General features: G+C 50.6%; 10 protein-coding genes, 1 long non-coding RNA gene and 1 pseudogene across 12 annotated transcripts; 7 read left to right on the top strand and 5 right to left on the bottom strand.

Annotated features, from left to right (window-relative positions):
• The first annotated feature begins 5,518 nt into the window (after positions 1-5,518).
• On the top strand, positions 5,519-6,411 carry LOC142083412 (histone H4). The gene has a single exon (XM_075152784.1). It carries the CDS (start codon positions 5,577-5,579, stop codon positions 5,886-5,888), a length of 312 nt encoding a protein of 103 aa, XP_075008885.1. The 5' UTR covers positions 5,519-5,576; the 3' UTR covers positions 5,889-6,411.
• A 124-nt stretch (positions 6,412-6,535) lies between these two features.
• LOC142083401 (histone H2A type 2-C) lies at positions 6,536-7,495 on the bottom strand. The gene has a single exon (XM_075152759.1). The coding sequence runs from the start codon at positions 7,421-7,423 to the stop codon at positions 7,034-7,036; it is 390 nt and encodes a 129-aa protein (XP_075008860.1). The 5' UTR covers positions 7,424-7,495; the 3' UTR covers positions 6,536-7,033.
• Positions 7,496-8,775: 1,280 nt separating this feature from the next.
• On the top strand, positions 8,776-9,359 carry LOC142083391 (histone H3). Its single transcript, XM_075152730.1, has one exon. It carries the CDS (start codon positions 8,832-8,834, stop codon positions 9,240-9,242), a length of 411 nt encoding a protein of 136 aa, XP_075008831.1. The 5' UTR covers positions 8,776-8,831; the 3' UTR covers positions 9,243-9,359.
• Positions 9,360-10,082: 723 nt separating this feature from the next.
• LOC142083406 (histone H2A type 2-C) lies at positions 10,083-10,707 on the top strand. The gene has a single exon (XM_075152771.1). The coding sequence runs from the start codon at positions 10,150-10,152 to the stop codon at positions 10,537-10,539; it is 390 nt and encodes a 129-aa protein (XP_075008872.1). The 5' UTR covers positions 10,083-10,149; the 3' UTR covers positions 10,540-10,707.
• Positions 10,708-10,751: 44 nt separating this feature from the next.
• Positions 10,752-12,055, bottom strand: LOC142083420 (histone H4). The gene has a single exon (XM_075152795.1). It carries the CDS (start codon positions 11,988-11,990, stop codon positions 11,679-11,681), a length of 312 nt encoding a protein of 103 aa, XP_075008896.1. The 5' UTR covers positions 11,991-12,055; the 3' UTR covers positions 10,752-11,678.
• A 7,735-nt stretch (positions 12,056-19,790) lies between these two features.
• Positions 19,791-21,279, top strand: LOC142083374 (histone H1.01-like). The gene has a single exon (XM_075152708.1). The coding sequence runs from the start codon at positions 20,615-20,617 to the stop codon at positions 21,272-21,274; it is 660 nt and encodes a 219-aa protein (XP_075008809.1). The 5' UTR covers positions 19,791-20,614; the 3' UTR covers positions 21,275-21,279.
• An 887-nt stretch (positions 21,280-22,166) lies between these two features.
• On the bottom strand, positions 22,167-22,661 carry LOC142083397 (histone H2A-IV). Its single transcript, XM_075152745.1, has one exon. It carries the CDS (start codon positions 22,659-22,661, stop codon positions 22,272-22,274), a length of 390 nt encoding a protein of 129 aa, XP_075008846.1. The 3' UTR covers positions 22,167-22,271.
• Positions 22,662-22,874: 213 nt separating this feature from the next.
• On the top strand, positions 22,875-25,712 carry LOC142083382 (histone H2B 1/2/3/4/6-like). Its single transcript, XM_075152719.1, has 2 exons — positions 22,875-24,869; positions 25,386-25,712. The coding sequence occupies exon 1, from the start codon at positions 22,875-22,877 to the stop codon at positions 23,394-23,396; it is 522 nt and encodes a 173-aa protein (XP_075008820.1). The 3' UTR covers positions 23,397-24,869; positions 25,386-25,712.
• Positions 25,713-32,625: 6,913 nt separating this feature from the next.
• Positions 32,626-33,565, bottom strand: LOC142083424 (histone H2A-IV). The gene has a single exon (XM_075152810.1). It carries the CDS (start codon positions 33,364-33,366, stop codon positions 32,977-32,979), a length of 390 nt encoding a protein of 129 aa, XP_075008911.1. The 5' UTR covers positions 33,367-33,565; the 3' UTR covers positions 32,626-32,976.
• A 73-nt stretch (positions 33,566-33,638) lies between these two features.
• LOC142083435 (histone H2B 1/2/3/4/6) lies at positions 33,639-34,144 on the top strand. Its single transcript, XM_075152836.1, has one exon. It carries the CDS (start codon positions 33,724-33,726, stop codon positions 34,102-34,104), a length of 381 nt encoding a protein of 126 aa, XP_075008937.1. The 5' UTR covers positions 33,639-33,723; the 3' UTR covers positions 34,105-34,144.
• A 983-nt stretch (positions 34,145-35,127) lies between these two features.
• Positions 35,128-35,539, bottom strand: LOC142083429 (histone H2B 1/2/3/4/6-like; annotated as a pseudogene).
• Positions 35,540-40,481: 4,942 nt separating this feature from the next.
• On the top strand, positions 40,482-48,153 carry LOC142083442 (uncharacterized). Of its 2 annotated transcripts, none has more exons than XR_012674059.1 (4): positions 40,482-41,468; positions 42,147-42,224; positions 44,021-44,306; positions 44,570-48,153. It is a non-coding gene; the product is annotated as an uncharacterized LOC142083442 (long non-coding RNA). The 2 variants fall into 2 exon arrangements; XR_012674060.1 differs by having other exon boundaries at positions 40,482-41,292.
• The last annotated feature ends 6,937 nt before the right edge of the window (positions 48,154-55,090 follow it).

The raw sequence follows: 55,090 nt of genomic DNA on the forward strand, positions 1-55,090 counted from the left end.
AATTCGCTGACTTGAATGTCCATGTGACATTGGAGAAATGACATATTCTTTTCTGATTACGCGTGTTTAACTGAAAATGTTAAAGGGCTACAATCAAAGTAAGGTCTAGAGTTGTTCTAGTAATTTAACATAGCGTTTTTTTTCTCTGCTTGGAGATGAAATGTGGGAAGAAATACAGCTTTGTGAAGTCTCCCACCGAATGCATCTCAGCCTGTAAAACGAAGGTAAACACGCGTTTTGGGTGATCTGGCTGAGATAACGAGCATGACAGAACTCCAAAGCGTGAGACTGCAGAACTGTGCATTGATTAAACACAGAAATTGGAAACTAATTTAACGCCCATTTTATCTGATGGTTATTTCCTATAATGGGGGAGGATTAAGGTCCTCAGTGACATGACTGAACACTGTATCAGAACTGCTGACACTCTGAGGAAAAGTTTTTTTTAAACCTAATAGTAATGACCGCATGGTAACAAAGAACGGAGATTTCAAATCCTCCCAGAGGCAGTAGAGCTAACATTTTGTAGTCCATTGATATCTGTGTAGAAGTGGTTTGTCTGTTTCAAGCTATTCACATTTAATGGCAACTTTCTGTCAATTCTCTGGACTCGTACAACACAGAATATTGTCATCCTTATCAATCTTTGAAAGATTCCTAGTAGTCTTTTTATTTCTCCCAAGTTCTTTAAGGCAGAAACGGACTCCGAGATTCCTGGAAATAGAAACAGAACATTCATTTTTTGCTTTCATTTTCATGATTGTTTCTTGACTTACTTGGAAACTGGAAAGCGTTTTGAGATTTGATTCTCAATCAAATCCCGTCATTGCTCCATGTTGATACCAATAACAAAGGAACAGTGAAGAGACATATGATTCTTTGGTTGAAACGATGTAGATGGGTTAGGAATGCTTTATGAATAGATAGGCCAGACATTCAGTAATAAAAAGGCTTTGAAACTGTGTTCTGTGTAAAATAGATAAGGAAGCTAACCTTGTATCTTGAGTAGAATAGATGAGAGGTTTGTGCCAGCCTAAGCTAGTTTGTGCTAATAAGAATTGTGCTAATTAAGCCAAGGGTTAAAACTGAGCATGCGTAAAGACTGAGTTCAACTAAAGGACACTGTGAGGAAGACTATCGACCCTGGAAAACCACCAATGAACACAAGGGCACATGCGTCAAAGACTTTTGCATATGTTAATGAATTATGGAAAATAACATGAATATTTAGATTATTTCTTGGAAATGTAATGAATATGTATACTCTAATTGTATATAACTTCTATGGTTGTGTGATTTGGTGCGCACACTAGGTGGAGCGATCCTCTGTGCGCCCGGCGCCGCATTAAAGAATGCCTGCTTTCTGAAACTCCAAAATCTAATCTTAGAGAGTTCTTATTTCATCAGCTTACGGTAACAATGTAAGACATGTTTCTGTACATTGGAGTTTATCTCCATCTACTATGCGAGAGATTTGTGACCAAGAAAAGACAGATTGGTAGTATCAGCTGTGGGTTCTCATAGGAAAAAAACATGATGATCTCCCCTACAATGTAGGTCAAATCAAAGACGGGCATAAACCAGAAGACAGGAAAGGCGGAGCTGAGTGTTGAAGCAACTCGCAGATTATTTGCCTCCCTCTGGCTCTTTTATTCAGTTACATTTTGCTTTTGGATGTTCAAGCATAATATCCTAGAACTATCCAAGTATTTGGATTGTAATCTAGTAAGTGGATTTTAATTTCTCAGCCACTGTAGACTAAAATTTAATTTTTCAGCCACTGTAGAATATAACCCAAAACAGAGAGTATGTGCTCAACACAGGAACTTGGTGCAGTTACATAAGTACAGCAGGAAGGCTTCCCCAGGCTTTGATATTCCATTATTTCTTCAGGCAGAAGTTGTGTTTGGTTATCACCACGCCATCCACCTTTCCTTCATTTTTGGAATCAGCAAGTGTCAATAAAAATACTGAAATATTTTACCAAAATGTTGTTACTTTTCTTCCAGGAAATAAACATTTTTATGAGTTAACACAGGCCTATGGAGAGATGCTACCCAGAATTTCTTTAAGAGGTTACCAGGGAAAAAAAAATGAACAATGGACAGAAGAATGTGGTGGGTTCAGGTTCTGCATCAAAAACCCACACCTGCTTTGGATCGATTCAACTTTATACAGACTACTTACTGAAACTGGACATCTACCTGTGCTCCTATTCCAAGGAAGAATGGGGTGGGTAGTACCAAATGATTGTTGCCCTGTGTTTTAATGCCCTCTTTCAAAGCTGACACCAAGCACAGGTGTCCTAATCTTCTGATGTAGTGGATATAGTTTGTTAAGATTTGAGTCTTAGACAGTTTGTCAGAGACATCTTCATTTCAGTTCAGTAAATCATGAATCCCTGTTTCCATCTGCTTAAAAGAGTCGTAGGGTCCCACTCTTCTTCTCTGCACCTACTGACATTTATTTTCCTGAATTAGTAGGAAATTAAAAATGTCCTAGAATAAATGTTGATGCAGTATTTTCATTACCACCACGCACAAATGAACAGCAGCCAATTTCTTCACTGTGAATTGTGGCTTCGACAATGGTGAGGCTCTTGGCTCGGTTGTAGGGCAAACTTATTTACTCTTCTTACAAATTTCTGAATATAGGCTGTAGCTCATGGTGAGATATGCACTATAAAATGTTCAGAAGAGTTGTATTCCACATTTGAAAAACATCTTAAAATCATACTTTTTTTCATACAACAGAACATGCCTCATTGTCAGGAAATGGAACCATTTTTTAAATCACAGAAATGCCATTCAAATACAGTTAGAGATACTTCTCTATCTTCCAGTCTTTGTCCACTAGCACTCTGGAGAGGATGGAACCTCTGCTGCTCAGCATGAAGAAGCTCCAATGGACTGGAACTTTCCATTTTTCTTTTTCTCTCATGTGGAGCAAGAGCAGTTTCTGACACAGCATTAGACCTTACGGCTGCTGCTGGAACTGGCTCAGTGGCACAAGGATGAGAATGATAAGGAACAATTTCCACTTAGTTGACAGTATAGATCTAATGATAAGTATGGGATAGAAAGAATCGTTTTCCAGGTTGCAGATTCCCAAAGCTGACTGCAGAATGAGGTGACCTACAGTGTTTTTCTAAAAATTGTATTAGAGCTCCTTCCAGAATTGCAGGATTAGGATGTGAATGGGGCCTTCTTGCCCACAAGCAACTGTCAGTTATTGCCCCTTGGAAACTACAGATATAGCACAAGCAGGAAAAGTTTTGGTATGGTAATGAGGGAAGTCAAGGATGTTTGTGAAACTCCTAATGCACTTGGAATTTTTTCTCTTTTCCTCCACGTGGTAAAAGCAATATGTAGAGTTCCCCAACTCCATTGATACCAGTTAGCCTAATTTCTATTACTGTGTAACAGCTCAAGCTCTGAGGGCTACTTTAGACCAATCTCTAGGTATTTCTACACTGAAAGGAATGTCCCTCTGCCTGCTTCAAAGCCTATTAAATCAATGCTGTTGTTTTAACATTAATAAAAATAAAATTAAAGGAAAGAAAAATTTGTAACATAAAAACATAACAGGACTTTTTTTTCTTTTACTTTCTATTATGCTAACATAAAACGTCGATTGCCTCTTCTGCTAAAAGAGAGAGACTTACATTCCTCCTTTAATTCTTGAAAGTGGTCTTGTCCTTTAATACCACGGTGATGAATCTTTCAACTGAACGTTTACATAACACAAGAGAACAATTTACCTATAACCTAATGGCTGCAAATTGACAGTGGAACGAGACAGAGCTGTCAAGAGAGCTTCCACCTTGGTTTTGGCACTTGGAATTTGTGAGTAAACCCCCAAAATTCAGGGGACAGTGTGTCCCAGCAGCCTAAACCCTGTCGCTTTGTTATTTTGTGAAGATTTTAACCATTGCACATATAAAGATATTATCAGGTGAATTCTTCAGCATGTACTGAAGCAGAGAGGGTGGGAGAAGATAATCAGACGAGTCATAACTGAGTGGAAATGTAATTCAGAAAAGTGTGAAATACAACGTGCGCAAAACGTTGCTTTCTAAGGCTCCACATATTTGAAAGCGTTTAGGGGCATATACAGGAACAAAGGCCAGGGCAGCCCTTTCAAAGAGATTTCTACTGTCTGCTGCATTTGGGAGTAATTTTGAAATTCAGTTGACAGCTGACATGTTCACACTTCACATCTTCAATGCTGGTCCTCACTGATTAAATATAAAGAGGTCAACTTTGTGTTTCTAACATATAAATCAGAATTTCATCCGCATATGAAAATATTTTTGTGCTGATTTTCTGGAAAACAAACAAAAACACCAAAAAACAAACCCACAAACTGTGGTCTCTAGGCTGATGATTTCTGAAGGTAAGAAGTGAAGAAGAAAATTATAAGAACAATTTAAATGGAGAGAAGAACACAGAACAGAATTAAGAAAAAACTGTAAGAAGTGCTTTCAGAATTTTCACATATATTTAATACCATATTTGCTATAGTTGGCGTATCACTTTATAAATAATTAACATTATCTGATTTCCTTTCATATGGAATGCTATTTAAAAGAGTTCCAGGGCATATGTAGGCTCCAAACCCATATCTAAAAAAGGCAAATGGGAGTAAGGAAAATAATCTCGACGTACTGTTTCTGACGATCATATTCACTGTAAAGTCTATCTGCTTCAGGTAGTTTATAACGTACTGTCATGTTCACCCCCTGTATACAGTACCCAGCATCAAAAGAACTAGAGATTAAGAGTTCAAGAACTAGTGCTATGCACAAAGAAAACAAAACCAAACCAAACCATGAAATCTGCACCCATTCTTGGAAATAATTAGTACTGGCAAGCAATAATGTAATTTATCCACATTGATATGCAAAAGATAAATATGTTGTGGTGCACATACAGCAATACAGTAATATTCAAAATATTCATGATAACACTGTGAAAGAGAGCAACAACAACTGAAAGTCCAATAGATGCTCCTAAGACTTATGTCATCTTGTGAAAAAAGTAACGAGAAAATGTTTGAAGAAAATTAAATGATGCCCAGCAGATGGCAGGAGAGAGTAAGACCGGCGAAGTCACGAAATGTATCTCTCAACCCTTTTCAGCACCGCTATCCCGGGCGAGCGCTCCGCCAACGCGCTCGAAAGGGTCGCGGGGTCCGCAAGACCGCCGGCTCCCTGCGCAGAGGCGCGCTCGGCCCCTCGTAAAAGGAAAGTCTGTGCGCCGCCGGCCCGCCCGGAGGGTAAGATGCCGGGAAACGGCGCTGCAGGGGCACCGGGACCGGGGGAGGGCGAGCGAGGCGGAGGCAGAGAGGGAGGCGGGGACTGGCGCGGCGAAGCCGGCCGGGGCCCCGGGGAGGTGCCCGAGAGAAGCGAAGGGCGAAGGCCCCGCCCTCGCCGCGCGCGCGAAGGGGGCGGAGGCCCAGGCCCCGCCCCCGCCAGCCGTGCCCGCCCCTGCTCCCAATCAGGTCGGCTCCCACCGCATAAAGGCCGCGGCGAGGGGGACTGCGAGGTACAGTTTCGAGCAGGCAAAGGCGGAACCATGTCTGGCAGAGGCAAGGGCGGGAAGGGGCTCGGCAAGGGGGGCGCCAAGCGCCACCGCAAGGTGCTGCGCGACAACATCCAGGGCATCACCAAGCCGGCCATCCGCCGCCTGGCTCGGCGCGGCGGCGTGAAGCGCATCTCGGGGCTGATCTACGAGGAGACGCGCGGCGTGCTGAAGGTCTTTTTGGAGAACGTGATCCGCGACGCCGTCACCTACACCGAGCACGCCAAGAGGAAGACGGTGACGGCCATGGACGTGGTCTACGCCCTCAAGCGCCAGGGGCGCACCCTCTACGGCTTCGGCGGCTAAAGCTCTCCGCTCCCGCACCATCTCGAGAACCCAAAGGCTCTTTTAAGAGCCACCCACTTTCTCCTTTGAAAGAGCTGTGTCGGGTTGTTGCACTTTTGTTATTTCTTGCCATGTTTTCGCTCCCTTCCCTTCTACGCTCCTGCTCGCTCTATTCTTCTCCCACGCCCGTTTTTCTTGCCGAGCTGCAGCCGGACTGGCTAGCCTTGCCGTTCGGCTCTGGGTTCCCCTCTGGCACCCGGCGGCTGCTGCTGCGTCATTCCCGGTCCTAGCTCTTCTGCCGCCTCTTTCCTTCCCGGCAGCCGCTTTGGGAAGAGGTCGCTGGGGTGCTCCGCCCCGCAAGGCGAGCGCTGGGCCAGGTTGTGAGTCCTCCCGCGGTATTTACCGATGCTAGGGAGACCTGGAAACCGCCGGGGCCTGAAGGGCGAGCCTAGTGCCTCTCATCTGCGGCTTTGTCCGGAAAAAACACGGGCCAAGGGAACGGTCCCCCTGCCCCCACAAAATAAAAAGAAGGAAAACAGCAAAACCCGGCTCCGCCTCGCTAAGTTCTCTGCTACAGGGCGGCGGATCCTTCGTCCCCTCCTGCCCGCTCATGCCCGAACGGGGAAACTGCAGGGACTGCACCGGGTGCGCCTCAGCCGGCGGGGCGTGCAAGGCGCCTCCTCGCTCTTGCGCGGGGCGGAGGGGGGTGGGGGGGGGTCGCCCTCTGAAGCCGGGCCCCGGCTCCGGCGGCGAGCGGGTTAAGCGCCCTCGCTCTTTCGAAAAGCCCGCGCGGGCAACGATTGGCTCCGGGCGATTCCGCGCTCGGCAGAGCCCGCGCTCCGCTCCGCGGGCACTCGCCCCGGCATAGCACCACCCCCCGCCGGGCACCGCCCGCCCGCTGGCCGGGCCGGCGGTGCGGGGCCCACGAGGAAAACGCAACTGCCCGGCGGCGCCTGGGTTCTCCGGCAGAGCAACTGGGGCGGGGCGGCTACAGACGCGAGACCCCCCCTCCGGCAACGAGCTAGCCCTCCCGTGAGAACGGCGCGCACGCCGTTCACCTGCCGCCCGCTCGGTAGCGCCTCAAGCTCCTTCTCGAAACCGTGGGTGGCTCTGAAAAGAGCCTTTGGGTTTCGCTTCCGTGCCGGGGACGCCTCTCCGGGCCCGCTTTACTTGCTCTTGGCCTTGTGGCTCTCCGTCTTCTTGGGCAGCAGCACGGCCTGGATGTTGGGCAGCACCCCGCCCTGCGCGATGGTCACCTTGCCCAGCAGCTTGTTGAGCTCCTCGTCGTTGCGGATGGCCAGCTGCAGGTGGCGGGGGATGATGCGCGTCTTCTTGTTGTCGCGGGCCGCGTTGCCCGCCAGCTCCAGGATCTCGGCCGTCAGGTACTCCAGCACGGCCGCCAGGTACACCGGGGCGCCGGCGCCCACCCGCTCCGCGTAGTTGCCCTTGCGCAGCAGCCGGTGCACGCGGCCCACGGGGAACTGCAGCCCGGCCCGCGACGAGCGCGACTTGGCCTTGGCCCGCGCCTTCCCGCCCTGCTTCCCGCGGCCGGACATCCTCCACTGATCGCTCGCTCGGTGCCAAGCTCCCGCCGCCACGCGAAAACAGCAGGTGAGTTACCCGCGCCCTGAGGCCCGCCCTTATATCCCTTCCCTTTGCGCGGCCGCCGGCTCCTGATAGGCCGAGGCGCCTACCGGGGAACGCGCACCCAATGGCGGAGAGAATCTCGTCCTGACCAATAGCCAGGGGCGCAGCCCTGAAAGGCCTCCGTCCGCACTCCCGAGGCGGCCAATGACGAGGCGGGAGGGGCGGGCTTCAGAGGGCGGCTCCGCCCACACGGAACGTTCGCTCCCGCCGCCGCAGCCCGGAGCCGCGGGGGCCGCGCCGCCCCGTGTTTGCCTGTATTTTCTCTTTTTTTTGTTTTAAAGCAGCCGGGTCTGCAAAGCGCGGCTGGGGAGGGCGGAGTTGAGGAGGTAGAGAGGAAGAGAGAGACGGTGTGGCTGTGTCAGAGAGCGGGAGTAAAGGGGTGGTGCCCGGGAGGGCGGAAAGGCGGTACACCTCCCCCCAGTGTTTCACGCTGGGCCCTTTCCCCGCGGGAAGATTGCGCCCCTTTCCAACCCGGTCACCCCAAAGCTTTCCGACCCTCCAAAACTGTACACGCTTCCTTGCATCGGAAGACCACCACAGCTCGCTCCCTTCTGTCCCCCCCGGCCCCCGAATGCGCAGAGGGGAACCACTAGTTGAACACGGCCTCTGCACTCACTGCCTGATTACATCTAAAACTTAGAGCCTCTGATTCCTATACTTATTCTCTGGTCCTCATTTCCTTGGCATAGTTGGTGTTGTTGTAGTATTAATAGGGACTAAAAGGGGTGGATCTTTTTCATTCTTTGATTAAACTTATGTTTTCTAATATCCCATTTTTCATTATTCTTTCCAAACTTTTTTTTTAACTGCCATCTTTTTCCCCCCTCTGACCTCTTTTTATATTCTGTATATTTCTGGAATATTTCAACGTATTTAACAAAAAAATTGTTATATCTACCAGAGAAATTTTATCCTTGTTAAATCTGCACAGAAATATCCATAAAAAAAAAAAAAAAGAAATTTCACAGTGGAAGGCAAAAAGAAACTTTTTAAAAAGGAAGTCTTAATCATTAACTCACAGACTGTCTAAAAAATTTTAAAATCAGTAACATATGAATCGTTTCCGGAAATTGAAAAAATATACACTGGTAAAAGAACGGCTTTTTTAGGCGGCACACAGCATACAGCAAGTGCCAAGACACAAAGGGTAGGCGGTACCTGCCAGTGGCGGGATTTTTCAACTTTGAACACACCAATGAGACTCAGCACGTGCCCGTCCGCCTATCAGAGAACGCTCCGGTGCTATATATACTGCGCGAGTACAGGCAGAGCATCAGTGCTTTTGGCCTCACTGGCGTGCTTGTTTCCCTAAGAGCGATGGCGCGCACGAAGCAGACGGCGCGCAAGTCGACGGGCGGGAAGGCGCCCCGCAAGCAGCTGGCCACCAAGGCGGCCCGCAAGAGCGCGCCGGCCACGGGCGGCGTGAAGAAGCCGCACCGCTACCGGCCCGGCACGGTGGCGCTGCGCGAGATCCGGCGCTACCAGAAGTCGACGGAGCTGCTGATCCGCAAGCTGCCCTTCCAGCGCCTGGTGCGCGAGATCGCGCAGGACTTCAAGACCGACCTGCGCTTCCAGAGCTCGGCCGTGATGGCGCTGCAGGAGGCGAGCGAGGCCTACCTGGTGGGGCTCTTCGAGGACACCAACCTCTGCGCCATCCACGCCAAGCGCGTCACCATCATGCCCAAGGACATCCAGCTGGCCCGCCGCATCCGCGGTGAACGTGCATAAACCGATTCAGAACATTACCATGTATTTTCAGAAAATATTTTAGCCAACACAAAGGCTCTTTTAAGAGCCACTCCGTGCACAATAAAAAGAGCTGTGACACTCCGATAAAAACGGTTTTTTACTAAGTATATTACTTTACAAAACTTTCCTAAAATTGAATTTATTGAAACATTCACATTGATAAATGATACAAAAGCTGTAACTGAAGTTTTAGATGTAATCAGGCAGTAAGTGCAGAGGCTGTTTGACTACATTATCCCTCTGCGCATTCGGGGGCCGGGGGGGACAGAAGGGAGCGAGCTGTGGTGGTCTTCCGATGCAAGGAAGCGTGTACAGTTTTGGAGGGTCGGAAAGGGGCGCAATCTTCCCGCGGGGAAAGGGCCCAGCGTGAAACACCGGCGGGAGGTGTACCGCCTTTCCGCCCTCCCGGGCACCACCCCTTTACTCCCGCTCTCTGACACAGCCACACCGTCTCTCTCTTCCTCTCTACCTCCTCAACTCCGCCCTCCCCAGCCGCGCTTTGCAGACCCGGCTGCTTTAAAACAAAAAAAAGAGAAAATACAGGCAAACACGGGGCGGCGCGGCCCCCGCGGCTCCGGGCTGCGGCGGCGGGAGCGAACGTTCCGTGTGGGCGGAGCCGCCCTCTGAAGCCCGCCCCTCCCGCCTCGTCATTGGCCGCCTCGGGAGTGCGGACGGAGGCCTTTCAGGGCTGCGCCCCTGGCTATTGGTCAGGACGAGATTCTCTCCGCCATTGGGTGCGCGTTCCCCGGTAGGCGCCTCGGCCTATCAGGAGCCGGCGGCCGCGCAAAGGGAAGGGATATAAGGGCGGGCCTCAGGGCGCGGGTAACTCACCTGCTGTTTTCGCGTGGCGGCGGGAGCTTGGCACCGAGCGAGCGATCAGTGGAGGATGTCCGGCCGCGGGAAGCAGGGCGGGAAGGCGCGGGCCAAGGCCAAGTCGCGCTCGTCGCGGGCCGGGCTGCAGTTCCCCGTGGGCCGCGTGCACCGGCTGCTGCGCAAGGGCAACTACGCGGAGCGGGTGGGCGCCGGCGCCCCGGTGTACCTGGCGGCCGTGCTGGAGTACCTGACGGCCGAGATCCTGGAGCTGGCGGGCAACGCGGCCCGCGACAACAAGAAGACGCGCATCATCCCCCGCCACCTGCAGCTGGCCATCCGCAACGACGAGGAGCTCAACAAGCTGCTGGGCAAGGTGACCATCGCGCAGGGCGGGGTGCTGCCCAACATCCAGGCCGTGCTGCTGCCCAAGAAGACGGAGAGCCACAAGGCCAAGAGCAAGTAAAGCGGGCCCGGAGAGGCGTCCCCGGCACGGAAGCGAAACCCAAAGGCTCTTTTCAGAGCCACCCACGGTTTCGAGAAGGAGCTTGAGGCGCTACCGAGCGGGCGGCAGGTGAACGGCGTGCGCGCCGTTCTCACGGGAGGGCTAGCTCGTTGCCGGAGGGGGGTCTCGCGTCTGTAGCCGCCCCGCCCCAGTTGCTCTGCCGGAGAACCCAGGCGCCGCCGGGCAGTTGCGTTTTCCTCGTGGGCCCCGCACCGCCGGCCCGGCCAGCGGGCGGGCGGTGCCCGGCGGGGGGTGGTGCTATGCCGGGGCGAGTGCCCGCGGAGCGGAGCGCGGGCTCTGCCGAGCGCGGAATCGCCCGGAGCCAATCGTTGCCCGCGCGGGCTTTTCGAAAGAGCGAGGGCGCTTAACCCGCTCGCCGCCGGAGCCGGGGCCCGGCTTCAGAGGGCGACCCCCCCCCCCCCCCCCCCGCGCAAGAGCGAGGAGGCGCCTTGCACGCCCCGCCGGCTGAGGCGCACCCGGTGCAGTCCCTGCAGTTTCCCCGTTCGGGCATGAGCGGGCAGGAGGGGACGAAGGATCCGCCGCCCTGTAGCAGAGAACTTAGCGAGGCGGAGCCGGGTTTTGCTGTTTTCCTTCTTTTTATTTCGTGGGGGCAGGGGGACCGTTCCCTTGGCCCGTGTTTTTTCCGGACAAAGCCGCAGATGAGAGGCACTAGGCTCGCCCTTCAGGCCCCGGCGGTTTCCAGGTCTCCCTAGCATCGGTAAATACCGCGGGAGGACTCACAACCTGGCCCAGCGCTCGCCTTGCGGGGCGGAGCACCCCAGCGACCTCTTCCCAAAGCGGCTGCCGGGAAGGAAAGAGGCGGCAGAAGAGCTAGGACCGGGAATGACGCAGCAGCAGCCGCCGGGTGCCAGAGGGGAACCCAGAGCCGAACGGCAAGGCTAGCCAGTCCGGCTGCAGCTCGGCAAGAAAAACGGGCGTGGGAGAAGAATAGAGCGAGCAGGAGCGTAGAAGGGAAGGGAGCGAAAACATGGCAAGAAATAACAAGAGTGCAACAACCCGACACAGCTCTTTCAAAGGAGAAAGTGGGTGGCTCTTAAAAGAGCCTTTGGGTTCTCGAGATGGTGCGGGAGCGGAGAGCTTTAGCCGCCGAATCCGTAGAGGGTGCGCCCCTGGCGCTTGAGGGCGTAGACCACGTCCATGGCCGTCACCGTCTTCCTCTTGGCGTGCTCGGTGTAGGTGACGGCGTCGCGGATCACGTTCTCCAAAAAGACCTTCAGCACGCCGCGCGTCTCCTCGTAGATCAGCCCCGAGATGCGCTTCACGCCGCCGCGCCGAGCCAGGCGGCGGATGGCCGGCTTGGTGATGCCCTGGATGTTGTCGCGCAGCACCTTGCGGTGGCGCTTGGCGCCCCCCTTGCCGAGCCCCTTCCCGCCCTTGCCTCTGCCAGACATGGTTCCGCCTTTGCCTGCTCGAAACTGTACCTCGCAGTCCCCCTCGCCGCGGCCTTTATGCGGTGGGAGCCGACCTGATTGGGAGCAGGGGCGGGCACGGCTGGCGGGGGCGGGGCCTGGGCCTCCGCCCCCTTCGCGCGCGCGGCGAGGGCGGGGCCTTCGCCCTTCGCTTCTCTCGGGCACCTCCCCGGGGCCCCGGCCGGCTTCGCCGCGCCAGTCCCCGCCTCCCTCTCTGCCTCCGCCTCGCTCGCCCTCCCCCGGTCCCGGTGCCCCTGCAGCGCCGTTTCCCGGCATCTTACCCTCCGGGCGGGCCGGCGGCGCACAGACTTTCCTTTTACGAGGGGCCGAGCGCGCCTCTGCGCAGGGAGCCGGCGGTCTTGCGGACCCCACGGACCGTCGTTAAGGTCATGCTGACGATGTCTCAATATTTCTGAGGTCACATCGCAAGGTCTCAATGGTAGTATTGAGAAACGGCAGCTAAATGTAAGAACTGACAGGTCACCTCTGCGCCCTTATGCTAGTATTTGGCTGTGAAGCATTAGGAAAATCATGTCTATGCCTTCACTTCAGACCAGAAAGGAGCGTGCATGTTTTTCTAGAAGCTGGCTATGCCTGACTCTCAGACTATAGCATCACTGGTGTGTCTGAAAAGGGCTTTTTCGGCATAGAACTGGAGAAGGCCTTTTATTTTCTATCCTGTGTCTGGAATGTTGCTTCATATTAAGTCCCAGACATCCTGGTCACATTCAAAAAGTGTTATATTTCCTTTTAGATCAGTGTTACTAACTGGATGAAAATTAGTCATGCATGCCAAGCGCACAATGAAAATGGCTACGTCAGATATGTGCCTGTGTACCTCCATGTTTTCAAAGGCCTGACATCATTCTGAGTGGATAGATACTCTGTTTCATGTAATATCTTTTCCTTTCACCAGTGTACATTGCCAGTGAAAAAATTTCTCTTTGTTATTTCGGTATGACTTCATGACTCTGAAAATCAGTCATCATAACTGTTAGATCCATACCTCATTTCTGCTGGCTATCCTTGCAGTCCTCCTTTTCATATCTCAGGGCCCACCGGGACTATGAGATTAGCATAATTCTAATATGGTGAGTTTGCCTGTGCTCATTGTGGCCGAATACGCACATCATTATCCACACAGAGACAGAGGAGATCCTTTCAAGACGAAGGGCTCAGCGAGAGCTTTGTGTACTCTGACAACCCTTTGTCTTGCTGACATTGGCATTTGGTTCTGCCTCAGTCACAGTGACTCCAGGAGGGAAGGTCTGTGTAAGTGATGGGATCTAAAAATATAATGGTGAGGTAATTCTTTCCCAGTATCTTTCAGCTCTGGTATTTTATATAGGAATGACCCTGCCTGGCCCTGAAGACTGATTTCTTTTTCTCTGTTCTTTCAAATGACTTGTTGTTCCCTCTGCTTCAAATATATTCTCTTCACCTCTCTTCCACTACAGGAAAGGGGGTTCAGTTCACTGTCTATGCTGGTTGCCAGTTTGTCCCACCTCATCTACACCGTCGAAAGCATGTTTTCCAGCACCATTTTGTAACATTCTCTCTCTCTCTCTCTCTCTCTCTCTCTCTCTCTCTCTCTCTCTCTGAGGACACTTAACTGTATATAAATGAAATTATCCTCTATGAAAGGGATACCACCATGTACCCCCATGTCCATCTGCCACCCCACTGTACCTGTTCCTCAGCCTTTTCTAATTTGTCATGCTAAAGCCATGTCCTAAGGCATGAAAAATGAGAGTTGCTATATCCAGAGAAAGCAATCAATAAATACACAGGATAAAAATTCATTCAAAGCTCTCCAATTCAAAGACATCTCCCCTGACTCGGTGAGTCCCTGGCCTACAAATCACTAGGACCTAATGCATCATTTTGATGAGATATCAGTTACTGTTCTTACACTCTTATTTTACTGGCCTCTGTCACAGACGGGATATTGGCCCAAATGGAAGTTTCCTGTGAATTCACTCAGTTCTTCCAGGGTTATGATCATAGGTCTCTGCCCAGAATGCAATTCAAAGGGCAGCACAATCTCATATTGGCCATTCATTTCTCCTGACTCTGGATCCCTGCTGATATTCCTAACTGCAGAAACAAATTCTGCTATTACACTCTATATTCATCCTCTGTCCCATCCCAGAGTTATGGCTTGTGTGTCCCTGATACCAGCCCAATAGAGCATGAGCTAGTGACTCCTTCAACACTGAAGAGACCATGACCAGGTGACAAAAAAAATGCAAAAGCCAGAGTTAAGACAATTTACCATGTTAGGAGAATAATGACATGTTGTAAAATGAAAAAAAGAAAAACCTAAAACTGCAGCGTTTTCAAGTATCAGAACCTTTTCTTTTCATTAGTGTCAAATGCAAACAGACATTCCTGTCCTCATCCAGTGATATCACTGACAGCAGTAATCCTTGAAAGCCTTTCCCCTTGAAAGTCTTTCCATGTACTCAACATGCCAAGGCCTGTTTTCGTCTAAAGAGTTAATAAAACAAACAGAGATTACACCTTTGCCTCCATTTAAGTTTTGGTTCAACTGTTGAGCCTAAGCCCTTTTTTTCTCTTTTCTCTTTTTTTTTCCTTTTTTCTTTCTCTCCCTCCCCTCAATGTTTATATAAATGAACATGCATTAGATCTGGACAGTTAATATCAGAATTACTCAAACGTTTAACTTATTGATTAGCAGGCCCTTTTCTGAACAGCTTTGGGTAATTTGGACTATTAAGTTTCCATTCTTGTAGGTGCCTCCTATTGCAGTTTGGGTAAACCCAAAAACCCAGCTGATCTGTCTTTACTTACCACCTCTATACAGCTGGACACAGGCTGGTCCCTGCTCCTAGCTGCTCAGTGCTGGCCTTGTGTGCTAGTCTTGTTAACCACACAATTAAATGTAAGATGTACAAACTACTAACCTCAAACAGCACACAAAAGTTAAACTTGTTATTCTACTCCTCATTTCATGCAGGAATCAACCAAAACTTGATTGTATTTTCAGTGTCCAAACCAGAAAAAAACTATGTCAGGAAGACCAAGATTTAGACTTAATACACTTAACACAGAATCCAATCCCTTTTTCTGGGACTGGTTCATACAAGGCAGGCTGCAGGCAAAATAGGTGAAATATATTCTTCTTGAATGTGCCCACACTGTACACAGATACTCTCATGAGCCGCGAAGCCAGATTCCTGACTTCCTAACTGTCTGATAGCAGGAGTGCTGAGTAACTGGTCTCATTTGTATATTGTGGGGAAATCCAGGCACCAGCCGGCCCTTCCAGTGCCCCTGGCAGTCTGGATGACATCCTAACCAGGGACAGTGCCGCTCTGGTACCAGGCCATGGACTGCAGAGCTGCAAAACATGGACTGTAAAAAATATAAGCTACAGCACAGCACCCTTAAACACTGAACAACTCTTCAAAACCTTTTTGCTCCCTTCTATGAGAAGACAGCCAGCCTATATTGCTGGCATCCAAGTGCTACCTCGCGATACTCCAGCTCTAGAAAGATGGCACAAACAGCCTTATCTGGAGCCAGTACCTGTTTCACCCCCACACCTCTGAGGAAAACCAGCAAGGCAGCATCACTTAATGAGAGCACCTTCACATGGTGTGTGACACAGTGCTTTGGCTCTCATTGATGGCAGAAGTCCAGCCTACGCAGTGTCTGGGTGCCACCATCACTGCTTGTGTGGCAAAAAAATGGGTTGCCTGCCAACCCAAATATACCTGGAAGCCTGTCACATCAGCGCCTGGGGTGCCACCAGGCAGGGAGATGGTGGATTGCAGACGAGCTTGTGCATGCACTACGTGCCTAAGGACACTTGGTCCCTCCATAGGTATCAAACATGGCTCTGGCTGGAGGGGGCATGTGGATCGGTCACATTGCTCCCTCCCTCTTACCAGCATTCACGGGGAGCACTGGCACACAAACGGGAAAGAGTGGAGGGCAGAAAGCACACAGAAGTGCTGGGGAGGAAGAGTGGGTTGCTCAGTATTGCTCTGTGTGGGCTGCTCAGTTCTCTGAGCAGCGAGGCTTTGGTGCTGATGGAGAGGCTGCTCTGAAAGGACAGTGTGGTGGCACCCTTCCTTGGTGGAATTCACTATTAAATGCAGGTGAAAGAAAGGCACTGTCGACTCAGGAGGAGACAATTTCTTTGGGGAGCCATGGCTGATGGAGCTTCTGTTAATGTTGCTTACCTTTCACGGACGGTTTGCCTCACGGCCTGAGGTCCTCAATTGCTGGTTGATGACTACATTCAAAGCATGCCAGAAGACAGTTTATCAAGTGCCTTCGAAGTACTTAGAAGACCAAAGTACTTTAAGACATAAATAATTCTGTTCTTTGATACCTGACTGACAGTGAGATCTTTCCTTTGCCTGTATGTGAGAAAAGTAAAAATGTGTTAACCTGGTGAACTCCCATGCAGCAGAGAACAAAGTGCATCTTTTTTCCTCATTAGCTGTTCTGGGAAGCGTTTTGGCCCCCTGCATTTTTTCTGGACTTTTTCGCTTTCCCAGGAAGGGCAATCCTTCCCAGTGCCTCCTAACTATGGATATATCCAGGTTTTGGACTATAGGTTTTCAACTGCCAAATGACATGCCATGGCAATGATGAAGGGAGGCCACAATAGGTGCCCCAACCCTTAACCAAGAGTACAGGGAGGAGTGTGTAACATTCCAGGAAGCTGAGTCTACGGGGACAGTCATCCATTGCCCTACCCTGTTTGTCCTGCCCACCAGAGATGCTCAGCCATACACTGGATGTAAAAGGCCTTGTGTGGCCTCATTACACTTAGGAGTCTTAACAACAGCACCAGCAGCAACGTTAGTATTATGTAGGCAGAGACTTGTTTGCTGAGCTGCAACGAGTTTGTAGTTTGGTAGGTACCACTTTAAAATTGCTTAGCTAAGGGTTAAAAGCTGTTAAACTGTGCTGGCTGGTTTGATCACACAAGTTATTACATTTGTAACTCAGATGAAGGATGAAGTCACTGAGGGCAAGTAAGGCATGGGTGTAACACTGTAATAGGAGTGTAATCACGGTTGCAGGGAGTATTTACACCTCTTTCCCGTGGAACATGTATGCGGGAATGCAGCACATAACGTAAAGGCCCTCACTAAATCTCTGGAAATTGTCAGTTGAAGGAAGGAGAGGGGCTGTGGTGCACAGGCATATCAGCTGTATTTCCTCCAGCTGTCTAAGAATGACTGACCACAGCACTCACCTACAGCAGGTAGAGCAGCCCACTAGCCACATTTGTGTGGCTAGCTCTCATGCTAGTGCCTCCTAACAAAGTCGCTTGAGAAGTACCACTACCGTGCTACCTCTCAATATTGCAAACATATCTAAATATAACCAAGAGCTCATTTTCTTAGGAACAAGTACTGGCAGGTCCTAAACTGGAGATGGGAATGTCTGATAGCTCTCAGGTGCAGTGCCAGCCCTTGGCTGTGGTTCATGTGTCTCCTTGTTTATGCCACGAGGTCTTAGTAGATAACTGCAAAAGTTGGACAGATCTGGGTACCTGAAGGGAAGTGACTTGCAGGGTTCAGGTTGCAATCTTGTGCAGGTTTGTGATGTAGTGTGGCCTGCTGGGGTGCCCATGATGTGAGAAGGATTGAAGTCCTTCAGATGTAGCAGACGTTACAGTGATGCTCTCCCCAAAAGTATCTCTGGAGATCCTGATATCACTCTACTCCTTTTTCAATGAATGATGAAGGCTAGCTCCCTCCAGTCTCATTGGGAAAGCCAAACTGCATGTCAGTGTCTATGTGGCGCATTCTTCACGAAGTCTTTCTACAATACCCTATACCTAAAACAGGATTCTTTCCTTTTCTCATTTGCTCAGCTGGAGATGAAACTGCCATTCCTGCCTTTTATATAGTCCTTCACCACATTTTTTCTTTGCCTGAATACATCTGTCCATTCCTTCTAAATTATCTACTCTGTCTTTGGAGCAACTTCTTTTTAAAATTGCCAAATGCACCTTAACTTTCCAAAATTTTGTTCCTGAATGTATTTCTTTCATGTAGAGAAGAACACGTGTTCCAAGCAGCAAATCTACATCGCGGAAGTTATATTATGTCTTTGCTGCAAAGTAATTAAAAAAGGAAGATGAGAGCTGCTCTCCGTGTCATGAAATTTCTGAAGTTACATTTTAAGATAGTAGACTGTAACTGTTAGAGATCAGAAGCTGCTACACATATTATTAGCTATCCCTGTTGGGAACGAGGAGAAGGTAGCAACTGCTGGGAGAAAAGCCAGGCAGACAACTGGGATGGTGACCATTTTAGCCACCTCAATTTCAGCCACCAATAAATGTGAATCCACACCCTGTGAAGCCACAACTGAGGGCTGGAGTATTTAAATCTCCTCCAGTGAAGGTTACTGAAGTAAATGTGTTTGAGTTCAAAATAACAGAAGTAGGCAACATGAGTTTTCATTTTGCTGACACATCACTCATAGTCTACGCTTTTCCTCTGTCTATGTGCTATGAAGTGTCTTGGTAGCTGCTAAATGTCATCTCCTCCCAGCATTGCTACTTTATTTCACTATGTAGTCAAGTCAATGCAAAGTCTCATTCATTGATTTACAAACAGATATAGGATATAGGCTTAAAAAATACATATTTATTTTACTTCAGTTTTGGTAATTTGTGAAGGTATATCTTCAATACCCACATCCACTCCAATTTATTTATTCCTGTATCCTTATTTTATGCTACATAACTTTTACAAACAAGACCCTGAAAATCCCAATTTGATTAATCCTCCTCTCAATAATCTTCCTGTGGAAGCATTACAGAGCTTAGGTGCACTTTTCCTGCAACCTCTTTTCTGGTATTTTTTTCTTCTAGGATGCAGGTTGCAATTTTTCCCTTCATTGCATTTTTTCATAGTTTCCTATTCACTGAAACACAATTTTACAGCAAACGAAAATGTTTTCATGATATATACACATTCAGTATTTACCAAAACAGCCATTGTAAATGAAACGATGAGGTGGAAATAGGATTACACTTACCTAAAACTACCTATTCATACAATCTGAAATTTTGGTTGCTAATATCTATTTAAATACTGTGTTTACATTATATGTTATATCTGGTTATATCAAAGGAAATCAGACGGCAGGGCTGACGTGTAGTCTTTGTGATTCTTAAATAACTACAAAAAGCAATGGGTAATACACTCGTTTATAATCAGGTACAGATTCATGAAATATTATTGCAGAGCTCTGTTCTGTTCAGCATATTACACCATCTTTAGCCAGATACCAATATTGATTGAATTCTTCCTGGTTCTTTAGGAACGACCTATGGCCTACCTCTCCCCTTGTTAAAACTCAGGTTATCACAAAGTGCTCTAGTTTTTGTCCTGAAAGCATTTTCTCATGTCAGTGATGGCTGTAAAATGCATAAGGAATAATTAGGTGGGTTTTATTTAGAGTGGGAAGAGCATTCAGAGTAGGCTTTAGATAAAGCTTTGTGTCGACATACTGTGTGAGATATGTTAAAAAAATCCAAACAGTAATATGGTTTCAAATTCTACTACTATTGGAGAAAATACATAACAAGATAATACTCTCTGGGCAGGAAAAGCATAACTACTAAACTGCTACACTAGCCCTTGCACTTCTTAAATTACTAGAGAGACAAAGATAATTTCAGTGAATATCACCAGAAGTTTAGGAGCTTGCTTTCTTTTACAAAGCTGCAGTTTTGCAACATCAGGTATCAAATGACTGTTTCCTTGAAAGTGACATGCAACATGAAAAGCAAATAGCTTGATTTACTTAATAATTGGTACAAAAACTCATACGGAAAACAAACAAAAGAAAGAAAACACCCAACACAAGGTAGCAGGGTAAGTTTGCCTCCCTTCTACTGAAATTCCAGGAAGACAAAATAAAACAACTGTATGTTCATAAATCTCCAGATACTAACAAATTGCTTAAGGCTCTATAAAAAGTGCAATAGGAGGTTGTACGAGACACTATTTCACTAGACTTTAGAGTTTTAGGAGGTAAAACACATGGTCAAAGGAACCGGTTCTTAATCCATATTCAGAGCTGAAAGAGGAGTTTGTGTTACTTCCTCCTCTTCAAAATCAATTTAAACTGTCAAAATAGCTTTAAATCGGCAGATTTCAACTTTGACCCCAAGAAAACCCTCTAAAGAATCAGACTGTGTCGTTGCTGTAACATTTATGTCAAAAGGAAATTTTTAATTTGCAAGGAAAAACAAAAGTTTCTCTCTTCAGAGGTCTCTCCAGCAGCAGCACACGGGATTTATCGCTTATCCTTTACCTCAGCGCGCGTGTTTGCGGCTGGAAACTCTCCCGAACGCAAGTACCTGCTCTTCTCCTCCCTCACCGGGGAAATGGGGCGATTTGGTGGCAGAAATTCCGAGGAAAATACACTTTTGTTAGTCCAAAGAAACACAAATCGAGCACACCGAAGGGCTCCCCGGCCGTGCAGCGGGGCGGGCTCTGCAACGCACCAATCACCGCGCGGCTCCTCTCTAAAAATACGAGCATCTGACCCGCGCCAGCCCAATTGTGTTCGCCTGCTCCGCAGAGGACGCCGCCGCGATGTCCGAGACCGCTCCCGCCGCCGCCCCCGATGCGCCCGCGCCCGGCGCCAAGGCCGCCGCCAAGAAGCCGAAGAAGGCGGCGGGCGGCTCCAAAGCCCGCAAGCCCGCGGGCCCCAGCGTCACCGAGCTGATCACCAAGGCCGTGTCCGCCTCCAAGGAGCGCAAGGGGCTCTCCCTCGCCGCCCTGAAGAAGGCGCTGGCCGCCGGCGGCTACGATGTGGAGAAGAACAACAGCCGCATCAAGCTGGGGCTCAAAAGCCTCGTCAGCAAGGGCACCCTGGTGCAGACCAAGGGCACCGGCGCCTCCGGCTCCTTCCGCCTCAACAAGAAGCCAGGAGAAGTGAAGGAAAAAGCCCCCAAAAAGCGGGCGGCCGCAGCCAAGCCCAAGAAGCCGGCGGCCAAGAAACCTGCCAGCGCCGCCAAGAAGCCCAAGAAGGCGGCGGCGGTGAAGAAGAGCCCTAAGAAAGCTAAGAAGCCGGCGGCCGCCGCGGCCAAGAAAGCGACCAAGAGCCCCAAGAAAGCGGCCAAGGCAGGCCGCCCCAAGAAAGCAGCGAAGAGCCCGGCCAAGGCAAAGGCAGTGAAGCCCAAAGCAGCCAAGCCGAAGGCGGCCAAGCCCAAAGCAGCCAAGGCGAAGAAGGCGGCGCCCAAAAAGAAGTAAATTATACCAGAAGAGTCCTGCTCTACATATTTTGTTATCCAACGGCTCTTTTAAGAGCCACCCACACTTTCCCTAAAGGAGCTGAGGCACCGAGGTCGTCAGTAACCTGCAGCAAGGATCCAGTAATTCGTAAGTCGTCAGAGGTCAATTCTGTCTTCTTTTTTTTCCCCTACGATTACCGAAAGAAACGCTAACGAGCACGGCGTTAGGGAAGTGTAGACTTCTACAACTTTTTGTCGAGTAATTGGTTTGACTACCAGCAAGCAATGTTTTATAGTAATGATTTGATAAAAATCGGATGTACGTTTTTTTAAGGATATATTTTGTAACAAAAGTAATGCGATTGTCAGGCACGCTACTACTGAGCCATGTCTAATCTATTGTATTATTTCTCTTAAGATGTCTCCTTAAATAGTTTTTTGTATTTGGGGGAGGAGGGGAGGATTTCCTTACTCACCCGAAAATAGCCCCAAGGTCTGCCATTCCTTTTGTTCCCGCTGAGAAAGAAAAGGAGCTTTAAGTATTGAAAAAGCCCGCCCTGACCAAGGATTGGCCAGCAGAGAGCCCAGCCCGCTGCCCCTTCCCCCCCTTCGCCTCGTATCTCTGGTGCTGTTTCAGCCACTCGCGGAGAAGAAAAACGCGGAAGGGTGGGAGGGGGGAGGGACGGGAGCTCTCACCGAAATACCCTGTTCCCGTGTTCTCTGGCCTAAGAACTAAACGGAAAATATCCCAGGCCAGGAAGAACTTGCTTTGGGAGGACATTTTGGCACGACTTTGTGTTAACAAAAACATGGAAAGCGTTGCTACTATCACCAAGCCAAAAATACTGTTAATAAACATGGAGAAAATAAGACAAAACACGGGTTGAGTAATTCATATAAAACGGCATAACTATAGTACGGATAACTGAACTCTTTTATGATTTTGTGGGTGGCTCTGAAAAGAGCCTTTGGGTTATTTTCTCCGGAAGAGACAGCGTGCCGCTTTTCCGTTGTGTTCACTTGGCTTTAGCCTTGTGGCTGTCGGTCTTCTTGGGCAGCAGCACGGCCTGGATGTTGGGCAGCACCCCGCCCTGCGCGATGGTCACCTTGCCCAGCAGCTTGTTGAGCTCCTCGTCGTTGCGGATGGCCAGCTGCAGGTGGCGGGGGATGATGCGCGTCTTCTTGTTGTCGCGGGCCGCGTTGCCCGCCAGCTCCAGGATCTCGGCCGTCAGGTACTCCAGCACGGCCGCCAGGTACACCGGGGCGCCGGCGCCCACCCGCTCCGCGTAGTTGCCCTTGCGCAGCAGCCGGTGCACGCGGCCCACGGGGAACTGCAGCCCGGCCCGCGACGAGCGCGACTTGGCCTTGGCCCGCGCCTTCCCGCCCTGCTTCCCGCGGCCGGACATCTTTGCTCACTCGGTCGCTTCTTAGAACAACCAGCAGCCGAACAGAGCAGCCAGCCGGCGCTCCGCAGCTATAGCCTCGCTGTCCTACCTCGCCCCTTCGCTGATAGGCTGAGAAGTAGGTCTCCTCTGGGCAGCCAATGAGAAGGTGAATCGAATTCCGACCAATAAAAAACGGCTATAGGCGAGTTACGACACGTTGTTGTGTTCTGACCAATGAAAGTGCGCAGAGGGAATGCTGCTCATTTGCATAAGGGAGCTATAAATACGTGGTACGCGGCTACTCTCTCCCAATTTACCTTTGCGCTCTGGGCGGTGCAGAGTATTAGGGTCTGTCAGAGACGCGCGTTTGCTGCGATGCCTGAACCGGCCAAGTCCGCCCCCGCGCCCAAGAAGGGCTCCAAGAAGGCGGTGACCAAGACGCAGAAGAAGGGCGACAAGAAGCGCAAGAAGAGCCGCAAGGAGAGCTACTCGATCTACGTGTACAAGGTGCTGAAGCAGGTGCACCCCGACACGGGCATCTCGTCCAAGGCCATGGGCATCATGAACTCCTTCGTCAACGACATCTTCGAGCGCATCGCCGGCGAGGCCTCGCGCCTGGCGCACTACAACAAGCGCTCCACCATCACCTCGCGGGAGATCCAGACGGCCGTGCGGCTCCTGCTGCCCGGCGAGCTGGCCAAGCACGCCGTCTCCGAGGGCACCAAGGCCGTCACCAAGTACACCAGCTCCAAGTAGAGTGTGTTGGATCATCAATTTTAACCCAAAGGCTCTTTTAAGAGCCACCCACTTTTTCAGTGAAAGAGCTGTACAGTCAAATACATAAAAAACTTTAATTCCTTAGTGTGAATTCTTAATTTACAGTCTTTTTTAAAATCCCACTTAAGATTAACTTTGATAAAATACTGTTTTTGCACAATTTTCTGTGTCAGGGAACATATACTTTATCTGGGCAACAAATGACTTGCTGTAACTAAAGTTTTCATAACTAAAGTTTTTTCATTGTATTTTCTAGGTGATACTGTTTTCTTAATTTATTGTTCTCTTACTCTTTTAAGATTGTGGTATGTATATTTCTTGTGCAATACATCACTATTAATTCTAGCTATATTCATATTATATGCGTTGTAAATTGAAGGGAAAAAGGCTTCTGTTGCTTTCTAGTCAGGAAAGAATCAAAATTATTACTAATGGAAACTTATCTGCATACATCATTGTAACTGCTATAACAACATCTACCGCTTGATAGTGCTCAGTCTTTTTTTCTTTTTTTTTTTTACCAGAGTGAGAGGTCTACAGTGCACTGTACTATAAAAGAATTTATGTTGCAACAAATGACATTTATCTCAATAAGCTGTTACCAATAGCCCTGTGATTAATGCAACACAGAAGTCTTTTTTCTAAAATTATTTATCTTCGGCAATTTTTTAATAATTCTGTTGTGCATGTGATTTTTACAGTAACTTGCACAGCTTCTCCCTAGGACTGCTTTAGGCAGAGAATATTCTCCTTGTAACTAAAAACACGAAGTGAAGATTAATATTATTTCATACTTACTTGACCTTTCCTGTATTTATATGTCATTAATTGTATTAAAACTACTAAAAACTAAGAAACTAGCCACTGTGGACTGACTTCTTAAACTATCAGAGTTTATCATATAGCTACTAATCGGCCCTAAAGTCTTTAAGCCTCAAACCGCAGGCTGAATCGCTCCATCACGTTCTTGGGTAATGAGACACTGCTGTAGGTGCAGATGCAAGCCATTATCACTTTCTCCCAAGCTGGATCTGAATAAACCTGAATTCCAAGCATATTCTGTGGATTTGTGAAGACACTTAGTCCATACAGGGACTCCAGAATCACAAAAACCAACCTTTCTAGGACTGCCTGCGTGTTATTTGGTAGTACAGGTACAGAGGCAGGCTCCAGGTTTCTCTTAAATTGGCCACCAATTTATCAAAGTTAATTTCAGCTTGAAGACTGATGGGCATCTCTCAGACTGGATTTCAGATATCCAGTTGTAAGAGACATCCTCCATACTCAGTTCTCTAGCAGCTTCAAATGGAGTTTAGAAATCTACTCTTCAAACGCCTTCGTGCAAACTCTGAAACAGCTTGCGTATTCTGGGCCTCTATATATGTCCACTACCTAAAAAGACAAATAAAATGTAGTATATTCCAGTCTCTAGATTTTTGTGTAAGGGCATGTGTGGGTCGCTGTCGTGGTTTAACCCCAGCCAGCAAAAATAAACTCCACGCAGCCGCTCGATCACACCCCCCCCGGTGGGATGGGGGAGAGAATCGGGAGGGCACAAGTAGGAAAGCTCCCGGGTTGAGATAAAAACAGTTTAATAATTGAAATAAAACTAAGTAGAACAGTAATAATAACAATGAGAACAACAACAATAACAGAATACACAAAGCAGGCAATGCACAACGCAACCGCTCACCGACCGCCGACCGCGTGTCACGAACGGGGGGCGAGCCCCCCCCCCCCCCCCCCCCCCCCGGTTTTTATACTGAGCATGATGTCACATGGTATAGAATACCCCATTGGCCAGCTGGGTCCACCACGCCGGCTGTGCTCCCCCCTCCCGGTGCAAGCATCACCCAGCAACAGCCAAAGCATCAATGGGCCATCAATGCTCCTTTCACACCGAACCCAAAACACAGCACACCCCCAAGCTACTGGGAAGAAAGTTAACCCTGTCCCAGCTGGAACCAGGACAGTCGCTAGAAAGGGACTCTAGAAAATATCATACGCATTTGACAGTGGTGGTGATCGTTGGAACAATTTGTCAGTGACTATTATTCTCAATAATCAGTTGCATAAAAGTGAAGTTATGTTGTCCTAACTAAAGACTTCAGTTCAAACTGCAGCTACCACAGGGCAGTCCTGTTGCCTGAGTTAAAGTAGGAGCTGGGTGGTGCCTTTTGGTCCCCCAGTTCAGGAATTCATAAGCATTCTTTTTGCCTTTCCTGACTTTGTATGCTCCATGCTGCACGTTTCATTAACATAGCTTTCAGAGAAATTTCAGGGGATTTTTTTTTTTTTAAAAAGGCTGTTTCAGTATGTGAAATTGTTTCTAGGCTCCTGAAACTCTTCACTCCGCAGAAAAGAAAATGTTGCTTATGATCGCTGCTTCCAGTCTCAATATGAATTATAAGGCAATATCAGGGGGCTATCATGTGAACATAGCATTTCTACCTGCACACACACGTCATCAGATCTGATTCTAACACATCCGATATTTTTCCATCAGTGCTGAGACCGAAATTTCTGAAATGACAAAAAACAGCTACTGTGGAAAATTTTGTGTACTTGTTCTTGTCACCAGAGGTAAAAGTAGTAGGATTTAGATTCAGCAAGAATAACAAACATAGCAATTTCATCCCACAGGATGATGAACATTCAAAATTAATAAAGCAAATACTGTGGATATAAAATCATATGACAGCATATTCTTCCATCTTTCATGTTCTTTAATGTTCTTTCCTATTCAGTTCAAAGCAGTTTTATTTGTATTCTTAAATCCACTCTACCCAGATGACATCACCCAGCAACAGTACGATGGCACAATGTTCAAATACATCATCCTGGTGTAGCAGGCATTATGCCGCCGCCACCTAGACCATGGTAGGAATTATGCGGATGCGATCTCAACAGGGCTCGGCCCTAGGTTCCTGCTCAAAGAAGATGAGTCTCCAATCTCCTGAGTAAATAAGTGGTTTGTTTATCTGACATGCAGAGCAGCTCAAGCTGGTTGCCTCCAAAGAGGGACCCTTACCCCAGATCGCGCCCCCCAGTTATACCCATACCACCCAGCACCTGATCCCCAAGTCCAATCACTTAATTCTGGTCGGTGGTCTCTTGAGTTCTTATTGGTTTTCTTGGTCGCTGGGCTGGCCGCCTTCTGAAGTTACCTCATTCTCTTGGAATTGTTTCCTTGGTCCTTATCTTCTTCATTCTGCTTGCAGCTGCCAGTTTCAGCTAGTTCTGTGTTTGCAGAACTAGTTTTATCAAAAAGTTTACTCTCAGTCAGCCTTTGCGGCCTAAGGCTTCAACTCCTTTAGCTTCTAGTGCTTGTAGGAGACCAAACGGAAGAACAATCAATCTAACACCAAGGCTAACTTGTAATCCGCTGGAACAAAAGACTGTTTGTTCAGAAGGGTGCAGACTACGACAGGAGACGAAACTTGACAAGGGAGCAGGAGGTGGAGATCCCCTGAGCCTGCCCGAAAAATGCCTCAAACACTTGCAAGACGCAAAACCTCTGAAGCGAAACCCTTTGAGCTCAGCCCTGAAACGAAAACTGCCACCGTGGCAGAGGGGCAGTCCGTAGCGAACAGCAGACATAAAAGGGGAAAGCAAGTGCCATTGGGTGGGACTTCTCGACAAGCGCTTCTACAGACCAGAGACCCCCCGTTGGCTGGACCAACGCTGGAACCCGGACCGGTGATCTCTCTCCCTCCCCCTTGCCCTCTCTCTTCTTCTCTCTTTCTTTTATTCTTTTACCTTGTTCTAGTAAGTAACGCAGGGCATAAACGCCCACACGTGTGGCAAGCAATAAGCATTTCTGTTACCCAATTATTTATCAATGAGCCTTGCTATGGAATAGAAGTCTTTGTTCACCCACGGACCTCAGGTGTTGTGTATACCCTATTCCAACCAAGAGAATCTGCGACTCTGAGTCACCTCTCCCTCCCCCTTGGTGGGAGGTGACAGTGCTAAGAAAGGCTATTAATCCTAACAACTCTCAACACTGGGAAGTGCTAGAATATGTAATCTTTAAACAGGCCCTTTGTGCTGTATTTTTATCTACCCTCCGTATCTATGTTCAAAATACCTCTTTATTCACAGTGCCTGAAATATAGGGTATATTTATTTTTGGTTATACAAACATTTTTGTCAAAATACTTTTTTTAGATCAGCAATCTTTTGTATATCAAATTGTCAGAGTTACATTACAGTTTACTCCTGTAGTGAATAACCAACCATAAAGAATAGTAACGAACAATCCAAACAGTTACAAAAATTCCCCTATCTTATTTTTAATAGAATAATAAAATTAGTAGCATTCTTGGAAAGACTTATATCTTCTTTAGATCAGGATACCTACAATAAAATTTATATTTATTAATAATCATGTTTAAAAAAAAAAAGTGCTTTTATTTCTGCAAAAGTGAAATACACGAGCTGGGTAAACAAATAACTGTATTCTCTAGTTAACTGACTGGACAGTGAATCAGAAACGAGAAATAGATGCCATACACCTGATCCAAAACCTGAACAAATCACACACTGGCTATAGCACTTTTATACTTCCTGCTCTTTTTTTTAATGGAGTAAATCAATATCTGCTTACCTACTTATGAAATCTAATTGTTTTTCCTAATGGCCGGAGATTATATTACTCAACGCACAAGGCAAATTATTGCTATGTTAGTTTCCCAGAGACTTTCTTTTCCAGTTTTAACAGAAAAGAATATATTTCAAAATAATTAGCATTGAGGGAGAAAATATTAACTGCAGCTAGGGAAAAAGATTTGGTCTTATATACACCTTGATGTAATGCTTTTGGCCAGTAATGAAAATGTGCCTGGTTCAGATTGTAAAGGAAAAAATTGAGTCCCTGGGCTCCAAAAACCTGGTCTCGGGGTTGTGCTGTATCAGAGCACAGCGCAGCTCAAGACATGACATAAATCTCACTGGAGAAGAGGGCTGGAAGTAGAGGGGAATGAAGCTGGGAACACCCCTGCTCCCTTCCCAGCTCACATACCTTCAAGGAAGGAAGAAGCATTACAATGAGCACGGGCAGCTCTTTCCTCGGGGACTGGGGTCACAGAACCAGAGGCCTGTGTAGTTGGAAAGGTTTTTTTAGGTTTTGGTTTGGGTTTCTTTGGTGGCTGCAAAGAACTAAATTATTTGACGGCCCGTCCTGATGGAGAGGTTGTTCCAAAAGCGTTCCTTGTCAAAAATGATACTAAGTGTTAATCACAAAGGTTCTTCTATTCATTTTTCAACACAGAATAGCTTAGGAAACAATTCTGGACATACTTGCATTTTAAAACTAGAAAATAAGTAGTTTGTGTGAGAAAGGAGTATCAGGACAGCTTGGAATTTTCATCACCAGTAAAATCCACAACCTTTTTGTACTTTTAGTCCTACTTGCATTGCGTGTAAATTTTGTACTTGAAAGGGTCATAGGAAAATGGAAGAAATAATTCCCGAAATAAGAAGAGGGCACACATGGAGAGTTGCAGGTGAAATTTAGACTTCAGACAGAGTAAACGATCTTGCACTACCTTTGTGCAGCATCAGAGCTATGAAGAAATGCATGCATTTCTTGTATGCATTCCCTTTTCCTTTTCTAGCAAGTAGAGCCACTGCAACGTGAAACAATCTGAACACTCCACATGATAAAGTTTTTTGCCTTGTGTGCTTGGGACACAGCAAGGTTAGCATCTTTAATCATCCCGCTTAGAAAAGAGGACAAGAATTACTACAGGAATGACATAGCCCCAATCTTCCTACACATCGAAATACGTCTTTAAATAGGGCTGCCTCCTCCTGTGCTCCAAGCACCAGCAGACCTGGCTGACCGCATCACAGGCAAACCCGGGTGTCCGGGCTCAGCTAAGCTGGCTCAGGAAGCCCAGATAATGTATCTGAATCGGTTCCACTCCCTACATGCAGGGGCTTTTAAACTCTGCCTTTTGAAATCGCTGGTACAAATCCCATGGAAGAAATTAAATGGTCACAGAGTTGTAAGGCACACTTAGCTCCTAGAGTTTTAGCCTTAACCAATACTTAAATGTCACACAAAACCTCATGGGATGTGTATCTGTTGTACTTCAAACTTAACCCAGCAGCTTTTAATTGTGTGTTTATTGACGGGACAAAAATCGAACAATGAGGGTTTCTAAAAAGTTGATGAAGACAATCAGAGAGATTAACCCTTTTCATAGCACCATGAATGCAGATAAGTCTTTTACTCTTTTTTAATTTTTACACTATTTTCACCTGAGAACATTTGCATGAAAGACTGTATTTCTCAGCAGGAAATGGCACAGGGTATATAAACAACAGGGGACATCAGGAAGCTTCAGAAGAACTGGGGCTTTTTTACAGCATTTGTCTGAACTGAATAACGTGGACTCTTCCGCTTACCCTACAGGTTTATTTCTTGACAATGAAAGAGCTAAAAATACTTTAATTGGTGAAAAAGTGAAAAGGAAATAACTTGTTTCTGGATTTAAAAATCCGGGGCCCTGCTCTGCCCTTCCCGGAGATATCCGACCCTTTTCTTTGCCTTCTCCCCGTGTTCCCAGGTGCCTCTTGCAGTGCAGGGGGGTTGGAGGATGCCGCAGAGCAGCTCGGCCCGTTCAGCCTCCAACCCCCGCAACGCTCCCATCCCCTCTGCGTCGTCCCTCTCCGCCCAGCCCCGCCCCCGCTTCTCTTCTCGAATCAACCCGTGTTACACCGCCCTCCCTCTCGTCCGCAACCGACCCCGGCTCCCTCCTTCCCTGGAGGCGGATCAGTCCTTAAATCCCCGTATCTGGCACCGGCGCGGGGAGTAAGAAAATCTCCGCTTGCCACAGCCGGACCGACAAACCCGGTGGGTTTCGTCAGTCGCTGGAGAAACGAGGGATCCTGGCGAGGATTCGCACTTCAGCAGTCCCTGCCCGCTCCATTATCCGCTGCCTGCTGCGTTTATGCAGCGACGAGATAACTCGGCTTCAGCCTGAGCTCTTCTCCGTTAAGGTACCCAGATTAAACTCGTGGGATTAAACCACACAGTAAAGCCAACACTGCTTAGTAGACATAAAAGCCCTTTGAGTGTTTCGGTTCTTTTTCTGCTTCCCTCCCTCAAGGAATAAAACGCACAACGAAGAAAGAAACAAATTCATACGTAATTAATTCGTTTCAGTGTATAGCCAGCTCTTCAATCTGGCTGCCGGAGCAGCGCACGCTTCCCCCCCTTTCCTCAAACTTGGTGGGTGAAGAGGGAGGGATGTGTAGCGGCAGCTGCCCCATCAGCGGCCGATCTGCGCGGCCCGGAGCGGGACCCGCCGGGAGGGTCGCCGGGGACGCGCTGCCTTTTGCCGCCTGGAGCGCCGGCTCGTCGGAATTGCTAAGTGGTCTCCATTCACACGGGCTCGAGGAGACAGAATTTCTCTTCGTCTCTTGATGACAGGCGTCTTCACCTTTCTCTCTCATTCTGTCGTTGCAAAACTGAGTTAATGTTAAATAAATAACGGGAATCCGTCTGGGCGGCTTATACAAGACTGTAGCCGTTCACACTCGCCTTGTTAAGAAATATATATGCCTTTAAAAAAAAATCAGTCCACTTACCCTAGTTTTGATAAGCCACATCTATGAAGCGTCTTCACGGAAGTGTCTGGCTGTGCAATACCCATTGGAGGCCTTGTGGCCCTTCACAGTTTAGACCTCACACAATCCTATAGGTTTATTTAATATTTTTTAAGGATTTGTTTCACACATATATGATTTGAAACTAGAGCTACATGATGCCTAAACACATTCTGCAACAGGGAAATAAAAGGAATAACTACAAGAGTAATAATAAATACTGTATCTTCTGTACTACTGCATTTGTACTGTTGATACAAGAGCATTCATTTATAAGGGAAAGAAATCCAAAAGATTGTCCTCTCGAAAGTGTCTACAGTCTAGAAACTAGAATTTAAATCCTCTCAACACAACATCAAGATGATGCACACGTACCCGGGGGTTTCACAGGACCCTTCCCCATTTTTGCTACAATCCCTAGTGGTTCTGGTATGCAGACGACAGTTTCGCTATGTGGAAGAAACACAGACACAGAGGGGAGTGGAGACTTCCCTCCCCTGTAGATGGATGACCTTATTACTGATGCAATTTTAGGAAAGCTAAACTCAGTGAACGCTAGGTCCACAGATATGTTAGCCCACATCTCTCTTTTCCCTATACTGGAGAACAGAGATGGGGAAAACTGTGGTCACATTGAAAACCCGTATTTTCAAAACTGTTGCTCCAGTGGTACCGAGCTGATCACCAGGGCTGTGTCCTCTTCCACGGAGCGCAAAAAAGAGCCCCAGGAAAGTCAACAGGCTGGCAGCCTGTGCGGCCAAAAGCCTGCACAAGACTCTAAGGCTAAAAAAGCAACGAGGAGCCCCACTAAAGCCAGAAGGAAATCGGAAGCAAGCAGGGCAGCACCAAAGCAGAGAAACGACTTTAAGGTAACACTGTGCCCTGCTGGAACGGCAGCAGTTCTTCTGAGAATCACCCGCCTTCTCCCAGACGAGGTGGGAGCTCGAAACTCCCTGTAGCTCATGGAGAAGAGGGGGCGGATCCAGCTAGTAGTGCCAGAAAAAAGAAATTAAAAGCGATAGTGCTCTTTCCAGTGTAACACAGCGGTCGTCACCGTGGTGGCACGTCACATCAGGCAGCTCACTGAGAACGCTGATAACCCTGTCCTGCCTAAAAGCCTTTCCTAGTGCTCTGCAAAGTTAATTCCACCAAGGAAAGCTAGCGGGACTCTCTCACACGATAGCGTTGAAATGCAGTGAAAAATGGAAATCAACAAGGGGCCCGAGGCAGGGAACATCCCACCTGTTGCGAAAGAATTGGTTCAGGGTCACCGCCGGGACCCTGATTTCTTCAGGCTTTTATTTTGTGTGTGTGCGTGCGTGCTTTACTCCCCCCGCCACCCCGTCCGAGTTTGAAAACGCCGCGTTGCCAGTAATTACAACAGCAATCAGCTACTCTTTGATGTTCTCAAACAGAACAGAAATAATCTATCTAGATTTATACGAAAACTTTGGTCTATATTGCCCTCTAATTAAAACTGCATAGAGCACTTACAGCAAAGCTAAAGTTCGCTTCCTAGAAGGCACAATGTTTACTCCAATATCATACAAAAACGTAGTTGACGCCACTGACATGTTAAAAGTCTTCAGACTTTCTCAAAGCATACAAATATTTTATTAAAAATTAAAACAGGAAATAATTCTAAAAAAGCAACAAGCAACTAAATTGAATCCCTCGGCAGATCAGCCCAAGTTTTTTAAAAAGTAACATTTAGTATTAATAAAACAAGCACCTCCCTACAAAAAGCTTAGGCAGGCAGAAACAGAGAAGAGCATAGTTAAGGCAAACACTTTAAAAAAAACCTCTTACATGTTTCTGCCTGCGTTGACTAGAAGAACCGAAACCGCAGAGAGTGACTCATCCCTTTATGACCATTGTGGGCGGCTCTGAAAAGAGCCTTTTTTTTTTGACTGTTTTGTTTCCCGATTAGTTTTTGATGTGTTCACTTGGCTTTAGCCTTGTGGCTGTCGGTCTTCTTGGGCAGCAGCACAGCCTGGATGTTGGGCAGCACCCCGCCCTGCGCGATGGTCACCTTGCCCAGCAGCTTGTTGAGCTCCTCGTCGTTGCGGATGGCCAGCTGCAGGTGGCGGGGGATGATGCGCGTCTTCTTGTTGTCGCGGGCCGCGTTGCCCGCCAGCTCCAGGATCTCGGCCGTCAGGTACTCCAGCACGGCCGCCAGGTACACCGGGGCGCCGGCGCCCACCCGCTCCGCGTAGTTGCCCTTGCGCAGCAGCCGGTGCACGCGGCCCACGGGGAACTGCAGCCCGGCCCGCGACGAGCGCGACTTGGCCTTGGCCCGCGCCTTCCCGCCCTGCTTCCCGCGGCCGGACATCGCAGCGACTCAGCCAGCCGACTCCCGCAGCAGCTCCACAGAAACACCGACGGGCTCCCGGCTGCGCCCGCCGGCTCGTTTATATCCGGCTCGGGCGGAGCGGCGGCGCCTTCGCTGATAGGCTGAGAGGGAAGCGTTGTTGCGACAGCCAATGGGAACGCGAATCGAACGGTGTCCAATAGCAAAGCTGAGCGCAGCGGGACGACCTGAAGGAGAACTTCCAACCAATACGATGCGACGCCGCCGAGCTGCTGCTTTGCACAGCGCCACTATAAAAGGGGCTGCCGCGGGCGGCGGCGTTACCCGGTGTTTCCTTAGCGGTGCTTGTTGGTGAGTGAGAGACGCGCGTTTGCTGCGATGCCCGAGCCGGCCAAGTCTGCCCCCGCGCCCAAGAAGGGCTCCAAGAAAGCCGTCACCAAGACGCAGAAGAAGGGCGACAAGAAGCGCAAGAAGAGCCGCAAGGAGAGCTACTCGATCTACGTGTACAAGGTGCTGAAGCAGGTGCACCCCGACACGGGCATCTCGTCCAAGGCCATGGGCATCATGAACTCCTTCGTCAACGACATCTTCGAGCGCATCGCCGGCGAGGCCTCGCGCCTGGCGCACTACAACAAGCGCTCCACCATCACCTCGCGGGAGATCCAGACGGCTGTGCGGCTCCTGCTGCCCGGCGAGCTGGCCAAGCACGCTGTCTCCGAGGGCACCAAGGCTGTCACAAAATACACCAGCTCCAAGTAAATATCTGTTTGAAAGACCGTTTAACCCAAAGGCTCTTTTAAGAGCCACCTACGTTTCCAATAAAAGAGCTGTAAGTAATCTCTATATTTTACTTCAGTTTTACTTATGGCATATTCTCTGATTATTTTAATGATGAATGTTATTCCAATCATCTAAAAGCCCTACCGTAGTTTACTATTAAGAACACAACCACTGTCTCTGGTCCCTACTTCTTGTGGTCTGTACACTCATCTTTTTACGGCTTTCTCTGCCCTACTGAGCCCAGCCATTACCGGTGATTCTTCTTCATATTGCCTGTTGTGCGTGCGCTCTTGCAGGCTGCTTGGATTGGCAGCTGTTTGTAGGGCACCTTCCCTGCGCCGTCTGCTTCCTGCGTGCCATTGCTCAGCGAAAGTCCCTGAAATGAGAGAAAGGGAAAGTGGTTACGGTGCTCGCTCTCCCTGACTCAGGCCGGTTTCATCCCTGGTCCATCCCTTCTCCCTGTTCTCATGCCATGAACTTACATGTTACCAGTCATAGACATATGCCAATATAGTTTAAAAGTGCCTTCAAGGATTTAAGTCATTAGTAAGCAAACACTGATTTTAGTGCTTTGTTTCATTAGTCTTTCCTCTCTGGAAAAAATCTTCTGTTTAAAATATATGCCTTAAAGGAATAATTAAGCTATTTCCTAGCATTTTTTCATTCTAAGGTTCCTAATACAAGATGGTTTCAGAACTGACTAACATTCAGATAGGTAAGGCCTAATCGCGCATCAACGACTGCGATTTCTTAGCCCCTGCTGCCCCCTGATGGGCGTTTCCAAGCTTCTGTCATTTTGCGTTTTACAGCACCAGATTAAGACCTTAGAGACATAGGAAAAACTGCAATAACCTATAAAAAACTGGTCCCAAAGGACACTATGCAAGCGAGACTTGGAAGACAGAGAAGTTAAATAACTGTCGGAAAAAAACAATGACAAAGCTCTTCAAATGAAAGAGTTGGTAGCTCTTAAAAGAGCCTTTGGGTTTAAAAGAGCAGGTCGGGCGCAGAACCATCTTACTTGAAGCTGGTGTACTTGGTCACAGCCTTGGTGCCCTCGGAGACGGCGTGCTTGGCCAGCTCGCCGGGCAGCAGGAGCCGCACGGCCGTCTGGATCTCCCGCGAGGTGATGGTGGAGCGCTTGTTGTAGTGCGCCAGGCGCGAGGCCTCGCCGGCGATGCGCTCGAAGATGTCGTTGACGAAGGAGTTCATGATGCCCATGGCCTTGGACGAGATGCCCGTGTCGGGGTGCACCTGCTTCAGCACCTTGTACACGTAGATCGAGTAGCTCTCCTTGCGACTCTTCTTGCGCTTCTTGTCGCCCTTCTTCTGCGTCTTGGTCACCGCCTTCTTGGAGCCCTTCTTGGGCGCGGGGGCATGACTTGGCCGGCTCGGGCATCGCAGCAGACGCGCGTCTCTCACTCGGCAACTGGCAGCGCTAACGAAGCACCAGATAACGCCGCTGGCTGCGCCAGCCCTATTTATAGCTAATCAGGGACGAGGAAGCCCCACCTCCGGCGGCAGTGACTCACCGAGGCCACAGAAACGGAGTCGGTGGCAGTTTCCGCCCCGGCCGATGTGCGCTGCGGTCCGGCGAAGGACGATGTGTGTCGTGGGGTGCGGAATGATGCGCGTTGTTGTGGGGAGAAGAGCGATGCGTTTGTCGTCGCTGCAGAGCCATATGCGTGGCCTTCTGTGTGTCCTGGGGAGCAAAGGGATGTGTGTTTCGTGTGGTGCAGAGAGGTGCCAGCATCGCGGGGCGCTGAGCGATGTTGGTCGGGGCAGAGCGCTGGGAATGTCTTCGGGGAGCGAGCGATGTGTGTTTCGTCGCGGCGCAGAGCGAAGAGTGTTTCGGGAGGTGCAGAGCGCTGTGTGTGTCGGGGCGTAAGGGTAATGTGCTTCGGAAGCCGCGGTGCGATGGAACGGTGGTCGCTTCGGGAGCCGCCGTGTGGTGGTTGCTTCGGGACCGCGGTGCGATGGAATGGTGATCGCTTCGGGGGACGCCGTGCGGTGGAGCGGTGGTCGATTCGTTAGACGCAGTACGATGGAGCGGCGCTCGCTTGGGGAGCCGCGGTGCGATGGTGCGGCGGTCCCTTCGGGAGACGCCGTGCGGTGCAGCCGTGGTTGCTCCTGGAGTTGCGGTGCGATGTAGCAGTGGTTGCTTCGGGACCCGTGGTGCGGTGGTTGCTCCGGGAGCCGCGGTGCGATGGTGCGGCAGTCGCTTCGGGAGACGCCGTGCGATGGAGAGGTGGTCGATTCATTAGACGCCGTGCGATGGAGCGGCGGTCGCTTCGGGAGCCGCCGCAGTGCGATGGAGCAGTGATCGCTTCGGGGGCCGCGGTGCGATGGTGCGGTGGTCACTCCGGGAGCCGTGGTGTGATGGAGCGGCGGTCGCTTGGGGAGCCGCGGTGCGATGGTGCGGCGGTCCCTTCGGGAGACGCCGTGCGGTGCAACCGTGGTTGCTCCTGGAGTTGCGGTGCGGTGTAGCAGTGGTTGCTTCGGGACCCGTGGTGCGGTGGTTGTTCCGGGAGCCGCGGTGCGATGGTGCGGCAGTCGCTTCGGGAGACGCCGTGCGATGGAGAGGTGGTCGATTCGTTAGACGCCGTGCGATGGAGCGGCGGTCGCTTCGGGAGCCGCCGCAGTGCGATGGAGCAGTGATCGCTTCGGGGGCCGCGGTGCGATGGTGCGGTGGTCACTCCGGGAGCCGTGGTGCGATGGAGCGGCGGTCGCTTGGGGAGCCGCGGTGCGATGGTGCGGTGGTCACTCCGGGAGCCGTGGTGCGATGGAGCGGCGGTCGCTTGGGGAGCCGCGGTGCGATGGTGCGGCGGTCCCTTCGGGAGACGCCGTGCGGTGCAACCGTGGTTGCTCCTGGAGTTGCGGTGCGGTGTAGCAGTGGTTGCTTCGGGACCCGTGGTGCGGTGGTTGTTCCGGGAGCCGCGGTGCGATGGTGCGGCGGTCGCTTCGGGAGACGCCGTGCGATGGAGAGGTGGTCGATTCGTTAGACGCCGTGCGATGGAGCGGCGGTCGCTTCGGGGTCCGCGGTGCGATGGAGCCACCGTGCGGTGGAGCGGCAGTCGCTTCGGGAGCCGCCGTGCGATGGAGCGGTGGTTGCTTCGGGAGCCGCCGTGTGGTGGTTGCTTCGGGACCGCGGTGGGATAGAACGGTGGTCGCTCCGGCAGCCGCCGTGCAATTGACGCACGGAAACAAACTCTACAACTCACAAAGAGTTATAAAGCAGGTATGTTTATTGTGGCGCCGGGGTCGCACTGGGGAATTCTCCACCAAAAGTGCTCCCAACTAGTGTGCCGTTAGTCTTGGCTTTTATCTTTGAGGCTATTACATATTCATCACAGTTTTTAGAAATCATTTACATGACTATACCTTTTACATGATTAATTTTATAGATTGATTAATTATTTTATTCTATGGTCTCTGCTGCCATCTAATGTCCTTTGCTTGCAGCTTCAGTCCTCCAGGTGGTCGTTTACTTCCTCTGGTGTTCGTTTTGTAGTCTTCATCACTTGTCCTTTTAGTGAACCCTTTCCCTTGGCACTGCACACCATCCATTATCTTGGTTCCAAGTCACTGAACTGGTTCTTAATGGTACTAGTTCTTCATCGTCCCGGACAGTTCGTTTCTCGGCCTTTGAGCTTTTTGTCGATTAGTTACATTCCATTGTCTATACCTTTAACACTTGACTACTTAGCTAAATATTTCTTGAACATCTGTTCTTCAAATAATCTTAGTTAATCACTTGACTAATCACTCTAAAGGTCTAAGGATAATACCTTAATTAATCACCTGGATAATCAATCTAAAGACTTAAAGATAATACTTCAATTAATCACTTGAATAACAATCTAAAGGTCTAAAGATCATGAGAATAGTTAATTGAAGTATACAATAATTCAGCAGCATGGTTTCAATAGCAGCTTGGTTTCAATCACAGTTTGGTTTTAATCACAGCTTTAGTTTCACGATGGAGCGGTGATCGCTTCCGTAGCCGCCGTGCGATGGAGTGGTGCTCGCTCCGGGAGCCGCGGTGCGATGGAGCGGTGGTTGCTTCGGGCACCGCGGTGTGATGGAGCTATAGTTCCTCTGGGAGCCGCGGTGCGTTGGAGTGGTGGTCGCTCTGGGAGCCGCAAGTGCGATGGAGCGGTGGTCGCTTCGGGAGCCGCGGTCCGATGGAACGGTGGTCGCTCTGGGGGCCGCGGTGCGATGGAGCTGTGGTCGCTCCGGGGTCCGCGGTGCGATGGAGGGGTGGTCCCTTCGGGAGCCGCGGTGTGATGGAGAGATGGTTCCTCTGGGAGCCGCGGTGCGTTGGAGTGGTGGTCGCTTCCGGAGCAGCGGTGCGATGGAACGACGGTTCCTTTGGGAGCCGCAGTGCGATGGACCGGCGGTCGGTTAGGGAGCCGCTGTGCGATGGAGCGATGCTCGGTTCGGGAGCCGCCGTGCGGTGGTCGCTTCAGGAGCCGCCGTGCGATGGGCGGTGGTCCCTTCGGGAGCCTCGGTACGATGGAGCGGTGGTTCCTTCGGGAGCCGCGGTACGATGGAGTGATGGTCACTTCGGTAGTGGAACGGTGGTCTCTTCCGTAGCCGCGGTGCGATGGAGCGGTGGCAGATTCGGGACTCGCAGAGCGATGGAGCGGTGGTCGCTCCAGGAGCCGCGGTGCGATGGAGCGGTGGTCCCTTCGAGAGCCGCCGTGCGATGGAGCGGTCGTTGCTTCGGGAGCCGCGGTGCGATGGACCGATGGTTCCTCTGGGAGCCGCCGTGCGTTGGAGCGGTGGTCGCTTCGGGTACCGCCGTACGGTGATTGTTTCGGGGCCGCAGTGCGATGTAGCGGTGGTCGCTTTGGGACCCGCGGTGTCGTGGTTGCTTCGGAGCAGCGGTGCGATGGAGCGATGGTTCCTTCGGGAGCCGCGGTACGATGGAGCGGTGGTTCCTTCGGGAGCCGCGGTACGATGGAGTGATGGTCACTTCGGTAGTGGAACGGTGGTCTCTTCCGTAGCCGCGGTGCGATGGAGCGGTGGCAGATTCGGGACTCGCAGAGCGATGGAGCGGTGGTCGCTCCAGGAGCCGCGGTGCGATGGAGCGGTGGTCCCTTCGAGAGCCGCCGTGCGATGGAGCGGTCGTTGCTTCGGGAGCCGCGGTGCGATGGACCGATGGTTCCTCTGGGAGCCGCCGTGCGTTGGAGTGGTGGTCGCTTCCGGAGCAGCGGTGCGATGGAGCGGTGGTCGCTTCGGGTACCGCCGTACGGTGATTGTTTCGGGGCCGCAGTGCGATGTAGCGGTGGTCGCTTTGGGACCCGCGGTGTCGTGGTTGCTTCGGAGCAGCGGTGCGATGGAGCGATGGTTCCTTCGGGAGCCGCGGTACGATGGAGTAATGATCACTTCGGTAGCCGCCGCGCGATGGAACGGTGGTCTCTTCCGTAGCCGCGGTGCGATGGAGCGGTGGCAGATTCGGGACCCGCAGAGCGATGGAGCGGTGGTCGCTCCAGGAGCCGCGGTGCGATGGAGCGGTGGTCCCTTCGAGAGCCGCCGTGCGATGGAGCAGTCGTTGCTTCGGGAGCCGCGGTGCGATGGCGCGCTGGTTCCCCTGGGAGCCGCGGTGCGATGGATTGGCGGTCGATCTGGGAGCCGCGATGCGGCGGGCGCTTCGGGAGCCGCGATGCGGTGGAGGGGTGGTCGTTTCGGGAGCCCCCGTGCGATGGACAGGTGGTCTGTTCCGGAGCAGCGGTACGATGGGGCGGTGGTCGCTTCGTGTGCTGCCGTGCGGTGGTTGCTTCGGGAGCCGCTGTACGATGGAGCGGTGGTTGGTTCGGTAGTCGCTGTGCAGTGGAACGGTGGTTGCTTCGGGATCCGCAATGCCATAGAACGGTGGTTGCCCTTTTTCTGCGGACTTGGCCGGCTCGGGCATCGCAGCAAACGCGCGTCTCTCACTCGGCAACTGGCAGCGCTAACGAAGCACCGGATAACGCCGCTGGCTGCGCCAGCCCTATTTATAGCTAATCAGGGACGAGGAAGCCCCACCTCTGGCGGCAGTGACTCACCGAGGCCACAGAAACGGGGTCGGTGGCAGTTTCCGCCCCGGCCGATGTGCGCTGCGGTCCGGCGAAGGACGATGTGTGTCGTGGGGTGCGGAATGATGCGCGTTGTTGTGGGGAGAAGAGCGATGCGTTTGTCGTCGCTGCAGAGCCATATGCGTGGCCTTCTGTGTGTCCTGGGGAGCAAAGGGATGTGTGTTTCGTGTGGTGCAGAGAGGTGCCAGCATCGCGGGGCGCTGAGCGATGTTGCTCGGTGCAGAGCGATGGAAGTGTCCTCGGGGAGCGAGCGCTGTGTCGTCGCGGCGCAGCGCGAGCTGTGTTTCGGGAGGTGCAGAGCGCTGTGTGTGTCGAGACGGAAGAGTCGTGTTTTTGGGGGGCGCAGAGCGATGTGTTTCGGGGGGGGACGCAGAACGATGGTTGCTTCGGGAGGCGCAGAGCGATGGCTGTGTCGTAGGCAGGGGAACGTGTGTGCGGCGGGGCTCTGAGCGATGTGTGTGTCCGTCGGGGAGCAGAGCGATGTGTTTCGGAAAGGGGCAGGGGACGCCGCCGCCGCAGGGCGACGTGTGTTTCGGGAGGTGCAGAGAGATGGGGCTGCCGTACGCAGGGAGATGTGTGCGGTGTGGGGCGCGGAGCGGTGGATTTATCTGCAGGGCGCAGGACGATGTGCGTTGTGGGGGGCTTGGAGCGATGCGTGTTGACATGGGGAGAAAGGCGATATGTTTCCCGTCGCCGCAGAGCCGTATGTGCGGTGCGTGTGTCCTGGAGAACCGAGGGATGTGTGTTTCTTGGGTGCAGCACGATTTGTGCGTTGTGGGGCGCGGAGCGATGTGTAGTGAGCCGCCGCAGGGCGACGGGAGTGTCGCGGGGCGCTGAGCGATGTGTGTGTCCCTGAGCGGGGAGCCGTTCGCGTGTAGGGGCGGAAACGGAGCGATGTGTCTGTCAGTCGGCGCAGAGCGAGGGGAGTGTCGGCGCGGAAGGGTAATGTGGTTTGGGGAAAGCGTGGAGCAATGTGTGTGTCGTCGGACTCGAGGAGCAGCGAGTGCTGGGGGGAGCGGAGCGAGGCGTGTGTCGCTGAGGCGGAGCGCGATGTCTCTTTTGGCAGGCGCAGAGCGATGGGACTGTGGTACGAAGGGAGGTTCGTGCGTCGTGGGGCGCGGGGCGGTGGGAGTGTCTTCGGCGAGCGGAGCGCTGCGTGTGTGTCGGTCGCGGAGCGGAGCGATAGCTGTGTAGGGGAGGAGCGGGGCGATGTGTGCGCCGTCGGGCGCTGAGGGATTTGTTTGTCAGGCGGAGCAGAGCGATGTGGGTGGTGTTCGGCTTAGGGCGTAGTGTGTGTTGGGGGAGCGGAGCGCTGTGTGTGTCGAGACGGAAGAGTCGTGTTTTTGGGGGGCGCAGAGCGATGTGTTTCGGGGGGGGGGACGCAGAACGATGGTTGCTTCGGGAGGCGCAGAGCGATGGCTGTGTCGTAGGCAGGGGAATGTGTGTGCGGCGGGGCTCTGAGCGACGTGTGTGTCCGTCGGGGAGCAGAGCGATGTGTTTCGGCAAGGGGCAGGGGACGCCGCCGCCGCAGGGCGACGTGTGTTTCGGGAGGCGCAGAGAGATGTGGCTGCCGTACATAGGGCGCAGAGCGATGGGAGAGCCTTCGGAGAGCGGAACGACGTGTGCGCCGTGGGGCGCTGAGCGATGATGTTGTCAGTCGGAGCTCGCCGATGTGTTTGTCAGCCCGGTGCAGAGCGATTTGTGTTTCCTTCGGCGCGGAGAGATCTGTACGCCGTAGGGCGCGGAGCGATGTGTGTGTCGGGAGGCGCACGGTGATGTTTGCGTCGGGGACTGAAAATCTAATGTGTGTTTCGCCGTGCACTGTCTTTTTCGGGAGCACAGGGCGATGTGTGTGGCGGAGACGCGCTCTGTCTCTGGGTGTGGGGGTGTGTGTGTGTGTTGGCCTATCATTTTATGGTAAACATATTACGGAACTTTAAGGAAATGAACGATGTGTACACTGAACAAAGCAGTGTACTGGAAGACAGCAGTGGGCTGTTGAGAGAAGCGGTCTCTAAGGTCACTGTAACAAGCGCTCCGTGTTGCGACCCCCGAGCACTTGGAAGGGGACATCAGGTCTTCCTTCTCCTGCTGCTTGACGACGTGGGAGTGAGCATGTTGTGCACTTCACGTAGATCATATTTTACTAGTTTCATTTCGGGTTTCTTCGGTCGAGCTTGTGCAAGCCGCGGCAGCACAGCGCCGGGACTACCTACCTACCCGTGGATTTCCGTGTTCCTGCTTGGCGAGCGGGGCGCTGCCCGCCCTGCCCGAGGCTGACTCGGCGCTGGGACCCACCCCCGCTCAGCCTCGGTAGGACGAGACGGTCGCGAAGGTGCCCTCGCGATCAGGAGCTCGGCGGCTGCGCCCAGCGTAAAGCCGTGGCTTGCTCCTCTCTGGCCCCGGCGCCGCGTCCCGCCGCGCTCTGCTCCCGGCCCGGCCCGGCCCTGGGCCTGAAGTGTTAATGACACACACGTTCCTGTAACGTACCTGTATTTGTCTCATCTGGCTGTTCCTTTCTGGAAACCCCCTTTCTGGGGTTCAGTTACTTTCTGTTTCTTGCACCGCTGCCGGAAGCCCTTGAACGGCATACTCGTGGGCCCGAGTCAGACTCACGGGCCCCAAGTTATCCCTCATCGGGCTTCAGCGGTAAGTGCGGAAACAGAGGGGTTGCGGGCGCTCCCAGCCGTGTCCCGGAGCAGCTCCTCTCCCCAGCCGCTGCGCCCCACCTCGCCCGCCCTGTCCGGGAGGGACCGGCGTGGGGCCGGCAGCAATCCTGCCCGGCTTCGCCTCTCGGTACTGAGGCTCTCTCGTGGCTGGTTGTTGAGGGAAGAGCGATTGTACGTGGAAGTTTTCGGAGCGTTGGAACTGCTGAAGTAAAACCCGTGTTTTACCCCGTATGGAAGTACTGAACTTCCGCGCAGACCTCCGTCCCTCCGTTTGCTGGTGCCCAGACCTGCGGCGGAGCTCACTCACACGGGCGATAGCCACGAATGGAGAAATCGGAGAGGAGAGCCTGCGGCGGCCAGGCTGAGTCACAGCAGGGCACTGACTGGCAGCCTGCTTACACAACAGCGGCCCCCCCCCGGACTCCTCCTCTCCATTTCCCCACGCTGATTCCTCCACGATTTCCTCGAGCTTTGGGCCAGCACGCTCCATCACCTCTCCACGGCGGCTGCAACTGCGGCTCCGAGCCCCGCGCACACATACGGCCGTGCGAGGGATCTCCGGCCGGGGGAGAGGGAGGCCCCGGCAGAGCCCGCAGGGAAGGGGAGGTGCGGAGTCCTTAGCGTCCCTTCGCTCCTTGTGGCACAAGGAAGTCCGCATAGGCAGCGCTCGGGGCAGCCCGGCACTGTGCCTTTCAGCAGTCGAACCTCTCCTCCCAGCCTACCCAAGGGGCAGATTACCCGGGAGGAGCCCCCACCCTTCCACCAGTAGCACACATGCGCGTGCCCAGATTCGGCAGGGAAGCCACCCTTCGCCTCATTAAGAGCTACACATTAGTTGTCATTAATTGTTTTTCTGTGTTATCCTTAGCTGTCCAAGAACAGAATGGAATAGTTTGCAACAACGGTGAGAATATCTTGGCATGAGGGTGGGGATAAAGTTCCTCTTCTCAGTGGTGGGGTGCAGCGCCTTGTCTCCTCAAAACTCTGGCAACCATCACCGATATAAACAAATATGTTACCAAACAACACTTTCGCTTGCATACGATCTGTGCCCTTAGAAAGTCGCATGGTTCCGGGATTATTTTTTTTATTTCTTGAAATGAAGAGAATCTAAATTAAAGCCCCCTTCTCATTGGCTTTTTGCAGACATGTGTCACCTCTCTGCCATTTATCGCCTGCCAAAGTCTTCTCCCTCATAGACAGTGGTGTGTACTGCATATGATCTGGGAGAGAAAGCTATGTGCCATGGAAAGAGATGATGAGAAACAGCTGGAATCAGCACCCGAAGGCACGGAAAAACAAACAAACAAACGAACAAACAAACAAACAAACCAACCCAGGCAGTATAAACCAGTTTTCCTTTGGGAGTTGCTTATCAAACTTCGCCCGGCAGCCACAAGCATAAGGAAAGAAAAACATAGGAGCCACAGAGGTTAGTTTGATGTCTTTGTAAACGCGGACTAAATTGTACGGAAAGGTGAAAACGAGTAAGCTGAACTCATTCCTCAGGGTGGATCTACCAACCCAATGTCAAAAGAAATGGGAACGTATCTAAGACAAATTAAAAATTTGCACATCTGAAGACAGCGGGTTTCGTACCCTTTTGGTCTTGCAAAGCACTGTCTTTCCCGCAGCAACAGCCTGCAGAGATACTCGGCCAGCCTGTTCCTCTCCTAACCCTTTGTGTGCTTTCAGGTCTTACGGAAGAATTGATTCCCTGAACACAGACTGGCATTTGGAAGGGGAGTTCTGGGCGCTGGTTCCACTCGACGGAAAATCCGACCCTGGGCCGGCAATGCACAACAAAAATGCTTTAGTCACCACATTAACTGTGTACAGGCAGATTTCATGGCAGTTCTGCTTGTACTTCTGCATTCAACTGGACTCTGTTCCCAGAAGGAAAACACACTCCTTGTTGCTAGGACCTTCTTTCTCCCTTTCCCTTTGCTGGACTTGAAAGTAACTTGTTCGAGGATTTCTCAAGATCTTGCCCTCCACCCGTTGATTTCCACCTCTTGGCTTTGGGGTTGCACTTAGGCTCCGGCCTTACCTTCCATGCTGTGCCGGTGCCGCTCTGACTCTGGCCTCCTGGCTGCACTTTCCTGACTCGACCTTGTCCCATCCTCGTCCCCACAGACTTGCCCAGTGATCCAGGGCTGTGGCTGTCCCCGATCGCTGCCATCGTTCCTGCCCTGCTTGCTTTGTGTGGGTGTTGCACAGCTGTGTCCTTGTTGGTGACAGCATAGCCCAGCCTGCTCTGCTGTCGCCCTCATCTCCCAGCTCACCTGCCCTTGCGGGGCAGCCACCTCCTGCTACTCCCCCCCCAAATTTTGGTGAACTTGTATGTCCACCTAGGAATGTATTTACTGAAATTAAATTAGACTTGATCTAGAATCTCCTCCCCTTTCAAATAGCTATCATTTACTGATGGTAGCTATTTATGATGGTAGCACAGGTATGAGGATTGAAGTAAAAATTCAGCCGCTTCCAAGCAGTTCCTGAGATGTCAGCCTTCACTGCTGATCCTGCACAGATCACTTTTTCTAGCTCGACATGCCATCACCTTCTCAAATACCTGATGCTGGGATAATGTCAGGGCAGGCTCCCTTTGAGTTGCAGAAAGACGACCTAGTGCTGCCTCGGAGTGACAGAGTTCAGTATTGCATCTGCTTCTATGAACATTGGCTGCAAAGTAGCATAGGTGTCAATAATAGTGGCTATCGGCCTGTTCTGTCTTTCCTTCCTCTTTTCTTCTCTTGTCCTCCTTCCCATCCACCTCACCCACCTGAAGGTGCCTCCTGTTCGTTATTCCCAGGAAGCTGCTACAAACCAGCAGTCTCCCATCCCCACTCCTCCTCCTAGGGAAGGACCGTTTCTTTCTTGCAGCATGCAAGCCATGCCTGTCATTACTGACCATGTAGCATCCACCTCTTCCCTGCCTCATCAAATGCCCTGATTCCTGATCTGTGCCGTGGAATTGTGGTTTTGAGCTAAAGCAACTCAGGCAAGGAACGTGCTGAACATTGCTACGGTTGGCCTAGGCAGACAGGAGAAGCTTGTGGTGGGTATTCGTAAGCACCACAGAAGACAGACTATTTCTTTGTCCAACTGAACAGAGAATAGTTAGCGCCCTCACTATCTTGCTTCAGTTGTCTGTGTGCAGTCAGGCAACAAAGAGATGGGCAAAGGAGAGATCGAGTGGCAGGGGTGACATAGTAATGCAAATGCATGATATCCTGAGGAGAGAAAGACATCCCAGGGAACCTGTGAGTCCAAGCTGAGCTGCATTGATCACCTGCCTCAAATGCCTTTATGCCCAAGTGATAGGTGGCAGCATCTTGTAGGGAAGTGGATGCTGGTGGTGGCCCCACACTTTCCTCTGCAGCGTTCCTACTGACAGGTGGGGCAGCCAGGGTACTCAGGAGCCAGGTTAAGAGAGGGAATCATCAAAAATTAGGGGTGTCATAGGTACATCCCGCTGATTTTGCTGAATGAGATTCACTTATTCTGTGAATACTGGGCTGCATGCAGAGCCGCCTTGTCAGAGAAGCTTCCAGAATAATCTGCAAGGCCTGTAACACTTTTTTTTTGAGGAGGGGGAAGGAGGAAACGGCAGTTAGGGACCGTAGCAAACAGCCCAAGTGTCTCCGGGGAGCAAAAAAGCCCACTATGACTTCCTGGGTATCACCTGGAAGGAGAGGAGCACAAGCTCCTTCTGAAATGCATAGGTCTTCCCAACCTCAAAATGTCTGGGAAGGAGCTATGGATACCAGCTTTCCAGTGTCTGAGCTTTCTTCTCAGTGCTCACCTGCAGTGCTGTGCTGCTCATTTATCACAGCCTACAAGGAGGAAGGGTAGTTTAGATGTCTTCCACATCCTGAAGTACTGCAGCTGGTTGCACTCTTCCCATTTTTGTACTGTTGCTTTCCAGCATTGATCACAGGTCTTCTGAGCCAAGGCACCAAGCAGCTAGGAAGTGGCTCAGAGACTCAATCTCTGCCTGCGCTGCCTGCAGCTTGTAGGAGACCAAACAGGACAGTTCAGTTCTGCAATAAGGTATACTGTTACGTATTTGTCACTTCTTATTTCACCCTGACAAAAACCAGACCCACACTGATGGGGGGGGTCTGTTTTTTTGTTCTAAAATTTTGTTCTCCCCATCTTGAAATGCAAATAAAAACTTGGCCACGTGGTGCAGCACCTTTACTGAGGCTGTTTGTGGAGTGGATGGCCTAGGAAAGAGAGTGCTGCCTCCTTCCCCAGAGTAACCCACAGTGGGAAGGAGCTGCCGTTCCCCAACAAGCAGGACAGGCAACAGCAGGACAGACATGCTGCATTGGGAGATCCCAGATGACAGGCACAAAGTGTGCAGCAGCAAAGGAAATGTCACATTCATGTGGCATTGAAATGCGTTATTTCACATGTTCATGTTCCCCCCAAAAGATCTTGAACAGTTGCCTGAACAATTAAGAGATACTCAAACTAGCGATACCCAGAGTTTCCATTCTACACATCCTTCTGGTCTCCAGTTTGGGCACACATTTGCCATAGGTGTCATATTTTGTGTACCCTGTGACCCTCCCAGCATATTAAAGGAACGGGTTAAGCAGAAAGGAAGAGTGGTGACTGGCTACTTTCTCTCTACCTGAATTCACATTCCCTACTGGCCAAATTAGGCTTTTTATTAAACCATCAGTATACACATAGAAATTCATCCAGCACCGTAACATTTTCCTACATATTATATTTATTCCACATTGAAACGTTAAATACTGAACAAGATACTTTATAATTTGACTGATTGATTGGTTCATATGAACCGCTTCCTGGAATGATCCCTTAACTGAGCTTGGAAGTTATGGAAAACTATGCAGTCGGGAATGATCAAGGAGCTCTTTCTCTCTTGTTTTGAACCAAAATAAAACTTAAAAAAAACCCTGAATATGTTTGCAAGGAGGTAATTTTAAGAAAAATGAAGAAAGCTGTATCTATGGATCCCTTTGTAATAACGAAATTTTCTGCCTACTGCCTACCATACCTCTGGTCATGGATTTCTCATTTTAAGAGATTACTGATTTATCTGGGGATTTTAAATCTATATGAACACAAAAACCTTTTACCATGGGGAGAAGTCCTTTACTGGAGACTGAACAGTATGCAGTCATAACCCCTTCCCTATTGAGACACAAAGTTTTCTTGCTCATGTAACAATCATGTTACGTTGAGAACATCAGGATAAATCAGTTTTTAAATAAAATCCATCATCCACGGACAAAAGAGATCTCCCAAATCATCCAAAGCCTGCAAATACATGAAGGGCAGATTTGAATTGCCTTGAGTGACTCTGTGACTTCATTTATGTTTCTTATGTACCTGGAGCATTCATCAGTCAGAATGATGATGTGGTGCATTCACACCTCCTTTTTTTTCCTTGGGCCACTTGTTGATCTGGGGCGCTTGTTGATCTCAGAAATTTCCATGAAACCTCAGCCTTGGCGTATTGAAGTCTGGCAGTTGAGCGCTCCTTGACTGTATCAGAAACTCTGCATAGCTGAGGCTGGGAACATACTCCTACTGCCTGGCCCAGGTGTCCAGTAGAACAACACTGAAACCTTGAGAATTTTTTAGTAATTACCACCTGGGACTGTGGCCAGGATGGAAATTTACGGATGACTAAAGCCAACCATCTTGCGAACCTATAAACGGTGGTCCGAAGTGGGGCCCTTTGAGCTCTCCTGGACTGCAGTGGGCCGCACTCAGCATCTCCCTCTGAGTGGGACGCCTCTCAGAGCTCACGACCTTTCGGGTCGGCGATATTCGAAGGACCTTCGGGTCCTGGGCTGAGTCCCCTTTGAAACTCAGCCCTTTCACCCGTTGAGAGGGAATGCCTAGACATTCGACGTGAATATTTCTTCACTGAAATCGAGGGGAATTTTTTACAGGTACCTTCTATATATTTTTTATATATATATGTTTCTCCGTGTGTGTGAACTGATAGTAAGCATAATCTGTAATTAAGTTGTGATTGTAGTAGACTTACTAACTCACATTGTAAAAATTGAATTAATTAATGATTAAGTGCTACTAAAGTTTGTTAATGATCAGTTGATAATTAAGTGTTGCTAAATTGTGAATGAACTCTAGACTGCTGCTAAACACATATAGTCCCTGAGATATAAACCCTCAGATGATTTTCCTTTATAAGCTTCATTCGTGTAATAAGTAATAGAGTGAACCTTGCCATCGAATTCTGCTAGGTTGCACCTCTATAAATCTCTGTTAAAATCACTTTCTGCTAATATCTTTGATGCTGATTCTTTAAGCGGCCTCTAAACCACTCATTCGCGACAAATTGGTGTAGTCGGCAGGATGGCAATTAGTATCACTGATTACTTACAAAAGCATGGAGTAAATCCAAGCCCTAAATTCTTGGATGAATGGGTTCGTGATAATTGGCATGATTGGGAAGCTGTGGAAAAACAATTAGATGCAGCCAGGGGCCGTATAAAAGATGGAAAAGGAATTATTTGCAAAATGTTAAGCACCTGCCTAGAAGCCGCTTATCAGTTTAGAAAGGGTAGTAATAAAAGAGAACAGGATCTAAAAGTAGAAATAGAAGAAAGAAAGGCAGCTGAATTAAAACTGTCCTCGAAAATTGAGCAGTTGCCAAAACAATGACAGGAAGATAAGGAGAAAACTGAATTGATATTATCCTTGAAAGTCGGGCCGCTGCAAAGACAGTTACAGGAGGAAAGGGAGAAAAACAAAAAGTTGGAAGGAAGGGTTGAGATGATATTAATGCAGGCTCCCAACCCCCCTGACATTGTACAGATTAGGAAATTAATAGTATCACCTGAGGAATGGGATGGAAAGATATGGGATGATCCTAATGATAGTGAACCGGGGGAAGACAACTCTTTAACTCCTTTAAATACCCCTGAATATGAAGCTAGACCCATTATAAAAACAGAAGAAACTACTGGACCTCGGGGTGGTTTGGTAGATCGCACCCAAAAAACGATCCCATTCGATCCACTTCAGATGGCTAATTTGCAAGATCGCAACCGCCGTAAGGCAGGCGAAACTGAAGCTGAGTATCTATGGCGGGTATGTCTAACTGGGGGAGATAGAATCTTACTGAGCAGCGACGTAGCCAATGGATTTTAGGGACCCGGTGTCTTTTTAAATTCTGGCCCTGAGCCCCCAAATGATCCCCATTCGATAACAAGTAGGGTGGCATACTGGGTTGGTGGAATAGAGATACGAGAAAGAGGAGAGCCCCTAGTAATACCTATTAAATCCTTGAACGAGATCTCCGCAGTTATTACAAAAGCTGCCTGTATTCAGGCCATGCATGATTGTGGCCCTCTCGATGTTCCCATATCGGCAGAAGAAAATAATGAAATGCTAAAGCCATTAATTATAGGAGCCCCTGCTATGCTCAAACCTTACCTCATTGCAAAATGGGATCAAATTAGGAGAGATGCAGAATTCAATGCCCAAATTGTTGGCGATCGAGAGCCAATCTTGATACCCAGAGAGATCCCTACCTGGGCGATGCTGATGCATGATATTATAAATCACGGGTGAGAAATGGGATGGAGCGATCTATCTAGCGAAGCCAAAAGGTCAGGTCGTCATATCAGACAAATTAAACAACCACAAGATAGTCCCCAGAAACTGGAATCCATCGTCCGGCAACCCACAGTTCACAGGTGGAAAGAAGTATACAATCAAGCATTAGCGTTAGGTATTCCAAAAGCTATAGTTCAGAGGCAAACTGCATACAACATCCAGAGTCTAATTCATGCGGTTTTGAAACACGGTAAGGGCAAAAGAAAAGAGTATATCTTAAATGCTCAGGTCCCAGCTCCAAAAAAGAGGGATAGATCTTTCTTTCCCCAGAATTTGGGGTCAAAAAACTAATAATGCCAGGACGGCAACTGGGCCTGCCTGTCCGGCAAGTAAAATCCTCTCAATGGATGAATGACAATATTTTAATTCCAGTTGGCCCTCGGCAACAATTAGTAAAATTTTTAATAGATACAGGAGCACAAATTTCAACATTAACACAACAAGATGCCGAGAAGCTGGGTGTACGACCTGGACGGCAAAGAGTTAAAATCACTGGAGTGAACGGAGCAAGTGTTATGTGCCAAACTGCAAAAGTTAATTTATGGCTCCCGGGTGAGAAGAGTATATCATCTACTCGCTTTGCAATTAAAGATCACAAGGAAAATATTTTAGGTTTCGATGTTTTGAACGGTCGAACCTGGCGTCTGCCAGATGGCAGCGTGTGGTCCTTCGGTTCAAATGTCATAGAATCATACAGGTTGGAAAAGAACTCTTAAGATCATCGTGTCCAACCGTCAACCCAACACACCATGTCCACTAAACCATGTCCCTAAGCGCCTCATCTACACGTCTTTTAAATACTTCCAGGGATGGTGACTCCACCACTTCCCTGGGCAGCCTGTTCCAAGGCCTGACCACTCTTTCAGTAAAGAAATTTCTCCTAATGTCCAATCTAAACCTCCCTTGGCGCAACTTGAGGCCATTTCCTCTTGTCCTATCGCTAGTGACTTGGCAGAAGAGACCAACACCCACCTCACTACAACCTCCTTTCAGGTAGTTGTAGAGCGCGATGAGGTCTCCCCTCAGCCTCCTCTTCTCCAGGCTAAACAACCCCAGTTCCCTCAGCCGCTCCTCATAAGGCTTGTGCTCCAGGCCCTTCACCAGCTTCGTTGCCCTCCTCTGGACACACTCCAGCACCTCCATGTCCTTCTTGTAGTGAGGGGCCCAAAACTGAACACAGTAGTCAAGGTGCGGCCTCACCAGTGCCGAGTACAGGGGCACGATCACCTCCCTGCTCCTGCTGGCCACACCATTTCTGATACAGGCCAGGATGCCGTTGGCCTTCTTGGCCACCTGAGCACACTGCCGGCTCATGTTCAGCCGGCTGTCAGTCAGCACCCCCAGGTCCTTTTCCTCCGGGCAGCTTTCCAGCCACTCTTGCCCAAGCCTGTAGCGCTGCCTGGGGTTGTTGTGGCCAAAGTGCAGGACCCGGCACTTGGCCTTGTTGAACCTCATACAGTTGGCCTCGGCCCATCGATCCAGCCTGTCCAGGTCCCTCTGCACAGCCTTCCTACCCTCGAGCAGATCAACACTCCCGCCCAACTTGGTGTCGTCTGCAAACTTACTGAGGGAGCACTCGATCCCCTCGTCCAGATCATTGATAAAGATATTGAACAAGACCGGCCCCAGTACTGAGCCCTGGGGAACACCGCTCGTGACCGGCCACCAACTGGATTTAACTCCGTTGACCACAACTCTCTGGGCTCGGCCGTCCAGCCAGATTTTTACCCAGCGAAGAGTGTACCTTTCTAGGCCGTGAGCCGCCAGCTTCTCTAGGAGAATGCTGTGGGAGACAGTGTCAAAGGCTTTACTGAAGTCCAGGTAGACCACATCCACAGCCTTTCCCTCATCCACTAGGCGGGTCACCTGGTCATAGAAGGAGATCAGGTTGGTCAAGCAGGACCTGCCTTCCATGAACCCGTGCTGGCTGGGCCTGATCCCCTGGTTGTCCCGGACATGGCTCGTGAGCACCCTCAAAACCAACCGCTCCATGATCTTCCCTGGCACCGAGGTCAGGCTGACCGGCCTGTAGTTCCCCGGATCCTCCTTCCAGCCCTTCTTATAGATGGGCGTCACATTGGCGAGCCTCCAGTCGTCCAGGACTTCTCCAGTTAACCAGGACTGCTGGTAAATGATGGAGAGCGGCTCGGCAAGCTCCTCCACCAGCTCCCTCAGTACCCTTGGGTGGATCCCATCCGGCCCCATAGACTTGTGAGCGTCCAGGTGGCGTAGCAGGTCATTGACTTCATCCTCTTGAATTATGGGGGGTTTATCCTGCTCGTCCTTGTCTTCCAGCTCAGGGGGCTGAGTACCCTGAGGATAACTGCTCTGACTACTAAAGACTGAGGCAAAGAAGGTGTTGAGTACCTCAGCCTTATCCTCATCCTTGGTGGCAATGTACCCCCCCCGCATCCAATAGAGGATGGAGATTCTCCTTGGCTCTCCTTTTGTCATTAATATACTTGTAAAAGCATTTTTTGTTGTCTCTCCCGACAGTGGCCAGGTTGAGTTCTAGCCGGGCTTTTGCCTTTCTAATTTCCTCTCTGCATGACCTAACAAGATCCCTGTACTCTTCTTGTTGCCTGCCCCTTCTTCCACTAGTGATAAACTCTCCTTTTTTTCCTGAGTCCCAGCCAGAGCTCCCCGTTCAGCCAGGCCGGTCGCCTTCCCCGCCCGTTCTTCTTGCGGCACATGGGGACAGCCCGCTCCTGCGCCTTTAAGACTTCCTTCTTGAAGAACGTCCAGCCTTCCTGGACCCCTTTGCCCTTCAGGACTGTCTCCCAAGGGACCCTCTCGACCAGTGTCCTGAGCAGGCCAAAGTCCGCCCTCCGGAAGTCCATGGTAGCGGTTTTGCTGGCCCCCCTCTTTACTTCACCAAGTATCGAGAATTCTACCATTTCATGGTCGCTAAGCCCAAGCCAGCCTCCGACCACCGCATCTCCCACCAGTCCTTCTCTGTTCGTGAACAGCAGGTCATGCGAGGCACCTCCCCTGGTGGGCTCGCTCACCAGCTGCGTCAGGAAGTTATCCTCCACACACTCCAGGAACCTCCTTGACTGTTTCCTCTCTGCCGTGTGGTATTTCCAGCAGACGTCCGGAAAGTTGAAGTCCCCCACGAGAACAAGGGCTAGCGACTGGGAGACTTCTGCCAGCCTCTGGTAGAATATTTCGTCTGCCTCCTCGTCCTGGCTAGGTGGTCTATAACAGACTCCCAGCAGGATATCTGCCTTGTTGGCCTTCCCCCTCATCCTTGCCCACAAGCACTCGACCTCGTCATCACTACCATTGACCTCTAGACAGTCGAAGCACTCCCTAACATACAGGGCTACCCCACTGCTTCTCCTTCCTCACCTGTCCCTTCTGAAGAGCTTATAGCCATCCATTGCAGCACTCCAATCGTGAGACTCATCCCACCATGTTTCCGTGATGGCGACTAAGTCATAGCTACCCTGCTGCACAATGGCTTCCAGCTCCTCCTGTTTGCCGCCCATGCTGCGTGCATTGGTGTAGATGCACTTGAGCTGGGCTGTCAATTTCTCCCCCGACATTGGCGTGCGGTCCCTAGGCTCTTCTCTAGTGAGCCTGGTTTTATCCCCTTCCCCCTTTGAATCTAGTTTAAAGCCCTCTCGATGAACCTGGCCAACTCATACGCGAGAATCCTTTTCTCCCTGCGAGACAGCTGAACTCCATCCGTAGCCAGCAGGCCCGGTGCCGTGTAAACCTCCCCGTGGTCAAAGAAGCCAAAATTCTGCCGATGGCACCAGCCCCTAAGCCACGTGTTGATCCGATGAGTTTTCCTGTTCCTTTCAGTGTTCCGCCCTGCCACTAAAGGCATCGAGGAAAACACTACCTGTGCTCCTGATCCTCCAACCAGTCGCCCCAGCGCCCTGAAGTCCCTTTTGATCCCTTTGGGGCTTCTTTCTGCAACCTCCTCACTGCCAGCCAGTATAACCAGTAGCGGGTAGTAATCGGAGGCCTGCACGAGACTAGGGAGCTTCCTAGTAATGTCCTTCACCCGGGCCCCAGGGAGGCAGCAGACTTCGCTGTGGGATGGGTCTGGCCGACAAATTGGGCCCTCCGTCTCCCTCAGAACGGAATCACCAATGACAATTACCCTCCTTTTTTTCTTAGCGGAGGCAGTCGTAATTTGTGGGGCTGGCTGCCTCGCCTCGGGCAACCCCCTGGATGGGCCTTCATCTTCATCCTCATTCGTCTGGCCCTCAAGTTCCAGAGCCCCATATCTGTTGTGTAGGGGCAACTGGGAAGGTTGAGGTGAGAGAGGCCGGGCGGGAGTTCGCCTGGCACCCCGAGCAGGGACCTGTGTCCATTCCCCTCCGTCGCCTGGGTCTCCTCCTTGCCTGGTGGCAAGAGGGCAGGGGTTCCTCCGCTTCTTGTGGAGCCTCCGTGTGCTGCCCTTGCCTCAGGGACGGTAGGGTGCGGCTCCACCAATCTATCTCCCTCTCGCACTCCCTGATACTCCTTAGCCTCTCCACTTCCTCTTTCAGCTCTGCCACCAGGCTGAGCAGATCATCCACCTGGTCGCAGCGCACACAGGCGTCATCTCTGCTGCCCTCCTGTATA

The sequence above is a fragment of the Calonectris borealis genome, chromosome 1 (genome assembly GCF_964195595.1).
Source record: "Calonectris borealis chromosome 1, bCalBor7.hap1.2, whole genome shotgun sequence".
Classification (NCBI taxonomy): domain Eukaryota; kingdom Metazoa; phylum Chordata; class Aves; order Procellariiformes; family Procellariidae; genus Calonectris; species Calonectris borealis.

What these genes read in the sequence shown, in the direction of transcription:
- LOC142083412 (XM_075152784.1), top strand. Translation starts at nt 5,577, where the DNA reads ATGTCTGGCAGAGGCAAGGGCGGGAAGGGGCTCGGCAAGGGGGGCGCC.
- LOC142083401 (XM_075152759.1), bottom strand. Translation starts at nt 7,423, where the DNA reads ATGTCCGGCCGCGGGAAGCAGGGCGGGAAGGCGCGGGCCAAGGCCAAG.
- LOC142083391 (XM_075152730.1), top strand. Translation starts at nt 8,832, where the DNA reads ATGGCGCGCACGAAGCAGACGGCGCGCAAGTCGACGGGCGGGAAGGCG.
- LOC142083406 (XM_075152771.1), top strand. Translation starts at nt 10,150, where the DNA reads ATGTCCGGCCGCGGGAAGCAGGGCGGGAAGGCGCGGGCCAAGGCCAAG.
- LOC142083420 (XM_075152795.1), bottom strand. Translation starts at nt 11,990, where the DNA reads ATGTCTGGCAGAGGCAAGGGCGGGAAGGGGCTCGGCAAGGGGGGCGCC.
- LOC142083374 (XM_075152708.1), top strand. Translation starts at nt 20,615, where the DNA reads ATGTCCGAGACCGCTCCCGCCGCCGCCCCCGATGCGCCCGCGCCCGGC.
- LOC142083397 (XM_075152745.1), bottom strand. Translation starts at nt 22,661, where the DNA reads ATGTCCGGCCGCGGGAAGCAGGGCGGGAAGGCGCGGGCCAAGGCCAAG.
- LOC142083382 (XM_075152719.1), top strand. Translation starts at nt 22,875, where the DNA reads ATGAAAGTGCGCAGAGGGAATGCTGCTCATTTGCATAAGGGAGCTATA.
- LOC142083424 (XM_075152810.1), bottom strand. Translation starts at nt 33,366, where the DNA reads ATGTCCGGCCGCGGGAAGCAGGGCGGGAAGGCGCGGGCCAAGGCCAAG.
- LOC142083435 (XM_075152836.1), top strand. Translation starts at nt 33,724, where the DNA reads ATGCCCGAGCCGGCCAAGTCTGCCCCCGCGCCCAAGAAGGGCTCCAAG.